Source organism: Cnephaeus nilssonii, assembly GCF_951640355.1.
Source record: "Cnephaeus nilssonii genome assembly, chromosome: 4".
Lineage (NCBI taxonomy): Eukaryota > Metazoa > Chordata > Mammalia > Chiroptera > Vespertilionidae > Cnephaeus > Cnephaeus nilssonii.
In genome coordinates, this window is record NC_137075.1 from 70,371,314 (window position 1) to 70,443,402 (window position 72,089).

Here is a 72,089-nt window from a genome sequence, read left to right on the forward strand (position 1 = left end):
CTCTCTGTCCCTTCCCTCCCACTATTCCTCCCTTTCCCTATCCCTTTTCCTATCCCCTTTTCTCTCTCGAAAAAAAAAAAATCAATAAACATATCCTCTGGTGAGGATTAAAAAAAAAAAAGAAAGAAAGAAATGAATATTCTACAAACTCCACTGTATTTTTTACTTACACAACTATGAGGAGGAAATACCTAGGGAATTTACATGGCTTTTATACTGGCAAAATTAATGGAACAAGAGAAATACATGATAATCAGTGGTTTAATTATAAGAAAACAGGGCGATATTCAATTTCCCATGAAATATAACTTAAGTGACCAAACACAATCCTCTCTAGCAAACAGAATTTTCTACAGTATACGTAGTATCACAATTACAAATTAAAACAATTATAATTAGAAGTTAAATATCAAGGAGTCGCTGCCCTTAGCAAGCAATTAAAAGGAAGAATAATTATATTTTAAAGAGTTGAAGCATACGTAAACTAAAAAATAAACTTAAAGATAACTTAGCCCCTTTGGTTGAAATTTTCATCCATTGTGCTCTTGGTACAATTAACTACACAATTTCCCTAATTATTCATATCTCATTAACATGAGGCAGTGAGATCTGAATTACTTGTTTCAACCAAATTCTTCTTTTTCTGTGTTTCTTACTACATATATTTATACCTTGTGACCTATTTTTCTACTTCAATTTTAATCAGGGCTAAACTGAAGTATTTTCAAGTTAGTATATTTTCACACACCAGTTCTTTCCTCCAGCTATCAGCTGTTAAAGTATGTATACATTTTGGGGGGACACCCTGTATTTCAACTACCTTGTGACCTTGAAGAAAAGGTTAAGACAATGATAGAGATGGAGACTTAGCCTGACACTGTTGGACCACTAATATAACTCTTGAATCACTAACCCTTAAAATTCGTATTAAATGGAATAGTTGAATATTTTTATTTTAAGCAACTGTTAGTAGGGTATTTTATTACTTACAGCTGAAGGCATTCCCACTGATACATTCTTCTAAATAGAAAACTCTCAGTTGAATATCACTTGGGTTCTGTTACTTGCCTAAGAATCCTGACTCTTAGAAAATAATTTCATTTCCAGACATACAGGAAAACATCAACACAAAGATGGGGGTATTGGTAATTTAATCTCAAAGGAATCATATTTGAGCTTCCAGACTCATGTAATAACAAGCTAACTTTTTTTTTAAAAAAATCTTGTTTCATACTCTTCCCACCGAAATATACACATATGACCTCAATTACACCATCTATCGGATGGTAAACTAAACAAGGTAAGGCTTGGAAAGTACCTAGAATAGGGCTATATGTAGTAGGTGGTCAATAAATTTGAGCTATTATTATCATATATTTTCTGCGCTTGATGGATAGCATCTTATTTCCGCAGATTAAGTCTAATCTGTATATATAAAAAGCCAACGACCAGAATGACCAGTCGCTATGACACCTATTGAGGCAAGCGAAACAGCCCCATATGGGGGGATAGGCCAACTTCCTGCAGCCCCTCCCCCAGCCACTGATCCCTGATTGGCCCCCCCCACCCCATTTGGGGGTGGGGCTGGTGGCCCACCGCCCACAGCCCCTCCCCATGGCCAGCCCCGCCCCCAATCCGCCCCCCCACCCCAATCAGGGGTGGGGCCCGCCGACTAAACGCCCATGGCCCATCCCCCCAGCCGGCCAGGCCCTGATCAGGGTGGGCTATCCAGCCAACCTCCCACCATCTCTCCTGCCCTACAGGCCCGGCCCCGATCCACCCATTGGGGCCAGGCTGGCCAGACCCCAACTGTGCACGAATTCGTGCACTGGGCCTCTAGTGATTAATAATAGTGTCACCAAAGCCCCACCTTGAGGTAAACTGGATTGAGAAGATGCCTTCTACATACTCTGGTCCCCTCTTGAAGGATTAATTATCACACCCAACATTGAGAATGCTAATTTCTGCTGAAACTTCACTTATTTTTCAATCAGGGCTCTATGTTATAAATAAATTATAGATATTTTGCTCAATACCAAGTTAAAGATGGGTATTTCCTATAATGTTGAAGCCAAGCATCTCTCTCTGATCCTCAGATAGATCTGGGTGAGTATCTGTTTATACCCTTAGCCACACTGTCCTCAGACTAAGAGGAAACAAGAGGGCTCTGAACTCCATAAAAATCTGTTATCAGGTGATCTGATGCTCTTCTAAAAATAAGTCTTGAGGGAGGCTTTCCCAGGCTGTCATACCAATAGACTATTGACAGACTGAAATCAATATTGTCTGTCCCTCCTTAGGTAAACATGGGCCTTGTCCTTGTGATTCTAAGTTGAATAAAGACGTGTAAGAAGAATCCTTCACCCCATAATAAAATGTGGCAATGATGTAAAACAGCACCCAGAGAAAAGGCTTCTCTGTGCCCTGCACAGAAGTCTAACTGGGTTCTGGTTTTACGGAACAACATAGAACCCTTGGCCACTGTTCCAGGAGCAGTGACAAGAGAAGGGACGTCAGCCCACTTCAGAGAGCTACACTGAAGTCAGTTATGCTAAAATACTGAATAGCTCTCATGGTTGCTATGTCAGGGCCTACAATAAAGTTCATGATGGCAAATAATATTTTTAATGAACATCTTAAGTCTTAGAGGGACCAGGATGCTGTACTATAGTGATAGCCTAGAGAAAGTAAACTCTGAGACTTAAGAGTCTTCTTTCGAGGTAAATAGAATACTGTATTACTATACTACTTCAAACTAGTATGTTCTAAAAGTTTTCTCATTATTGCTTAACTCCTTTGCTAAAGTGTCCTCAATCCTTTAATTTTAATTACACTGCATTACCCTTTAAAGAGAAGGACTCTGCTGAACTTTCTCTTTTTTTTATTTAAATATATATTTTATTGATTTTTTACAGAGAGGAAAGGAGAGAGATAGAGAGTTAGAAACATCAATCAGTTGCCTCCTGCACGCCGCCCCCCCCCCCCCCCCCCCCCACTGGGGACGTGCCTGCAACCAAGGTACGTGCCCTTGACTGGAATCGAACCTGGGACCTTTCAGTCCGCAGGCTGACGCTCTATCCACTGAGCCAAACCGGTTTCGGCTGAACTTTCTACATATATTTTATGCTTTTTCATTTTCTGCAAATTGAGTTTGTGTGGCCACTGGATAAATGTACATTGCCATTCGTTTGTTGATTGTATATTTCACACAACATGAATAAATCGTTTGACTTAATTTTTCTATGAAAGTGGCCTGCTCGAGGTAGCACATGGCAATACACTCAATAGAACTGGAATTCAATCTGCACTGTGCTTGGCAATTTAAATTCAAAGCACTTAAAAACCTCTCCACCCCCTCGGAAAAGCACGAACCCAACAGAGAAGCTATGTAAAGAGCGTCATTTAGCTGAGGCCAGAAGAGAATCCTTCCCCACCCATTTCTGAGAGTGTAGCTCACAAAGGATTGAGCAAGAAGGCACTTTGCAGGCCGCTGGCAACAGCTGCAGTGTGGTGAGTTCCAGAATGGTAGGCGCACAGTCCCTGCCTAGCAGGCCCACCTCCATTGCAGGCATCGAGGACTCCTGGTCCTGGCCTAGGAGCCCTGGAAACAGCTGGAGAGGCCCTGTTCTGTGGCTGAGAGCAACGAAGTGACCGACAGCCCCCCGATATTGGTGGTGTGATATTTTAGTCACATGAATAGTCCTTTAATCAAACCCTAGCCCCTTGCTGGCTGTGTCCTCGTAACCAAGATGAGTGTTTCTAGAGCTCAGACTGCAGCAGGGTGTGAAACACAACTTTTCCTCTTTTGCTGTGTTAGAAATCTCTAGGCTCGGCCTTAGGGGGATTTAAATTATTTTTCTCACCCTTTCAGGGAATTTAGCTCTCATGGGCTTCCAGGACAACAATAGAGTTTATGTGTGAAAAACCAGGGCTCCTTCAGACCCACCATTTCTAAGGGACTGTGACATTAAGTTTTCCACCGGCTCCCCTTTATTTCTCTGCCCCATGAAGGTAGGCGCGGCTACATGACTTGCTTTGGCCAAAGAAATGGGAGCAGAATGGAGTGTCACTTCCGGGAGACAGCACTTCAGTTCCGTTATCAGCTCCAGTCTGCTCCTCTCTGCCTCACACCTCGGGCGGCGCATGTGAGAGGAAGCCTCCCCCAGCCTCAGCCCCGGGCCCTAAGTGACTGTGACAAGCAGAGGTCAGACAAGAGGGTCTAGTGAGAAGTAAACCTTTGTTATTTTAAGTCACTGAGATGTTTTTAACATAACTCCAGCACCACCTAGTTCATTCTAAAAAAGGAACATTAAGAACTACTGTTGGAGGGGGGCGCAAAATGATGGATATTGTGGATGAGGAACTAAAGAGAGAAGAGGCGGGCCTGGGGGAGAGACTGTGGAGCAGGTGAAGAGTGGCTCCTGGCTCCCAGAATGGGCACTTGGGCTCCGTCCCTGTCAGTGGCCACCTGGGCAGAGAGTGGTGGGGCCAAGAATGGACACTTGCTAAGCAGGGACTGGACACGTGCCATTCCGGCACTGACAGCTCTTGTAAGAGAACTGTCCACGTGCCCGGGGACTGAGGAGAACCAGAGAACGGCCTTGTCCGGGAAGCACGTGGCCAGGGAGCTGCAGGCTCTGGGGACTGTCACCGCCGACAGCTCTGGGCGCTGTGGACACTCACAGAAGTTGGATCCATGGCCTGCATTACTCCAGGTCTCTAAGAAGCAGATGCTAAAATGGGATGAAGACAGCAAGAGGTTTGTCTTAAGAGATAAAGACAGGGAACACCAGGGAGGGAATGAGGAGGGAATGAGGAGGGAGGTAGAGACGGCAGGGGCACCATCAGACGACAATGAGCTCTGAATCCTCAGAAGGACAGAGGGAAGGGAAGGTCTGAAACGTCTCTGAAGTTTCCAGGAAAGTCTCAGCCCAGGTCACCCTCTGCGGAGCCTGTGTCTCGCAGGTCTCAGAGTCCCTGCCACACTGCGCCACGGGCAGGGAGCAGTCCCTGGAAGACACGGCCCAATGCGGATGCCGGCTGACCTTCGGAGCCGGAGTCGGCAGCTGGGACAGGGGATGTGGGAGGAGGATTTTCACACCTGCCACACGGCCACCACACCGTCTTTTACACGGCTTATAAAAGGCTAATGGGGAAGAACATCAACAGTTACACATAACAGGTGGACTATTATTTCTTGGTGGCAACAGTACCGTCTTATATTTGTGTCAAGGTTCACCACTCACCAAGTGCTGTGACATATCGCCTCTCATTGTCAATAGTCAGGGTGAGTTTATCCCTTTAGATTCTAAGGTTTAGAAGGAGAGGAAGCCTGAAACTCACTAGGACCCCTGGCCATGCAGAGGGGAGCTAAGCCTCACTCTCAACCCTCTCGCTCTTAGTCAGGCTCCGCCCACCAGACAACGAGCCCTCCTGCTGAAACCCACTGCCCCAGAATGTTTATAAATGTCCTTAAATAAGAAGTCATCTCAGGCCACTTGCTTAAAGACTGTTCCAGAAAGAAATTCTCTCCAAAGAAGGCCCGCCCTGTACTTGTCCTTTCACTGAGACAGCATTCATAGCAGGCGAACAGGTTTGTCTCCACCAGAGAGACCCAAAGAGACAGGTCACAATGTGTCCTGTTCAATAGGAAACACCTTTAGGAGGTATCCACCGGCTGACGTCTCTGGCTGCCGGAGCAGCCCACTGTGGCTTCAGGACCTGGAAGGAGAGGGCCTAGGGTCAGAGGTCAAACTGAAGGACAGGAAGGGCCCAGCTTTGAGACACAGATACTGTGGAGAAAGTCCTCCTTCCTCAACCTTACTTGTTTGTGTGGGATGAGACCGGCATATACTTTCCTTTAACATAAATGGGGATTATTTTCTCCTTCCCAAAAAGGAAGAACCAACCATGATGAAGCAGAAATTACTCACACTGCAGGAAAAATCCAAACCACAACCCCATTCTCCGAATTGGCACTACTCTGTAAGGAGGGAGGAGGGGCAGGCGTGGGCCAAGTTTCAGTGCTTCATCTAAAAGCAAAGAGAGCAGGCGAAGGCTACCCCGTACCGTAGCTGTGGCGCACACATGAGATGAAAATAAGCACGAGGGCTTCAAGTTCTAAGAAAAGATGACAGGTCCACTTTAGGGTTGTGGAGAGTGTGGGAATCATTGAGAGCATCAATGTTTTCATTGGGCATCACCCAGGAACAAAGTCCTTTTAAACTACGAAATTATCTCCCAGGGGGCATATAATGGGAAACATTTTCATTTCCATAGTGCACTTCTCGGAGCAACTTCCTCTCGGAGTAGGGTAGAAACAACTTGCTTTAGACCTCTTAAGGCTTGCTTCCAGCAAGAGGAAATGTTCTAGGTGGAATGGCACCACATTAAACAGCACTGGACCTGCTTTTATTTTATACTTAAGAATCATTTATTCAGAGATGGGCATTGCTTTGCTTTCTTGGGGGAAGCAACTGCTGCAGGCAGCCAAAGAGGAAAGAGCAGGGTGGTGGGCTGTAAAGGGGTCTTGGAGTTCCAGTCCTAAAGCGTCATTTAACTAGAGCCTGTTGGGCAGGTCACGTAACCACTCACAACCTGTTTACTTATTTATGGAATGAGTTGATTGTTAAAGGTCCAAAGCCTTTTTGCTACAGCAATTGGCCTGGAGCTTTGAGAGAATGGAGATGCCTGGGAGTCAGAACGTCTGGGAATCCAGCGCTTTAAAGCTCCCTCTCTGATTCAGGTTCAGTCAGTCAGTCACTCCATAGACCAATATTTTAGGGGACACTAGATGTTCAAGATCCATTCCAGTTCTAAAATCCTATGATGGTCAGGAGGTAGGAAGATAAGGTCAGGGAGAGGTCATTCTCTGTACCAGCATCCGCAGGACCTGGGAGTTTATCAGAAATGCAAAATCTTGGATCCTATTCTAGACGTCTACTCAATCAGAACCTATATTCCAACAAGATCCCCAGTGGTTCATAGATGCATGCAAGTTAGAAGGCCTGCTCTATTGCACATGATCAGGAGTGGACCTGCCTATCTGTATGCCAGTGGGTCTTTTTCCTACCCAGTCTCTGTAGCTTGGCCAACCAAGATACGCACCACAAAGAAAACATACCCAGCTGCGAATGATAGCTCTTTCTGGGTGCCATGCTCCTCAAAGAATGGGAATTTAGGCTGAAGGGAGAAAGAGCTAGGGAGTGTGTGTGTGTGTGTGTGTGTGTGTGTGTGTGTGATTATTCTTCCACTTATTACTTGGGCAACATATCCCAGATGAATTTCCAGAGGCAGGATTGACAGTATTGGGGAGAAGGCAATTTTAACTTATACTTGTCTTTTAGTTTTTGATTATGGTAAAGAGAAATAAAACATATTGCAGCTCACTTTCTTGGGTGTTTGGTATTCTTACCTATATCCTGTCTTAAGAGCTGATTCCCAAAGGAAGAGAAAAAACACCTCTACACAGAAAATACTTATTTCTGCTATTTGAAGAGGGAGAGGAGTCCAATTTACCAAATTCAAGTAGAGCATGTGAAAGCCACAATTTAAAAGCCATGGGGAAATTTTTGTTAAAAAATCTCCCCAGATAGGAAACAATCTATTCTATTGTTTTTTTCTTGAGGAAAACACAGTGTCATTCTTTTATAAGATTCCACTGAAATAAAATGCTTAGAGAAACGCTAAGGCCTCTGAGTGTTTTGTTGGTGAGCGTTTCTTCCTCTGTAAACAAATATTTCTTCTTCTCTGACTTTGAAGATGTGCCCTTTTTACTTTCTCTTCCAAGCTAACCTGAACTTTATTATTTTTTTCTAGAAGCTGCTCTACTTGGGTATTTTTTCCCCATCTTGTCTTCTAGCTCACTGATGCGGTCCTCTGCTTCTTCTAGTCTACTCTTGATGCTTTCTATTGAGTTCTTTACAGCAGCGATGTCATTTTTCATTTCTTCTTGGTTCTTCTTCATTTCCTCTTGGTTCTTACTCATATTGTCAAATTTGTCTTCCATTCTTTTCAGCCACCTTATGACCATTTCTCTGAATACTTTCTCTGATAGGTTGCTTGCCTCTAATTCGTTTACTTCCTTTGCTGGTGATGCCTGCTTTTCTTTCATATGCGGGCTGTTTCTTTGTCTCCCATTGTTTCTCTTCTCCGGATGTTTGGTTATGTAGTTCTCTCTCTCCTTATCCCAGGCGAAATCTGATCTGGGATAAGGAGAGAATTTTTTCATAATTTTGGCTTATTATTCATAGGAATTATTCCTGACATAACACGAGAATAATGTGTATAATTTGCCTATATTCATAAAAGAAAGAAATCTGTGGCAAAAAAAAATGTAAGATATTTTTGAAAAATCTCTATGCCCGTAATTAAAAATTTGGTAATCTTTCCATGTGGGCTTGCAGGTTGCCTGGCCATAAGGACTGAGGACAAGAAACAGCCTCTCCCCAGGCCTGCCCATGACCTCCTGACCCACCATACCTATTCCACCACTCCCACCTATATTCTTATTTCCTAAGAATAGGGGAGCCAATGGTCATAACACTAACATATATTTCTCAGGTTTTTATGTTTGGAGACTAAGCAGAATGGAAATTTTGAGAGAAAATCTGGTGGGGAGGACGCTGGAGAGGGGAAGGGCAGAGTAATGGACATAAGACAGATGCCATCCTGTAGTGGAGACCCTGAAGATGGGGGTTAGGTCTAGACTGCAGACAGGCCACATAATCATTTGGAGACTTTAGGGTCAATGAACAGGGTTTGTGCAAGGCAAGAGAGAGCTATAGAAAGGCTGGAGACCAGCCAGGGTCCACACTGCATTTTGCCTGGGTCCTTTAATAGCTGACCCTGACTCTACCTCTGGATGCACATGGTGAATTGTCATTCCCACCCTAAGCCACTTTTCCTAAATGACACTGAGCAGTAGCTGTAAGAAATGGAGCTATAAAGGAACGTCACCCATGTCTTGACATTTGTGAGACCCAAGTCTCAACCTTGACTGTGTTCCCTTTTCTCATTTCAGATATTTTTTAATGAAGGAAAATATATGTTTTATTCTGTTTAAATTACTGGTAAGTATGTGTTTTAAACATATGTATGTGCTTAAACATGAGCATGCACATCATATTGACTTATGAATGCCACAAACTCTTCTTCCTACCATTTTTCACATACACACATCTCTCATGCAAAATAACTACTAAAAGATTTAATTTGCTTTAATATTTTCTGAGTCAAGAATCTCACCACCATTATCATTGTTAAAATGTTCATACTACCCAAAGAAATCTACAGATTCAATGCAATTCCTATCAAAATACCAATGGCAGTTTTCACAGAACTAGAACAAATCGTCCTAAAATGTATACGGAACCTGAAGAGCCAAAGCAAGAACAAAGTTGGAGGTATCATGTTCCCTGATATCAAACTGTACCACAGGCTTTAGTAATTAAAACAGCCTGGTTCTTGGATTAAAAAAAACATGTAGATCAATGAAACAGCCTAAAGAGCCCAGAAATAAACTTACACCTGTATGGTAAATTAATCTATGACAAAGGAGACAAGAATATACAATGGGGTAAGTCTCTTCAGTAAATGGTATTAGTAAAACAGGACAAATATATACCAAAAAGATGAAACTAGACCACTTTGTTACACCATATATAAAAATAATCTCAAAATGGATTAAAGATTTATTTTAAGACTTACAACCATAAAACTTATAGAACAAAACATAGGCAGTGAACTTTCTGACATCATTCTTAGCAATATGTATATATATATATATATATATTGGATATATATCCTTGGATAAGGGAAACAAAACAAAAAAATAAACAAATGGGACTATATCAAACTAAAAATGTTATGCAGAGCAAAGGAAATCAACAAAATGAAAAGACAGTCTACTGAATGGAAGAAGATATTCACCAATGCTACATCTGTAAAAGGTTAATATCCAAAATATATAACGAACTCATACAACTTAACACCAAAAGACAAACAATCCAATTTAAAAATGGGCAGAAGATCTCAATAGACTTTTCTCCAAAAATAACATACAGCTGACTGCCGGGATCTTACTCAGCATCTAGAAGGGTTCAGGAATCTGGAGAAGGGCTGCGAGTAAATTAATAAAGAGACTAGACATGAAATATAAATTTGGAAGGCATTTTGGAGGGCCAGATGAAAACTTAGTTGTAGTGACTAAGCTCTCTCGAATCTCCAGACCCAGGCTTTTTAGTCATACATTTTTGCCCTAAAGCAATTGGTCGGCAAACTGTGGCTCGCGAGCCACATGCGGCTCTTTGGCCCCTTGAGTGTGGCTCTTCCACAAAATACCATGGCGGCCTGGGCGAGTCTATTTTGAAGAAGTAGCATTAGAAGAAGTTTAAGTTTAGAAAATTTGGCTCTCAAAAGAAATTTCAATCGTTGTACTGTTGATATTTGGCTCTGTTGACTAATGAGTTTGCTGACCACTGCCCTAAAGCAAAGCAAACACACATATCAAAGGTAAAGTTTGCTAAGCAGTAAAGCATCAGGTTGGGGAAACTGCCTTCGGCTGTTCAGCTGTTTGGCCAGCAGCAGGTAATAACATGTATATTTTCAGGTTTGGGGAAATGCCCTCAGCTGTCTGGCAGCGGGCAATAATATGCATCTTCAGCCCTGCTGAAGCCTCAAGGTTCACCAACCTTGTGATGAACTTCTTGCATTTATGACCTGCTGGAATTATCCCCCAGCACATGGCCAATATACATATGAAAATATGCTCAACAACACTAATCATCAGGGAAATGCAAATTAAAACCACAATGACATATCACCTCACATGTTTCAGAATGGCTATCATCAATAAATCAATAAACAACCAGTGTTGTTGAGGATATAGAGAAAGGGGAGCCCTCATGCACTGTTAGTGAGGTTGCAAATTGATGTAGCTATTATGAAAAACAGTATGAAGTTTTCTCAAAAAAATTTAAAATAGAATTACTTTTTGAATCAGCAATTTCACTTGTGGGTAGTTACCTGAAGAAATCCATAACACTAATTCAAAAAGACATATGTACACCTATGTTCAATGCAGCATTATTTACAATAGCCATATTATGGAAGCAACCTAAGTATCCATCAATAGACAAATAGATAAAGAAGAGGTGGTATATATCTATAATAACAAAAGTGTAATATGCTAATTAGACCGGATGTCCTTCCGGACAACCTTGTGGACGAAGCCAGGGCTGCAAGGGAAGCCCAGGTCCTGGGTGCCAGAGGGAAACCAGTGCCAGCAGCTGGGAGAAGAAAGGCCTCTTGTACAAATTTCGTGCATCGGGCCTCTAGTATACAATAAAATATTACTCAGCCATTAAAAAAATGAAATCTTGCCATTTGCAACAACATGAATGGAACTAGAGGGTATTATGCTAAGTGGAATGTTAGACAGAGATACCATATGATTTTACTTAAATGTGGAATCTAAAAAAAACACACAGAAACAAACACAGATACAGAGAACAAATTGATAGTCACCAGAAGAAAGGGAGTGTTGTGAAAGGGATTAAGAAGTACAAATTACAAGTTACAAAAATAGTCACAAGTGTAAAGTATAGCATAAAGAATATAGTCAATAATATTGTAATAAATATATATGGTGTCAGATGGGCACCAAATTTATCAGGTTGATTACTTCATAAAGTACATAAACGTCTAATCACTATGTTGTACACCTGAAACTAATATAATATTGTATGTCAACTGTAATTCTAAAATAAAATTTAAAAAATGAATCCCACTACCTTTTGGTGTTGCTGACTCCACTATTGGGCAGAGTTTTGTAAAGATAACATCTCACCCTCTTATATGAATGGAAATATGCTACAATGTAACATTTCATTTAAAATATATATATATATATATATGAATGTATATTCAAAAATATACATATATAGGTGAATGTATGCAACACAGTAATAGCAAATTAATTTATTTAGTACTTTTTTCAATTCCATATCATCAGGAGGATTGATTTCAACTTTTCTTTTACCTACATCAGACCAGTTGATACTCAAAACTGTACCACCAGACTCCATAAATGATTTGTTCATGGCACTTCATCAGAACCATCTGAATAGATCTGCTGAAATAATTTGTTTAAAGCTGCATCTCCCTCCAACTTCTCATTCTTTTCTTCTTCCTTGATATCTCCAACCAATTTATCCCAGTTTCTTGTATAAAGAGATGATGATGGATATAGGTTTTTTACATCTGCTACGAACTGTTTTGGCTTAGGCTCTTCTCCTCACTCAAGCTTTTCCCATCTCACAGCCTCTGACTTTTTCATTTTCATTTCAATCTTTGTTGAAAGTACTTTAAGCATGCTCTGTTCTGGTATTATAGAATGAAGAAGTCTCAGGTTCAAATTGTAATCCTCTTCAGCAGGAAGTTTCACCAAAGCAGACAACTCTTTTTCTGAAAATTCCACATTGACGTCATTCTTCTGACCATTCTTGATCATAAGTGTAATGATTACTTGAGATTCTGTTTGGTACCAGTCATACTTGATTTTTGACTGAGGAGTCCTCTGGGATACAGACGCCGTTGATTGTAACTCATTCTGAGCTTCTTGACACCTTTTAAACCAGAGAATAAAATCAGCATACGCACTATCTAATTTCTGTCCTCTGTAAATGTTTCCAGAGCAGCAGCATAGTGGTTTTTTTTTTTTTTCATGGTATTCACATATCCCTTTTCTCATCATAGCAGTGGGATTGTTTGGATTAAATTCAAGAGATTTCTTTGCATCAGCAACAGCATCACAGTAATTCCCAAGAAGGATGTGACAATAAGCTCTTTGACAATAATATTGTGCATCATCTGGTTTCTGTTCCAAAGCCTTAGTCAGCTCCTCTAACGCCGCCTGGGGGTCCTCGTCAATCAGAGCATCTGAGAAGCTCCAGCAAAACCTTTTGGCTGTTGCAGGTCCAGCTGCAGCCGCCACCATCTCTACTAGTCAATGTTATGTTGCTGCAGCTGCTACTACCTAAAAATATTTTTTTTTATTGATTTAAGAGAGAGAGGGAGAGGGAGAGAGAGTTCAAAACATTAATGAGAGAGAATCATTGATCGGCTGCCTCCTGCATGCCCCCTATTGGGGATCAAGCTTGCAACTCAGGCATGTGCTTTTAACCAGAATCAAACCCAGGACCCTTCAGTCCACAGGCCAATGCTCTATCCACTGAGCCAACCCAGCTAGGGCTAACATTTCATTTTTGATCTTCATTCTTTCCTCTGGCTCCAAAGAATAAATTTAATTTTCATTCTATGAACAACCCTTCAGATATCTGAAGAAGGTAAACCACTCCTCATAGAACTATCTGTCGGTATTCAGCTAATCATGTATTAAACCATCCTTTGTTCATATGACCAAATGAAGGGACCTATTAAATCATGTAAAATTTCTTATAAAAGCCTGTGCAGGCTTTCTCCAAAAGAATACTTTCCCTGATAAATCCAGCATGGGCAATGCTTATTTATAACTCTTTATCTTCTCTTAGGCCAACTTTATTCATGAATTGTAACAATCTGTCTTAATCAGTTCAGTCTATAACAAACACAGATTAAGTAGCTTAAACAACAAATTTTTCCCCCTCACTGTTCAGAAGTCCAAGCTCAGGGTGCCAGCATGCCAGATTCTGTTAAGGGCCCTCATCCATACTGTCTTCTTTTTCTTTTCTTTTTAAAAATATGTTTTCTTATTGATATCAGAGAGAGGAAGGGAGAGGGAGAAGTGGAAACATCAATGATGAGAGAGAATCATACATCAGCTGCCTCCTGCATGCTCCCTACTGGGGATCGAGCCCACAACTGGGGCATGTGCCCTGACTGGGAATCAAACTGTGACCTCCTGGTTCATGGGTTGATGCTCAACCACTGACCCACACCGGCTGGGCTACTGTCTTCTCATTGTATCCACACAAGGCAGAAAGAGGGTGAGGAATCTCTGTGGGGTCCCTATTATAAGGGCACTAATTCCATTCATGAAGACTCTCCCCTTATGACTAATCACCTCCCAAAGGCCCCAACTCCTAATACCATGGCATTGAGAGTTAAAATTTCAACATTCGAATTTTAGCAGAACACAAACATTCAGTCCATAACATCACCACAGAATTAGCACTGTGTTCTAGACTTAGGTTTCTACTAGACAACTCCACAGCTGGACTGGAAAGTCTATATTTACAACAGTTCTAAACCTAATGTCTATGTAAGACCCTATGATTCTAGTTTAAACTTATGATTTTTTTTCTCTTTTTTTCACTTTCATTTATTTATTAAATTGTGGTGACATTGATCAACATGAACATATAGGTTTCATATGTGGATTTCTATGTTATAAAATCTGTATATTGCACCGTGTGCCCACCACCCAAAGTCAAATCTTCTCCTGTCACCTCCTAAACAAACCCATGAAGATGATGAGCAGTGTTCTCTCCCCTTTAATGAATTAGACAGGGTTGATCATACTTATTTTTTAGAGTAATGATCTCAACCTTGTTGCATTATTCTAATACACTAGAGGCCCGGCACATGAAATTTGTGCGCTGGTACAGTCCCTAGGCCTGGCCTGTGATCAGGGCCATCTTCCCCAGCTGCCCGCAGCAGGCCGCACCCCTCCCACCCCCCAACGCCACCCCCACCCCCCCACCCCCGTTCCCCGTTCGCCATCGAGTGATCGGTGCCTGATAGCTGGGGGAAGGGACCGAGAGGTGATCAGTGCGCCTCGTAGTGACTGGTCCAGCGATCATTCTGGTTGTTCTGCTGTTAGGGTCAATTTGCATATTACCCTTTTATTATATAGGATTAGAATTACCTGGCAGGCCCAGGCGCTTCAGACTGTTTAAATCAGAATCTCTGAGGTGGAAGCCAAGTATCAGTACTTTCTAAAACTCCCCCAAGAATTCCAACGTGCATCCAAGGTTGAAAACCACCCAGAAGGGGGAAAAAGTGGAGGAAGGACTCTATGTGAAAGGCCACCATTGGGAGAAATGTGAGTTTTTGGCCAGTTGATTTGATAGCTGAGTGAATGAATGGTTGGTTGAGGGGAGCGAAGGCATAGCTCTCCAATAGGCTTAGGGCTTAGACCAAATCTGAAAGGCTATCAAAACTCCCACTTTCAGAGCATGTGGGAAGAGCATGGCTACAGAGACGTACATGTATCCCTCACCGGGGCCTGTTCCAAGCCTTACCTGGCTGGGAGGATTTCTCTACCTGCTTCTTTTCCCTCCACTGCAACTGCAGGCCTTTCTGCTGACATCACCACCAGCCAGCTGAGGTGGCTTCCACAGAGGCGCCCGCCCGTCTGCCCGCTGCCCGCCCTGGAAACGGCAGTCCATGTAGTGGGTGTCTCTAATGGTTGCAGGCAGTAGAAAGACAGGAAGGAAATTTCTGATAAGGCCTCCGTGGTGACCTTTGGCTCATGCACCAGAGAGGCAGCTGGTTCACCCAGGGTGTCAGAAAGCCCCTACATTTGAGCGGGCACTCAACTCCTCGCACAGGCACCCCTCTGCTCCACGTCCCAGTTCATGTAACTTCAGTGCTTTGCACAAAGCAAGAGGTGGTTGGGAAATATGTGTTGAATAAATAAATTGACAGCTTTTTTTTTCCATAGTATGTGCAACACTTATGTCTGCCAGAAAACCTTATGTCTAGTTTCTTCCCAGCACCTAACAGATGGCTCTCAATATTTGCTGAATGATGAATGAATAACTCCAAACATCTCACACGACATCCACTATAATACTAACTCTAGATAATACTGGGTGAATTAATGTGAATCCAAAGCAATGCAGTTATTGGAAACTGAAACGCTGCTGGAAACAGCAATGCCAGGAGTCTCCATCATTCTCTTAGTTTCCAGCTCACTGGTCATATTTTGCTATTGCCTAGAATGTAAAGTAGCATCCATCATGCGCATTAGGCTGGGAGGAGCATTAATAAAATTAGTGTGAGTGTGACTAAAAAAACTATGCTGCAAAAGAAACCGCAGAGTGCTAAATCATAGTGGCCAGAGAAGGATCATTCCCTGCTGCTCCCTGCCCCAGGATATATGTGCAGAAAATAAACAAGGGAAAAGCCATGTTTTCAGAGAGAATGGGTGGGAATAGAAAATGACTCAGTAGAATGCTTGAAACACTAATGACAAAGCAAGAAAAACTGATCAAGACAAAGGAAATAAGTGTTGAAAGATATGTACTATATTACTGGTCAGAACTACGTTCTTAAGTGAGACTGATGGGGGATGGTGGTACTTTGGTTCCTGACATGCCTGGAAAGTCCCAAAAATGCAAGTTAGTCTGCATTAAAGGTTACAGCTCCTGTAATTATAAGTTAGAAGGCCCCTCAAGCAACCAGCTGGGTTTTTGTTCCCTTTCCCTCAGCAGGATAAGAGAAGGAAAGAGGGAGTAGAACAAAAAAAAGTCCAGACATTTTTTTTTAAATCCTCATCTGAGGACATGGTTAGAGAGAGAAGGAGGAGGCAGATAAAGAGAGAGAGAGAGAAACATCAAAACATCGATGTGAGAGAGAAGCGTGGATCATTTGCCTCCCGTACACATCCCAACCAGGGATGGAACCCACAACCCAGGTATGTGCCCTGACCAGAATCCAAATAGTAACCTTTCAGTATACAGGACGATGCTCAACCAACTGAGCCACTCTGGCCAGGTCAGACATTTAAAAAAAAAACAAACTTGCAGAATAGTATTTAACATTTTCTTTGGAAGTATGCTTCACTCCCTAGTCAGACTTATATCTTTAAAAAAAAAAGTCTTTATTTTTGCTTAACTGAAACCCATGTTGCAATTTAAACCCATTTCCTCATTTGATTCTCAATTGCAATGAAAAATAATAGGCTAATTTCTTTCTCATGGTACATCAAGCAAATAAAAATAGCCCTAAGCCACTCAACATTTTCCTATGAAATTCTTTGCCAGTAATCTTTTTTTTTTTTTAATTCTGAATTAAGATAACATTCTGGCCCTGAACAGCGTAGTTCAGTTGGTTGGAATGTTGTCCCATGAACCAAAAGGTGGTGGGTTCAGTTCCAGATCAGGGCACAGGCCCAGGTTGTGGGTTCGATCCCCTGTCAAGGCACATGTGGAAGGCCACCAATGTTTCCCCCTCTCTCCCTCTCTACCTCCCTTCCTCTCTAAAATCAATAAATTTTTTTAAAGGATTACTTTCTGAATACAAAAATTCTAAATACTAAACCCTAAAGTACTAAAAAACATTAGAAATGTTTTTATCAGAACTAATAACTTGGGAAATAGAAACAATGAAAACATTATTATACGTGCAATAAAAAAGGTGTTTAAAATTATTTGTAAAAGGTTAAAGTCCACACAGGGGATTTTGCCTATTCGATATTTAAAAAATTCTATCAAACCATAAGAAGTTAAAGCAGTACGGTCCCAGCATAGGTATAGATAATCAGATCAACAGGATAGAATAGAACTCCCAAAAATCCATTGATTCTATTACTCCTACTGAGTCATAATGATACCCCGAACGATGCCACTAGGAAATGCCCCTTTGGTGCCAGTGCTGCACAAAAATCGCCTCCAAGAATCCTCACGACAGCAGAGTAGAGACAGAATCGGCATTCAACATGCACACCCAGGCCGCTCTGCCCCCCAAATCCGTGCTATTAATAAACACATGCCAGAGCCCTTGTTTCAAATCAATAATATTTAAAATTGAAGAAAGGGCATTGGAGCAATTGGCTAAAAATGTAAGAAAAAGTAGAGGTAATTACTTACATCATTTTTAAAAAGGTTTTAAGTAGACTAAACTCTGAAATGTAAAAAAAGGTAAAATAAAACATGCTGTATTAAATATAGAATAGTTTTTATAACCTTAGAATGAAGAAGGCCGTTCTCAGAATAACACCAAGGTCAGAAACCAAAAAGGGAAACTGACATATCTGATGAGTGAACACTGGTGTTTCCTGAGGCTGCAGAGGTGAACAGGTTTTATACGTTATTCTGAGAAACCTGGATTTTGTTCTTAGGGTAACTGTAAACCATGAAAGGATTTTAAGTAGGGAAGTAACCTAATCCGATCTTCACTTGAGAAAAATCACCCTAGCTGACTCTAACTTGCAGTAAGATTACCAGAAAAAAATCCAGGCGCAAAAACAAGAAATGGGTAAAAGTTATAAAATTAGTTTAAAGCATAGTTGAAATCACAAAAAGCAAAGCACCATTTCTAGATACCAAACACAAAAGAGGGAACTGGAAATCAGATTGGTGAGTGTCTGCGCTGGTGCAACACTGTGAGGAAGGGGACTTGTGTCCTATTTGAGGGACGTGAGTTTAGCTGACCCCAGGCTTGGGCCTGGGAGAAGCAGGGAACTGGGACAGAGACTCATTGAAGAGCTTCCGCCTCAGTGACCTCATCCTTTATCACCTACTCAACATCATTCCAGCAGTGCTTCATTCTCTGCTTACATCATCAATTTCTTACCTTCACTGGATCATTCCTTTCAACATACCTATATGCTGCTCTCTCCCACACCCTAAGAATCCTTTTTTTGACCTCAGTTCACCTGCCAGCTCCTGCCCCATTTCTCAGTTCCCATTTGCAACAAAACTCCTCAAAAAAGTTGCCTGTACTTAATTATCTCCAATTCCTGTTCTCCTATTGTCTCTTAAACAAAAGATCTGAGAGTCATCCACACCCATTTCTAAAACTGCTCTTGTTAAAGTCACCAATGAGCATCATCTTGTTAAATCCTGTGATCCTTAGCTTACATGACCTGGCAGCGTTGGTGACATAGTCAAGCATTCCTTTTCTTGGGTACACTTCGTTTGCTTGGTTTCAAGAATGCCACATTCTCTTGTTGTTGTTTTTTTCTCCTATTTCACCCTCCATCCCTTGTCAGTCTCTGTTGTTCATTCTTTCTCTTCTGTTTCTAAATGTTAGAGAGCCCTGGAGCTCAGTTTGCTTCTGATTCCCATCTGCACTCACAGCCTTGACAATGTCACCCCATCTTATGGCGTTAAATTGCAAGTGCTAGTTAGTCTTCCAAGAAGTAGATGCCAAGATGGGATTGGATGTGCAAGACCTTTACATGTTGTGAAGCATAAAAGAAGCAGGAGTAGCCTGAGAGATCACGATGACACCTATGCAAAGAGGAGGAAGGAAAGAGGTTTGGGTAAGAAGAGTCTCAAACAGCCGCACAGTTCTTTGAAAGTTTGACCAAGCCGGTGGGAGTTCCTGGGGCCAAAGTTTCCCATTAGAGCTATTCCTTGACCTTCAGGAATAGGTCTGCTCTAGTACCCCAGGCTCGCTCAGCCACGCCTGGAGCAGCCCAGGGGAATCGAGATTTCTGTGTGAACATGGTGGTGGATCTAGAGGGGTTGTCAGTCAATTACACTCCCCACAGCAGGAGATTTGAGCATTTTGTTTCCATCCTTTCTCTTCTGTTTCCTTCTAAATGTTAGAGAGCCCTGGAGCTCAGTTAAGCAGCCACAGCCCCTTAAGAACATAGATCTACTTCTCCATGTGGGTTCGGGTACAGCTCTTCCGTGGTTCCCATGGCCTCTGGTCTTAAAGGAAAACTTAGAGAAAGGAGCATTGTTGGAATTTCTACCAGGGCAACTGGTACTCATCATCTCCCTCCTTCATTATCTATTCTGAATTTTCTTCACCTTCAGCTATCACTTCAATAGGTCTTGGTGGTTTCCCTGGTGGTATGACCCGAACCTTAATTTCTGAGGTAACTTCTCAGTTTGGGGTTGCTACATGTGTCCATTTACAGTTACAAGAGGCCAGGTAGCCCCAAGAGACTCCCAAGTGGATCATCTATTCCCACAGGTATTTCTCCTGCCCCCTGGTATAACAGCAGCTCTGCCTTCTGCCAAGATAGTGACACCTCTTCTTGCCTGCGTGGCTCAGGACACAAGGAAACCAAGGGACTTTGATGGTGGCTCTAGTTTGTAGTTCAATAAGCCCCCCTCCCCTACAATGAGGATATTGCCTGAGGCTCATTCTATGAGCAGGGAAGGGAAGGGAAGGCGTGCCAAGAATAAGCATCTGTCATTGTAAAAACCGATTGCTGGTCCTTCCGGGAGGAAAGAAGCCTAATATAATAGACCTGTCACTTGATGGCTGTTTGGTCTTCTCAAGGGATAATGCCATCTTCAGGGTTCAGCATCGGTCTCTATTGCTGACAAGTCAGACATTCAAGGCAGCTGTAGCTAGATCTTACCAGTAACCTCCATCTTGATCACCGTGGCCTCTCCTTTCATGTGCCCATCACGCCGTTATTGGGGTGGCTGATGACTAAGGCTGGCTAACCTAACGTCAGCTGGTCAAGACAGCATGTATACTTGGTGGTTCAGAGCCTCTTTTATGGTGAATGCTTTCTGATTGGCATTACACGTGACATAAAGATTATCGCACTCATGCTCACTCCCATAGATCCATCCATAAACCTCTACACCAGACTTCTGTGTATCGGATCTTCCAGTACATTTCCTGTCCAGACAACCAGGCCATTGGCTACTGCCCAGAAATCTATATGCATTCTCACCGAAGGCCACTTCTTCAAAGCGAAATAGATGATCAGGTGCACCTCTCACAGTTCCACCCATTGGGAAGATTTTTTTATTTTCCTCTCTCTTCCAAGGTCACTCCTGAATGGGGCTGTATAATGCAGCCACTGTTCACTTTCAGCTTACACAACATACTAAGCCAATTCATCTGTAAACCAAACTTGGGATTGTGCCTCCTCCTTCAGCTGGTCATATGGCCCTAAGTGTGAGCTGCGGCAAGGGCACTGATTCAATTGTGGAGGTGATGTGAGGTCTGGATTACTACCTGTTCAAACTGCTTACTTGTGCCCTCTGGTGCTACTTGGGCTTGATCTCAGATGTATCATTTTCCTCTTACAATGGACTGCTGATGGGTTTATCTGGCTTTAAGACTTGGTGGGTTTGATGACAAGAATCTTGATCAGTTCTGTTCCCTGATTTATTTCAAGTGCCCAAAATAGTACCTGAAATATGATGGGAATTCAGCAAATTTATTGAGGAAAGAACAGAAATGAACACAATAGAAAACAAAGAAAAATTAAAAGAATTTTTAAAAGTTAGTTTGCTGAAAAGACTAATAAAATCAATAAAACTTTAGCAAGTTTTATCAATTTAAAAAGGGAGATGGTACAAATAAGCAATATTAGAAATCAAAAAATGAGACAGAGGTACAGAAAATTAATAAACTACTTTTCATCGTTACTACCACCATCTTTATTCTTCCAAACCACCTTTTGTGAACTCTACTTGCTTTCCTTGTGTACAGTCTGCCCTAATCCCCTACCTACTCTCTACACAGCCATGAGAATGATCATTTTTTCAACCTTTTACTGTAAACGAAGTTTAGACTTCCAGAAAAGTTGCAAAATAAAAGAGTTCCCATACACCCTTCACATGGCTTCTCCTCATATTACATAACCATAGTATAATGATCAAAACAGAAGTTAACATTGATTGGTCCAATACTATTAACTAAACTGGAGACCTGATTTCAACCTCATCTGATTTCCCACTAATGTTCTTTTTCTGTTCCAGGTTCCCAGGCAGGCTCCCACATTGCATTTAGTTATTTTCCTTGGCCTCCTCCTATCTGTGACAGTTCCTTACTTGTCTTTTTTAAATCTTTTTTTAATTTAACTTTTCAATTATAGTTTACATTCAATATTATTTGGTATCAATTTCAGGTGCACTTACTTTTATGACCTGACACTAAGCAGTTAAAGAAGTAAATTATATATATATATATATATATATATATATATATATATATATATATATATATAGAGAGAGAGAGAGAGAGAGAGAGAGAGAGAGAGAGAGAAACTTAGATGTGGGAACAATTCCTAGAAAAACAATCTAGTCTAAGCAGACTTAAGAAGAAACCCTAACTAGTTCTATGGCTATTAAAGAACTTAAAAATCAAAATCTACCCTCTAAAAATAAAATAAAATAAAATAAAATAAAATAAAATAAACCCTACGTCTAGTCAGTTTTATAAGTGAGTTCTAGCAAACCGTTAAGAGACATGTAATCTTAATATTTTACAAACTATCCCTCTGAGGAAAAAACAGGGGTAAATTTCTCACCTCATGTTATAAGGCAAGTAAATGCTTGCTACTAAAATGACAAGTGCAATATGAGAAAATAAAAATTTAGGACACTTTTCCAAGTGAATAGAGAAGAGGAAATTCTTTCCAATTTATGTGGGTCAAAAAGTATAATTCTCTCAAGAAAAACATTTGATAAAAGATGACAGGCATGTATGACATTTTAAAAAAAATTTAGCAGGCTAGAAATACATCAGAACTCCTTAATTTAATAGAGAGTATTTACCAAAAACCTAGAGCAAACATTATACTTAATGATGAATCATTAGAAACATTTCCTTTCGGAAGGAAACAAGACAAAGATGTCTATCATTGCTATTTCCATTTACCATTTTACCGGAGGTCTGAGGGACATATAAGAAGGCATACTGATGGAAAGGAAAGAAACAAAGCTGTCATTGTGCACAGACGACATCATTCTCCGCAGAAGTAGTCAAGAGAATCTGTGGGTAAATTATTTAAAAGAAGGAAGTTCAGCCCTAGCCGGTTTGGCTCAATGGATAGAGCGTTGGCCTGCAGCCTGAAGGATCCCAGATTCAATTCCGGTCAAGAGCACATGCCTGGATTTCGGGCTCAATCCCCCGTGGGGGGCGTGCAGGAGGCAGGCAATCAATGATTCTCTCTCATCATTGATGTTTCTCTCTCTCTCTCTCTCTCTCTCTCTCTCTCTCTCTCTCTCTCTCTCCCTCCCTCCCTCCCTCCCTCCCTCCCTCTCTGATATCAATAAAAATATATTTAAAAAATAAAAGAAGAAAGTTCACAAATATTAGAAATTAAGGAGCAAATCTGATTAGGTGATTAAGAATGATAATATCTGGTGTTCTGGCTTGGGGAAAATATATGATGAGCTACCATTTACTTAGCTGCTAATTCTGCAGGAAAGTGACCTCAAGTTAAGGCAGAGCCATAGTAGGCGGGTAGCTTCCTGGAGAACTTATCTATTGGGAGTCCCAAACATCACTGGAAATATAAAGAGATAGATAAAACTGTTCTCAGAACTTCTGGGAAAGAGATTACTGCATGTAGTACTCTGATAAGCTACTTGAGAGGGGATAAGACTCCTATTACCCCCCAAAGGAACATTCAAAGAAAGGTGGCAACTCACCTGATTGAATCCTAAGGATGGAGCCACATAGGTTTTGTTATTCTGAATAAAATACCTAAGTACAATACCAAGCTGATTTGGTTTGGAAAACAAAAGAGAAGCAAGGTTTTGGGAAGAGTTACAATTCATTCTCCACCCTTCCTCTCAAAATCTCTTGCCTCTATTCTAAATAAAGATGGAAAAAGTGGAGTGAGTGGCAAATAAATAAGTAAAAGGTCCATGTATCTCAGTCTCATGCTGGGTGGCAGAAGTCAATGAGTTCAACTCAGTGAGGGATAAGTGAGGTGTAAATATTTCAAGTAGTTGGTTGTATATGGGCGTCTAGAGCTTGGAAATGGCATATTTGAGAATTACCAGCATATGAAACCATGGGTAGATCAGGTAGAAAGAATATAAAATGAGAAGAGACACGCTCCAAAAAAGGATACTGAGGAAGAGAAACTGAGAAGGGATGGCAAGAGAAGGAGGGAGAAAACTAGGGCAACCTCGAAAAAATAAAAATTAAAAAAAATAGGAAAAGAGATTACATGGTGGAAAAAAATATGAATTGATGACAAATATTAGCTGAATGAAAAGTGCACACTATCAAAGCGACATGGGTGGATTTTTCACATTCAATATACTCTTGCTGGATATGGGGATCTTGAAGCAATAAGGTTTTACCCTAACAAATTCACTTATTAGTTGCTCACTCATATTTAGTGAGGATTCCCTGTGTACAAGATCTGTCTCAATATCTATCTCTCTTCCCTTCTCCTTTCCTATGGAACCAAATTAAAATTCTCTCTCAGTTATTTCCTGAGCTTCTGTGAATGGGCATGGACTCAATATGTGACCTTTTGTTTTTTACTCAATTCCTAAACTCCCTTGCCCTCTCAGGACTAACAAAGGTGTTGCTTGTCTCTGGGTGCTTCAATATCCCTGTTATTTTCCCTTAACATCTTTATAAATAGTCCATTGACCCTCTTCAATGTCCCCACTTAAATGTAGTATCTCTTTCCTTTCACAATCTAACTGATATAGTCCCAACCTAGAATGGGTCTAATTAACATCATTACAAGACATGTGTAGCAGCACTGGGAATCCAGGATGTCAGGGATAACTTAGATGATGGAGAATCTTCACCGGAATGTCCCACTGGTATGGTCAAATTTGGTATATCTAAAATCAAATTCATGATTGCCTTTCCCTTATCCAAATTTGCTCCTCCTCCAGACTTGCCCACTTTTTTTCCCATTCATTCCTTAATTTATTTAGTAAGTGTTCACTATGTATAGAATGCTCCCTACTATACTAGGCACTACAGATTCCAAGTTTCATTTCTCTAGTGGGGAGGCCCACAGTTGACTTTTTTTTTTTTTAACAGTAGGAAGTACATGCTGGCAAAGCATATAGAAAGGACTCAGGAGGTTGGGACATAGGCCAGAAGGCTTCCCAAGGAAGTACTGTATGAACTGAGCCTTAGAGAATAAGCAAGCTTTCAGCAGTGGAGGGAGTGAACGGGCGGGAGAACATTGTAGGCAGAGACGCATGAGCAAAGGATGCAGGCGTGAAAGTGCACAGCATATTCAAGAAATTAAAAGCTGTCCCTTTATCCGGGTGATCACTTCATAAGTTATATAAATGTCTAATCATGATATTGTGCACCTGAAACTAATATAATATCATATGTCAATTGCAATTAAAAATAAAAAAAATTTAATTTTTTTTTTAAAAGAAAGAAAAGTTGTTCAATGTAGCTGGACCACAGGATAAATGGTGAGTGGGCAGGCCAGCCAGGGTGGGCATATCAGGTGAGGGAAGGAAGGGAACAAGTAATAAGGCTTAAAAAAAAAAAGTGGGCTTGGCCAGATTATGAAGGGTGTTAGTTGTGAAAATACGTTGGGTTGTGATGATACCTAACGGGATGAGACACTCTTCTGAAGTCTTGTACCTTTTGGTCGCCCCCCAGAACAAACAGAAAAGGTTTTATTTTTGCCTTGGGGAAGGGATGTAACAGTAAGAGTCAGAAAACAGAAAGTAAGGCCTGGCTTTGAGGTTCTAACAGGATTCTGAAACTCATGTTAGAGCTTGTAGCTCTGAGGGAAAAAAGCTGGTCAGGGGTAAAGGGTGGGTTCTGAATTTCTAAACTCTTGGGCCCCAAAGGATTAAGGATATAGCTTATGCTCTAAACTCTGCTTTTAGATACAACAGCTGGAGGGTCACACTCGCTGGTCTTAGAGCTTTTCCTTTTTCATGTCAGAGGCCAGATGCATTGGCTCTGGCCTCTGACATGAAACATTTGTATTGTTTTTCATCCCAAATGTCTATAAATAAAGTGATTTAAGTAAATAAAGAAGTATGTTAAACAAGTATGCACAGCCACAGCCAGGAATGGGGAGGAAGAGAAGAGGCCTGATTTCAACTGGGAATGGGAAGAAGGGCAGAGGCCTCATGTGGAGCACATAGCACACACCTTCCTACCCACGGTGACATTCGTCAGCTGGGAATATCCAGACGAATGGAGCAGGCAGAGAACAAGGCTTTCAGCGGGGCAGAGACACATACATGAAGGAAGAACGAGAAAGCATGAGATAAACTCTTTTCACAGGTTTCTTTCTTTCATATTTCCAATATCTAATCGGAAAGTCATAAATTACTTAAAGCTGGTGTGAACTTTAATAAATGTGCAAATACACATGTTTGGCAGTAACTATAAATGTCTGCTGAAAATGAACAGCGGGGGAGTATAGTATAGGCTTAGTGCCTTTATCTTTTTGTTTCATAACATTTACACTAAAAATATTATGTAATAGCAAAATTCACAGAAAAATATTATGTAATAGCAAAAGCATTTTAGTCAAATCACATTGTGTTTCTTTTAGTCAAAACTTCCTAAGTGTAAAGGGGGGAAATGGGAGATACCTGTAATACTATCAACAATAAAAAACACATTTTTAAAAAACCCTCACTAGGTATTTTAAGTAACATTTGTATTGTTTTTCATCCCAAATGTCTATAAATAAAGTGATTTAAGTAAATAAAGAAGTATGTTAAACAAGTTTATGTCTATTGTGGGTCAGGATTAAAGGACTACATTAGATGAGGCAGCCTGAATTCCAGCCTTCGTGGAGGTTCTGATTATTTTCTAGGTCTTCTACTCTCTGCTCCCATCTTGAACCAAGAAGGCTTATAAATGTTCACTGAACATGTGTGTGGGATTGGGAGAAAGCCTGCCTGAATCGCTGTTAAATAGCATCTAGTCTCTCTCTGGCCTCTTTGTCTTGATGCTTGCCACTCAGACCTGCTCTGAATTAGACATCTAAACAGCTCATGTTTTTGTTTAAAGTTTTTATTTTTACAAAATTATTATTAAACTAAACAAATTTGTGCACAGATGGGGTCGCCGGCCCACCCCAATCAGGGCAATCAGGGCAATCAGGGCGATCAGGGTGATCAGGGCGGGCCAACCAGGGGGAGGGACTGTGGGGGGGTTGGCAGGCCAGCCCCACCCCCTGGCCAAACTCCCGGTCAAGGGGACAATTTGCATATTAGCCTTTTATTATATAGGATGTACACTTACTGCATCATAATGCCACTTTATCATGTTTTTGTTAATGGACTGGCCCTGCTCTTTTCAGTTACTTTGCCTCATAAGCTTCTTGAAATTTCAAAACTACAAGATCTATAAAGAACATCTACTCAAAATATTTTCAAAGGTGTTCTTTGCAATTTGCACAAAGGGATGTATATGGGCTAGAAGTTGCTTCTTTTCAACTCTTCCTATTACTGCTATTTTCAGAGAAAATGAGAATGAAAATGGCTTTTTCTTTTGAAAAGCCATCGCCATAAGTGAGGTTTCCATAAGAGACCTACCCATTTTCATTCCCATTTTCTCTGAAAACAGCAGTAATAGGAAGAGTTGAAAAGAAGCAACTTCTAGCCCATATACATCCCTTTGTGCAAATTGCAAAGAACACCTTTGAAAAGCCACAACAGGGAATCATCATCATTATGTGTTGTATTGCTTTCTTTTTACAATGCCCTCATTTTAAACCACAGATCTAGTATTTTGATGGCCCAAAGTACAAATTTAACAAATAAGTCTCTATTGAGGTTTTACTACATTTACTGCTAATAAACTTTGCAAAGATGGTATGCAAGATCTATAAAGAACATCTACTCGAAATATTAATATGAAATTAGCCATTGCCTTGAAGGTTCTATTGGGTTCTGAGGGCCTACATCACTATATGCCATATAGTAAAAAGACTTCAGGGAGTCTGAGAAATGTCATCTAGCTGTGTGCTAGGAAAAAGAGGAAACTGGTGAGCATTTAGTCTCTAACACAGTAATTAATGGGAATCAATTGAAAATCATTAACTTTTTCCAAACCAAGCTCAATAGTTAAGAATTCTTAATGTACATTCAATTTGTGCTCAAATTAACTCACATACAATAAAATTTAATGTTCACTAAATACCAAAACACTAGTAGTTTATCCCTATTCGTGTTTTTCTTTCTCTTTAACTAATAAAAATAATAACACTGGTGGCTTTTAAATAGTCTATTGCATTGAATGTTCACTTATTTGGGCCATTATTTTAATATTTACTACATTTAACATTATAGACAGAATACTTCCTGGATTGACCCAAGTATTTTCTTTCATTTTTGCCTAGAAATGGTGTTTTCTTTCCATTTCTGCTTGGGGCCAAGAGTATGGATGCTGAGAAAGTAAAGAACTATGCTAAGGGACCCACTATGCATTCATGCAAACTTCAGCTGTCCTTTTACTGTTGCTTGGAAACCACCATCACCACATCGCCATCACCAGCACCCACTACTACCATCCTAGCATCTCCTAGTGGCGCCTCGGGGCCTTCCCCCCATTGGTCACTACTTTCTCCTCCAAAGTCCTCATGCTGCAGACATCCCTTACTTTCAAGATAAATTCATCACTTCACTCTTCTTGTTTAATTTTATTTTTTTGTTCAAATGACTATATCTCCCCTTTATATGAATGCAGGAAGCATTTCTTTCATGTTTACAGCTCTATCTCTAGTGAACACCAATGGGGCTATTTAGAGTCAGCTCTATCATGTACCTGACCTGTCTCTATCTACAATACCTTCAGGTTCTTAACTCCTGTCATGGAAGATCCTTCTTTTCTATCTATGGCTTATTTCTTCTTCATCATTATGTCTCATCCCAAGATCTTCGAGTCTTCCTTCCTCAACCATTCTCCTTCTCCAGCACTTTTACTCTCTCTGTTTCCACTGTTTTTTCTTTTCACCTCTCAACTTATGAATAATTTCTTGCCAGTTTGAAAAAGTCTTTGTTTTGCCTCTCTGTCTCTCAAGTTTTTAATTTCTTTCTTTCTTTCTTTTTTCTTTTTGCAACCAAACTAACTGCTGGCTCCAATGACTCATGCCCCATGCACGCCTTCATCTTCTGCAATCTGATAATTGCTCTGTTCTGGGCTCTCAAAGGTCACCAGTGACTTCCTAGTTACCAAATTCAGTGATCTTTTCTCAGCTCTCATTTTCCTTGATCATTTTTCAATATCTGAACTAGTACAGGCTATGGAAGAGAGACTGCTGGTTGACCAGCACATATCCCATTCTCCCCTTCTTACCAACACAACTCCAATTTTATTCCAAGTGATAATGTGTCCACCTAAATGACAATATTTCCCAGCCTCTATTGCAGTGGAGATGACTTTATGAAATGTAAGCTGACATATTCATTAGGTTAAGGCCAGTTACTATAACAGATAAATCCTAAATTCCCATCAACTTAGACAGTAGTGGTGTGTGTGCTTTTCTCCAATAACACCCAAAATGTGTTTCAAACTTTCTACATGGTCATTCTGGGACACAGGATCCTTCCATATATTGGTTCCTTCTTTCTTAGGACCTCAAAGTCCTCTACACTGATCTAGCAGATGGGAAGTGGGTATGGAAGAGAGCATGCGGGAGGCTAGAACTGAGCTATGTGTTGACACATGACTGCAAGCGGGGGGCGAGGAAATGTAGTTTATATAACTGCTCAAGAGGAGGAAATAAATTTGATGGGCAGTTAGCCAGACTCTGCCCCACAGCTAAACCATTCCATAACGAATTCTGGCCTAGCCACATCAGCAGGCGTGATTGGAACAGGCCATAGTCACGCCTCCCTAACTGGGTGCTTTCTAGGGCAGAACATCTCAATTGATCAATCCTTAAGGCAACGATCAGCATTTCTCCTTTACTCTCTGCCATAACAAGTTTATTACTTTTAACATACTTTTCTTCGTATTTTTGTTGTCATAAACCTTGAGTTAATTTACATCCTGTCATAACAAGAACACAATCAGACTTGTAAGTCTTTACAGCTGTGAAAAGTGAAGTTTGAAAAATACTGAGATAACGAAATAGATGAGGTAAGCTATAACATTAGTTTGTATTTTAAATCCCCAGAGAGAGCCATAATTGTAAAAATTTGAGTCACATCAGTTGCTATCAACATAATGTTTTTTGCAAAGTACAAAAAAAAAGTACAGATGAGGCTTATCAGACACAGAAATCACAGTGTCTCACTGCTCAGACCAACAACCCTCCTGTGAGTTTAATTCACTCTGTAGACACTACATCAAAGTCCTTCCCAGCCTTCCTACACCATGTATACCAATGTGGGTAACACTGTCTACGCTTGATCCACTAGTTCAAGGGGCATGCCTGTGGATTACCCTTCATTCAGCCCAGATTCCTCTCTAGTAGGAAGACATTTATCTGTATTTAATTTCAAGGGAATCCCATAAACATTTGAACCAGATAATGTCTCCGCCTCTCTCTCCAATATAATTAATAGTAATAATAATAGTTCATTTGAGGGCACCAAGAAAATGGGCCTCTTAGGTTTGGGGATGAGGATGAACGTCTGGGAAGAATCTGAAGAAAATCATTGAGTGAACAGAGAGGTGAAATAAAAATCCAGGACTATGCTGAGAAAAGCTAGATCAAATAATGTGTGAATAAAACAGAGTCCCAGCCATGTCCGCGGAGAGAGAGGTAGCCGAGGTGGCCACCGTGGTGGCGGCGGGCCGAGGCAGGGCCCGTAGAAGACAGAAGATGTCTCTTTGCAGCTCCCCGGCCAGCTGACACTGGGCATCCAGGCCTGTGGGCTGAACTTCGCGGACATTATGGCCCTGCAGGGGATCTACGACCGGTCGCCACCGCTGCCCTACACTCCGGGCATGGAGGGTGCAGGAGTCGTGGTAGCAGTGGGTGAGGGAGTCAAGGACCGCAAAGTAGGGGATCGGGTGATGTGTTGATCCGCTCGGGCATGTGGCAGGAGGAGGTGACTGTGCCCTTAGCCCAGACCTTTCTGATGCCTGAGTCCCTGACCTTTGAGGAAGCCGCTGCCTTGCTGGTTAATTACATCACAGCATACATGGTCCTCTTTGACTTTGGCAACCTACGGCCTGGCCACAGCGTCTTGGTACCCATGGCTGCAGGGGGTGTGGGTACAGCCGCCTGGCAGCTGTGCCGAACAGTAAAGAATGTGACAGTGTTCGGAACGGCCTCAGCCAGCAAGCATGAGATACCGAAGGAGAACGGGGTCACACATCCCATCAACTACCACACGACTGATCAAGAAGATCTCCCCACAAGGCGTGGACATCGTCATGGACCCTCTGGGTGGGTCCGATACTGCTAAGGGCTACAACCTCCTCAGACCCATGGGCAAACTGATCCCCTACGGAATGGCCAACCTGCTTACAGGCCCCAAGCGGAACCTGATGGCCCAGGCACGTACATGGTGGAATCAGCGCAGCGCGACAGCTCTGCAGCTGCTGCCGGCCCACCGGGCTGTGTGTGGCTTCCACCTGGGCCACCTGGATGATGAGGTGGAGCTGGTCTGGGGTGTGGTGACCCACCTCCTGGCTCTGTACAATCAGGGCCACATCAAACCTCACTTGGACTCTGTGTGGCCCTTCGAGAAGGGGGTGGATGCCATGAGGCAGATGCAGGAGAAGAAGAACGTGGGCCAAGTCCTCCTGGTGCCTGGGCCAGAGAAGGAGAACTAGGATGTGGGGCTGGGAGACCCTCAGGAAGAGAGAAGCTGGGAAGCCATGTTATGTTGGCCACCAGATCCTTGCATTTCATCCTCTATCATAATGCTCTGCCCTCTCTCCCCCAAAGGTCTCCGTGGTGATGACCTCTCCCCTGCCGTGTTTTCTCTTTAGCCAGGGCTGCCCCCTCCCTCCTTCCTGCCCTCTGAAGACGTTGGGAAGTGACCACTTGGATGTCTGGACGCCATCAAGGGGACCCGGAGGGACAGAGGGAGACTGGCTGCTTCCTGCCCCCGCCCTTTCCCTGGGCCTGCTGTGCTGCTTTTGGGCCAAGGCTAGCCAATCCCTTCCCATTCTGTTCTACGTGCTTCCGCCTCTGCCTCCTCTCCCCTCCTGCCCCTGCCCCACCACCTCCCCCAAAGAAATGAGATGTCAGCTCAAGATATGGGGCCAATCTGTGTGAGTCCAGCATGTCCCTGTTTCGCCCTAGTGTCCCTTCAACCCGGGCCGACCAGTGCCCACCTCTGAACTCCTTTGCCTCATTGTATGGCCTCCTCTTCTTGTCCCCCAACTTCTTAAGCACAATTGGGCTTCTTCCACCTCCAGGTTTCCTGCCACTCTTAACCCAGGTTGCCTCTTACAACAAGGGCAGGAATCACACCTGCTCCCCTAGGTTACGACTCTGTGGGAGGGACACAGAGGCTCCCCCTCCTTCACTGAGTTCTCTGGATTTGTTCTCAGTGCCTTAGCAATGGAAAACCTGTGCTTGTGTATATGGGGGTGCGGGGGTCCCTGTCCCTGTCTCACACCTCCTTCTCCACCCTTGTACTCCCCAGTGCCTTCCTTGTTCTGGTGGAGCTGGGGTTCTACTGCTCCCCAGTCCCACAACACCCCCCAAAATCTGTGAGTGTGCCAGTGTCAGGGGCAGGAGCAGCCCCTAGCCTCCTAGGTCCTGTGCCATGTCCTGTCTCTCTCTGGGGCCGTCATTTCTCTCTCAGTGGTTGAGGAGGAAGAGGTGGGGAAGTTTTCTCAGCCTTGCAGATAAGGATGGCATTTACCAGCCAGAGCCCTGGGAGTCAATGCTGTCTATTTCTTGTTCTGGGACCAAAGTAAAAATTAAAGCACATCCCCATGCAGTCATGGGAGGCCCCCTGCCCCCTGCCTTCTCAGAGCAGGGAGGTACCATTTTAAACTCATCTCAGATTTTGTTTACATGGGTGGGGAGATGGAGTGAGGGAGATGGTGTGTGTGTGGGGGGCCGGGGGGGGGGGGGCGGATTAGGAACTGGGCCCCTGGAACCAAAGTGGGGATTTCCTAGGGTACAGGTGTAGCTCCTTCTGCTCTCTGAGCCGGAATTAAGAAGGGTTCTTGCCCCAGCCATTGCCAATGGGAGGTGGCGGGGAGGGGTTCAGCCTCTTCATTGTCTAAATGAGGCCTAAAGGGTGTGAAGTTCAACTTCTGCTTTTGTGTGCCCCACCCCATGACCGAAGCTGCCTTTGTGTTTGTGTCAATAAAAAGCTAAACCCTGAAAAAAAAAAAGTGTGAATAAAACAATAGAATTAGAAAGTTGTGCCCTAGGCATCGGCCTTACTTGCCTGGGGCCACCAGAAAGGTTTGGGGAGGCTCCTTTAACCTGAGGTGAGTACAGGTGAAGCTGAAGGACCCACTGCTCTGGGCCTCTGCTGAGATGCCCACTGGCACCATCTTGGTGGTGGATGCTGCAAAGCACCTCCCAGCTCCTGTTCAGGATTGAAGAGCACAGTCCTCCAGCTGACAGCACACAGGCCTTCACTGTCAGCCCCTCCAAGTATCGCCTTGTTTCAAAAGAGTTGCTGCACCCAAGGCCAAGTACACTCTCCCGCCCCTCACCCCCTGAGTCTGGTCTCCCCCCCTCCCCCAACCCCCGGGGTGTAAAGACCCTCACTCCCAAACCAGAACAATTGTGAGGGCCCCTCTCAGGTTAGTTAAGGCCTGTTATTAAAACTGTATCACAGCCTGACTTCTTCCTCTGCTCAATCCTGCTTCTGTTCCTTCCCTTTCCTGGGTGTGAATACAAAAAAAACACTCTTTAAAAAATGTCCTATAATCTCCATCTCAGAGTCTGCTTCACAGGGAACAAATCAGCCCCATCTGCTGACAACCCCCCGTGGAACAAACTGCTAGAAAATCTCACCATCAGAGAACTGTCACAACCTATAATTGGGTTAACAAATGTATTACTCCACCACTGACTTATTCCCGGTCATCACCCATAGATTTTTTTTTTTAAAATCCATGCTAATATTTACAGTTTAAACTACAGCCAAGCTAAAACTGAGAGTAAGCTCTGGAAACAAAAGGTCACCTGAGGTTGGCCAAGACATGCCCATTCCCCAGAATCTGGGGAGGATTTAATCTCTCACTTTGACAACAAAAGATATCAAAAAGGAATTTCTTACTGAACAAAAGGTGGGGGGACCCTAAAAAGCAGGAATCTGGTTTTTATATTCACAAAATCACAATCTAATTATATATTCAAATTTGTTCACATTATGCCATATATATTTTTCCAGATTTGTCTTTGAATTAAGCAACCTGGTACAGATCTGCAGATAACAAAGATAATTTTATCATGTACCTCGGCCCAACATATTTTCATTAAAAGTTTCCCTCTTTTATCCCTGGCCATGAGGCTCAGTGGCATGGAGCATTGTCCGTACACCAGAAGATTGCAGGTTTGCTCCCCAGTTAAATGTGTAACTGGGGGACAACCGATCTCTCTCTCTCTCTCTCTCTCTCTCTCTGTCTCTTCCTTCCCCTCTCTCTAAAATCAATTTATTCTATCTAATAAAAGAGTAATATGCAAATTAACCATCACTTCGCTACATCCACCAGCCGCGCCAACCAGCCACGCCCACCAGCCAATCAGTGTGAGTATGCAAATTAACCCCAACCAAGATGGCTGCCACCACAGAGAGCAGGAGGGAGGCTTGGGTTTCCCAGGTAATAGAGGAAGCCAAGCTTTCCACACACCCTGGCGGGCCCAGGCCTCCACTCAAGAATACAAAGTTTCAATTATAGAAGATAAATCCCAAGAAAAATGGCGGCAGCCACGGAGCTGGAGAGAGCAGGCTAGGTTTGCCCCCGGCGACTGAGGAAGCCAAGCTTTCAACCTGCCCTGGCCAGCCCAGGCCTCCGCTTAAGGCTACAAAGTTTCAATTATAGAAGGTAAACAAATCCAAACAGAAATGGCGGCAGCCAGGGAGTGAGCAGAAGGCTTGGCTTTGCTCCAGGCTACAAAGTTTCAATTGAAGAAGATAAATATATCCCAGATACCAGGTCCTCCGCTTGGGTCGCCAGGGGGCATGGCCAGCCTGCAAACCACCACAAGCCCTTCACCCAGGCCGCCCCATTCCCCAAGGGAACCCCCACCCTGATCCGGGACACCCTTCAGGGAAAACCAGCTGGCCCCCACCCATGCACCAGGTCTCTATCCTATCTAATAAAAGAGTAATATGCAAATTGACCATCACTCCAACACACAAGATCAAGATAGCTGCCCCCATGTGGTCAAAGATCCTGCCCCCATGTGGACACAAGATGGCCACCATAAGATGGCCAGCAGGGGAGGGCATTTGGGAGGGACCAGGCCTGCAAGGGAGGGCAGTTGGGGGCAATCAAGCCTGCAGGGGAGGGCAGTTAGGGGGTGACCAGGTCGGCAGAGGAGGGAAGTTGGGGGCAAACAGGCTAGCAGGGGAGCAGTTAAACATCAATCAGGCTGGCAGGGCAGTGGTTAGGGGGTGATCAGGCTGGCAGGCAAAAGTGGTTAGTGGCAATCAGGAAGGCAGGCAGGTGAGCAGCTGGGATCCAGCAGTCCTGGACTCGAGGGGTCCCAGATTGGAGAGGGTGGAGGCTGGGCTGAGGGACACCCCCCTCCCCGTGCATGAATTTCATGCACCGGGCCTCTAGTATATATATAAAATTCTCAAGTGAGAATTTTAAAAAATGTGGTGGGAGGTGGATAAGAGTATAGGAGGGATAAATGGTGATGTAAATAAATTAAAATATATATATTTAAAAATCAAAGTTTCCCTCTTAACCATATGACCCAGCAAATCCACTTGTGGGTATTTGTCCAAAGAAAACCAAAACACTAATCAAAAAGATATATGCACCCCTATGTTCATTGCAGCATTATTTACAATAGCCAAAATAAGGAAGCAACCTAAGTGTCCATCAATATACAAATGGATAAAGAAGATGTGGTAAATATATACAATGAAATAATCCTCAGCCATAAAGAAAAAAATGAAGTTTTGCAACAACATAGATAGACCTAGAGGATATTATGCAAAATGAGATAAGTCAGACAGAGGAAGACAAATACCATATGATTTCACTTATATGAGGAATCTAAAAGATAAATAAACAAACCAACAAAACAGAAACAAACTCATAGGTACAAAGAACAAACCGATGGTTGCCAGATGGGAGGAGCTTGGAGGAAAAGGTAAAGGGATTAGGAAATATAAGTTGGAAGTTATGGGGATGTAAACTACAGTATAGGGAATATAGTCAAGATGGGTAGTGGACTTACCAGCGGAAATCACCTTGTAAGTTATATAAAGGTTTTATTATGTATACTGAAACTAATATAATATTGAATGTCAACTGTAATTTTTAAAAAATTTTTAAAATAAAATGTAAATAGAAGAAAGGGGAAAGTATTCATCCACAATTTTGCATGCCAATTTTTAAAAAGAGCTTCCTTCTTAGAAAAAAAAAATCAGTCTTGTTATTCTGAAAGCTAATATAAAATTTATAACCATGTAAAAGTCACATGGCATGTCATTTGCCTTCCCTTATTTGCTATATACTCCACAGTGCCCAAGCTCCTTACCCCATGCCTGGCACAAAGTAAGAGCTCAAACCATACTTGATGCATGAACAATGATATATTTCTTGGCTGAACAGTGAAGTTATAAAATAAGATTTCTTAGGAGGACAGGAGACTCCAAACTTAAGCCTGAGAACAGGACAGGGTAAACAAGAGCGAAGAAGGCAGGAAAGCAGCCGGAAACCCATGGTAAAGGCCAGCTACGTTGGCCAGGAGGAAACATGTGGTTTCCTGAATTGTACCCGTTCAAAGCCATGAACTTGGGAGCATACCATATATATAGCATGTCAGGTCCATAACTGTCCCTTCAGTCACACTTTGGAGTGATTTTGAAAAGATTATTTATAGTCTTGGGCTCCTCTGTCCCTGTGCATTGCTCCTGGAAGGGATATGGAGGTGGAGGCAGCTGTAACAGAAAAATAAGGCTGCAAAGAACTGGAGTGGGTACACTTCACAGAGCACCACTTACAATGTCTTTAAAGGGGGGTGGGGAGTTTCTTTTTTTCTTTTTTTAATCCTCACCCAAGGATATGTTTAATGATTTTTTAGAGAGAGGAAGGGAGGAAGAGAGAGATATTGATGTGAGAGAGGAACATTAACGTGAGAGAGAAACAGTGATCGGCTGCCTCCCATAAGTGCCCCAAATGGGGGCCAAACCCACAACTTAAGTATGTGCCCTGACCAGGAATAGAACCTGAGATCTTTTAGTGTTGGGATGACGCTCCAGCCAACTGAGCCACACTGGCCAGGGCCTTAGAGGAGGAATTTTAAGCTAGAGTCACTGGGCCTCCTCTGGGCACCATAGTGGGATTTCAGGAAACTCTGCACACCCTGTAATTGGTGTAAAGTGAGTGTGTGTGTGTGTGTGTGTGTGTGTGTGTGTGTGTGTGTGTGTGTGTCTGTCTGGAGAGGGAGCCTCAAATTTCATTAGATTCTTGTGTCTTTGGTTATAAGACCTTCTCCTTCTTTGGCTTTATCAACTCAAGGGGGGCTCTGCTAAACCCATCATTATCCATTAAGGGCTGGAAGGGGTGGCGAGAGGTGGGGATGACAGGGAACTAACCGTGTGGAAGGCTTTCTATTAATTGAGTGAATCGATGTGAATGGATTAGAGAGTGCCCAGCATATACTAGTATAAGGACCTATAAACATTCACTCTTATTATTACTATTACTTTTTGCTAAATGCTTTATGCTTTCTGAACTTCACAACAACACCATGAGGTCAGCATAAATTTCATGCTGTAAACCCTTGATTTTGTGGATCTTGATTGGACAGACTTTAGGTTTAATGAAAAACAATTTCCAGTCTATATGTCATATGTGAAAATTAACACCCTATTAATTTTAAAATGCTTTTAACCAAGATTTGCTAATAACTAAATGAACAGATTCTTTGTTATTAATTCACTGTTATTTTTAACAAATTTTAGCAAATAGGCCATATGTTGGGAAAAACACTGTAGTAATTTCACCGACATAAATACATATTGCATATCTACAACTACAGTCTACATATTTAAATCTAAGAGTCACTGCTTATAAACAATGTTCAGTGAATGATCAGCATGTGATCACACCGCATGGCGTAAGGTAATTGGTTCTGCAGCAGTTTGAACGCCTGCTGGCCGATGTTCCCACATGCGCTACGCTGTGGGTATGTGTTTACTTGCAGTGACTGGTGAGTGCATGCATTTACTAGACCTATTCAGTATAAATTTAAAATTACAGTAATACACATAGGAAGCTTTTCTGTGAAATTAAACTTTTCATACATACTTAATTTTAATTATACAAACATGTCTACGTAAGTAAAAGCAGGTAAACTAATTTGTCAACTTTTTAATATGTACATTTGGAAAACCTACTTTATCATATAACGGACTTTCGCCTTTCACAGACACACCCTCGCCTGAATTAGTTTTACTGTACCCTACTTGTGAGGGAAGGAACTCGGGGACTGTGTAAACTAACCCAGGGTCACACAGCTAGTGGTAGAGTTCAGAACTCATTCCAAAGCTTGGACTCTTTGTCTCCACCCCATGGCCAGAATTACTGGGCAGGCCTTCTGGGAAGGCAGCCTCCCTGACTACGCTTAAGGCTTTCACATCCAAAGCTCCAGGGTCTTGCTCTCCCCTGAGTCTGTCCATCATAACAGGCACTGAGCCTAAAAATTAGCTTCTTCGAGCCAAGGCAGTATCTCCTTGCTCATGTACGATGACCCCAGTCATCCCACTCAAATTCCACACACAAAGCTAGTTCCTCTCCTAGGGTATGAAGTGATAAGTAAAGAAGTAAATCACACTTATCACAACACCCTTGCCTCTCTGATGCAGCCAAGTCAAAGGCGGGAAGGGAAGACATGTTTTTTTCCCTCGTCACCAACCAGAGTGAGGAAGCTCTAAATGGAGTCTCCTACCTTTTGGTTTTCAAATCCATGCTAAGAACTGCAGTTAAATATCAGCTACTAAAATAGCCTTGCTAAAACCACGTGAGAACCCTGGCAATTGCATTGTACTGAGCACTTTTTATGTGTCTTGCACTTATGCCTCAAAGGAGCCAAGCTGGCTGGCTAGATGTCATTTTGTTTTAAATATATTTTTATTGATCTCAGAGAGGGAGAGAGAAAGAGACAGAAACATCAATGATGAAGGAGAATCATTGATCGGCTGCCTCCTGCACGCCCCACACTGGCGATTGAGTCCGCAACCCAGGCATGTGCCCTTGACTGGAATCGAACCCGGGACCCTTCAGTCCGCAGGCCAATGCTCCATCCACCGAGCCAAACTCCCTTGCTTTTCCCTGCAGCCACTTCCCTGAAACCTGGCCAAGCTCAGAAGGAGAAGCCAAGACTGATGGGCTTTATAAGTAAGAGATCTGGGTTCCAGGTCCAGCTTTGCCACTTACTAGCTTTGTCGCCTTGGGCAGATCACTTAACCTTCCAAAGTCTCCGTCAGTGTCCTCACCTATGCCGTGCAGGCCAGTGTTCCCTGGTGCACAGATCCAGAAGACAATTCGAGCTAAGGCTTCGGTGTTAAGCAAATGTTAGTTACCCACCCCCTCCCTACGCCACTAATTCAGACACTGGGTGGTGGCCCTTCTCAGCCTCCTCACAGTCCTCCTCTTCAGCGTTCTTCTTGGCCACCTCCACCACCGCCTCCTCCGACACCCCTCCTCCCTAGTAGCTGCTGCTTCGTTTCCCCTTCATTTCAGTAGTTTTCTGGCCTCGTAGGAAGGACTGGCCGGGGTGCTGGGAGTCTGGCAGCTTTCCTTCTTCCTATTCGGCTCTGGGCATGTGTCCGTCCTTCCTGAGGACCCGGAGCATCCGAGCCCAGCTCTGCGCTCCGCTGCTCCACGCGCCCTCTACCTCGGCCCCGTGCGCAGCTGGCCACACGTCCCGCCCCTCGGGAGGGGTGTGACCCGAGAGTTTAGATAGGAGGTGCCTGCTGTCAGGCACACCCGGCGGCCGCCGAGCTTCCTCTGTGGCACAGCCTCTCCTCCCGGGGCGCACGCCGAGCGGCCAGGATCTCCTCAGCCCCGGACGCGGGGGCCCTGGCCCTCCCGCAGCCTCCACGCCGCCCGCCATGAAGCCGTCGTTCTTCCGCTGCCAAAACACCACCTCGGTGGAGAAGGGCTACTCCGCGACCATGGGCTGGGTGCTCTTCAGCGCGGGCCTCCTGGGCAACCTGCTGGCGCTGGGGCTGCTGGCGCGCTCCGGGCTGTCGTCCTGCTCGCTGCGCTCGCCGCGCCCGCCGCCTTCGGTCTTCTACGTGCTGGTGTGCGGCCTGACGGTCACCGACCTGCTGGGCAAGTCCCTCCTGAGCCCCTTCGTGCTGGCGGCCTACGCGCAGAACCGGAGCCTGTGGGGGCTGGTGCCCCCGCCGGGCAGCTCTCTGTGCCAAGCCTTCGCCTTCTTCATGTCCTTCTTCGGCCTCGCCTCGACGCTGCAGCTCCTGGCCATGGCCCTGGAGTGCTGGCTCTCCCTGGGGCACCCCTTCTTCTACCGACGGCACATCACCCTGCGCCGGGGCGCGCTGGTGGCGCCCGTCGTGGGCGCCTTCTGCCTGGCTTTCTGCGCGCTGCCCTTCGCGGGCTTCGGGAAGTTCGTCCAGTACTGCCCGGGCACCTGGTGCTTCATCCAGATGGGGCACGAGGAGCGCTCGCCGTCGGTGCTGGGCTACTCGGTGCTCTACGCCAGCCTCCTGGCGCTGCTGGTCCTCGCCATCGTGCTGTGCAACCTGAGCGCCATGCGCAGCCTCTACTCCATGCACCGGCGGCTGCGGCGGCGCCGGCGCTCGCTCACCAGGGACCGCGTGGAGCCCGGCGGCGCCGGCGAGAGGGTGGCGTCCCCGCCGCCCCTGGAGGAGCTGGATCACCTCCTGCTGCTGGCCCTCATGACCGTGCTCTTCACCATGTGCTTCCTGCCTTTAATTGTGAGTCGCTCCTCGCCAAGGCTGCGGGTGCCTGCCGGGAGGGTGGAGCGCGCTGGACGCGGCGCCCCGGGCCAGGAGGGCTGGTTGCTGGGCTCCCCACATCGGGTTCCCTCCCTCCACAGCCCCAGGACCCATGACCCAGTTTGTTGAGCGAGAAGAGGGAAAGCCAGGGGAAGCCCGAGCCCCTCGGTGTCCCTGTGGCCCCGCGAAACCTCTCGGGTTGGCAGAACCTTTCCTCTCTGCTTCCCTCTGGGAAGGTGAGTTATTTCTGCGACTGTGAACTTGGGGGAGAACTTGGTTCCTCCTTGGCAACAGGGGTCCTCTCCTGCTCCCCGGTGACTAATTTAATGTTTTCTTTGGTGAGACCTGCCCATGCTTGTAATGGCATCCGTGGTGATCGCATGGGATCTGGGAGTTCTTCTCCCGGGTTTTGGCGGGGAAAGGAATCGGAGGAGGAGTGGTCCTGCCCGCGTGGTCTGCAGGGGCGAGCGATGGAAAGCATAGGTTTGGTTTCCCAGAACTCCCGCGTTAGCTTTGGGGGGTGCGGGTGCTGGGTCTGGTGCTGCTGCCGGAGGGGGGAGTGGCGGCTGAGGCGGAGAGGCTGTTTGGAAAGCGCTTTGCAGTCACCGGTGTCATTTCGATGACCTGTCTGGACAGGTTGGTTTTCTTTCCGTCTTGGCAACCGAGGTGACACAAAAGGCGTTATCTGTGGTTTCAATTTACTAATGGGGTGGAGATTGAAGGCATTTCCTCCTGGGGTCCCAGCCAAGACTGGGGTCCCGTCAAGACACCTAAGAGTGTGGCTGAGGCCTGAGAAAACTTTTTCAGTGTCACTCTTCTCCCCCGCCCCCCCCCCCTCACCTCCGCCACCCCCCCACCCCCCCCCCCCCCACCCCCCGTCCCCGCCGTGTACTTGTTCAACATGAGCAACATTTAAACAGATGCATTGCCAAGTCAATGCCTTTGGAGTTCTTGAGACTTCTGTGAATAGGAAAGTTAAATTTCTTAGAGCAACGTAGCAATTTTGGATGTTACTTTCCAGGGTGGATGAAAGTGACATATGATGTGATTTTCCCTTAAATGAAGGCTTTAACGAGTGTGTATGGGGCGGGGGGGGGAGGTGTCTGTAGCTTCATCATGCAGTCAGGATCAGAGCACCCAAAAATAAGTCAATAAATCTGTAGCTGTATAAACAGATATGGATATAGGTGTAGATATTTAGCAGTGGTTCTCAAATTTTACCACCCTCCGAATCATCAGCAGGACGTTTAAAAAACATAGCTAGCTGGACTCCATTCCCCAGTTTCGGAGTCAGACGTTTTTGAAGAATTCTCATTCTTGGCAAGTTCCCAGGTGAGGTGGGAGCTGCTGATCCAGGGATCACATTTGGAGAACCACACTCTGAAGTAGGACTTGGCCAACCACAGCCCACAGGCCAAGTCCATCCTGCCCGCTGTTTCTGTCCAGCCATGAAATTAAGAATAGTTTTTACAAATAAAGGTTTGCAATCAATTTGATGATAGGGCACACGAACTCTGAACCCCCAGTTAAGCCAAACATTATTCCAAGAAAAAAAGATTCTTATTATTCTCCTTAGTAGACATGTATTACCAAAAAAAAAAAAAATTGTACTTAATTATTATTACAGTAGAGGCCCAATGCTCGAATTCATGCATGGCTGGGGTTCAGCCAGCCTGCCTCCATGGGGAAGGAGGGGGTGCTGATCAAGGGTGGGGCCAGGGGGAGGAGCTGTGGGCGGTGGCCGGCTGGCCCGCCCCCTGGTTGAACTCCCCATGGAACTTCAGGTGGAGGGAACAATTTGCATATTAGCCTTTTATTATATAAGATTTTTAATTTCATTAATAGAAATTGTAGGAAATGTGTCTTCTCTCATTATATAAGTACCCACCAAATAATCACTATTTGCTTTTTATCCCATAAAATAGAAAATATTTACTGATAGAACATGTTTGCAGACCCCCTGCTCTGAGCAATAGTCTTATTTACTTATGCTGTGATAAAAGCAGACAATAGCCAAGTGCATGGATATTATGTCCTGAGTTTGAGTGTTTTCAGTAGAACAGTGCTGAAAGCAGCATAACACAGTGAAAAGAACATCATATCTGGATATATCTCTAAGGGAAGTTAAGTGACTCATATGGGATTTCAAGGATTGATGGGAATAGTGGATTTGAAGATGATTTCCTAAAAAGCATATAAAATTCCAAAGATATGCAATGCAGACAGCATTCTCCAACGGGAACTATCATTTTCTGGAAAGGGTAGGGAATCCACATCAGACACAGGTGTGAATAAGGTGTGTTCCTTACTAACTATGACAGTGGCTTAGTTACCTTTCTAACCACAATTTCTCTCAGACAAGGATAACCATACTTGCTCTGTAAGATAGCTATAAAGATCTGAAGTTATATATTTTTTTTCCAAAATATACATATACTAGTACACACTTTGAATTATTATAAAGGCAATGTTGTTAAAATACATTCAAAATTGAGCTATCAGCTATTAAAGTGTGGATACATTTTTGGGGGAAACCCTGTATATATAGCTCCTACCCAGGCACCTGGCCTAAAAAAGTAGTGTCACTGTTATTACTAATTATTATTATTTCCATTTATTATTGCCTGCTGGGCATAGAACATTAAGAAATATGGTCTCTGGATGGACATGGAGAGCATTATGCTAAGCGAAATAAGCCAGTTGGAGAAAGATAAATATCACATGATCTCACTCATTTGTGGAATATAATGAACAACATAAACTGGTAAACAAAAATAGATCCAGAGGCAGAGAAGCATTGAACAGACCATCAAACCTCAGAAGGAAGAGTGGGGGGGAAAAAGAGATCAACCAAAGGACTTGTATGTATGCATATAAGCATAACCAATGGTTACTAGGGGTGTGAGGGCATGTGCTAGGGGGCGGGAGTGGCCCGGGAGAGGTCAATGGGGGGAAAAGGAGACATATGTAATACTTTAAATAATAAAGAATTAAAAATAATAAAATGGATAAAACAAACAAAAAAGAAATATGGTCTCCTCAGGAGATAGCATTATATTCTAAGGCAGTGGTTCTTAAACTTGTTTTAGTCCAAGGACCCCTTTTTACTCTTAAAAATTATTAAGGAACCAAAGAGCTTTAATTTATATTGATTTTATATATATATATATCAGTATTTCTCATATTAGCAATTAAAAATAAGAAAAAATTAAAATATTATTTCAAAACAAGTTAACAAAATGTACTTCTTGTATTTTTGCAAAGATGCAAAGGAAAAGCTGGGATTTCAAAAATGATTAAGTGAACCATAAAATAAAGATATTATAGCAGGTAAAACAGAAAAACAAAAGCATGTTAAGAGCACAGAAGTATGGAGAACAGTCTCTGAAAATGCACATACGTGTTTCTTAAACCAGCTACCTTAGAAAGCACAAGAATACACAAGCACATATTCCATTATCCCTGGCAATGGAATGGATATTGTCATACATCAGGTAGCCTCCATAAAACTCAGTGTATACCTATGAGAGGATGAAAGGCAAAAAGGCAAATAATGTCTTTTTTATGAAGTGAGGAGGTCTCTAATACCCTTTCAGTGTGTCTGCAGGGTCAAAACTATCTTTTTATGGAGATAATTTTGACCCTGCAGATATACTGAAAGGGCATTAGAGACCCCCACATTTTGAAAATCACTCTTCAAGGAATGGATCTAGGGAAAGGGGGGAGACTTTAAGGAACACTTTTATTTATAGCATAAATATTATATTCATTAAGCTGATGAAAAGTGTGTTGGAGTATGATTTTTTAAAAATATTTTTATTGATTTTTTTACAGAGAGGAAGGGAGAGGGATAGAGAGTTAGAAACATCGATGAGAGAGAAACATCGATCAGCTGCCTCCTGCACACCCCCCACTGGGGATGTGCCCGCAACCAAGGTACATGCCCTTGACCAGAATCGAACCTGTGACCCTTGAGTCCGCCGGCTGACACTCTATCCACTGAGCCAAACCGGTTAGGGCTGGAGTATGATTTTTTTTTTTAATTAACTTCGCTGTGATGCTGAATTAGATAGAGCATGATAGTTAACTAGATTGAATTTTCAAATTTTCAATTTGATGCAGTAGGAAGAAAGTAAACAAATACAAGATGAGCCTTAGAGGCAGTTTCAGCACATTCTCTAATGTGGATAACATATTTTCATCAAAATTATATTTATCTTAGAAAACCACCATGTATTGGAGTTGGTAAGGAGCAGCAGTGGGTGAGAGAGGATGTTCATGTGTAAGTTAGATGTAATAATTGAAGCCACATGAAGATAAGTAATTGCATATATCCAAGTCCGTGGAGTCAGAGAAGTGGTAGAGGACATCCTGCATGTATTGCGATAACTCCTATGTGTGTTTCATTTTGACGCAGACAGAATGGGCAGGATGCTCTTTCCACAGGAGGCTCTTAGAGGCATGTAAAGATTGGTAAGCAAGAATCAGGCCCGGGAAAAGAGTCAAGAGTGGATTTTAAGGGCTAGAGCAGAGGGCAGAGTATTGTGATGGGTGGACTGGATAGAAGAGGGCCTTAGAATCAAGAGAGCTCTGGAGAATGGAAATATCCCACTAAGATAGGTCTTCAGAGTTGGCAATAGCAACATTTTCTCCAGGACTTCTAAATCCAACCGAGGGCGCTTTTCTCACACTGATTCTCTGTGTAAATTGACCTACTTAAAAAATGCCAGATGTATATTCTGAGGTTATTCAGTATTTTAGCATCTTTTATAGAAGCAGTTTTTAAAGTATGTTCTGGAGAATACTTTTGATGAACAGAGATTTTTCAAAAGTCAAAATTGTGTTAAAATTGATAATTTGTAAGAATTAATAGAATGTGTACTTTGATCACTGTCATAAATGAAGTTGTCATATTGTTAGTAAACTAAAAAATTAAAAATAAATTATATTAAATTGAAAGTTCAGGTATAGATCAATACACTTCTATTACAAATCAGGTGACTTGAAAATACAATTAACCTAATAATGTGCAATAGGATTAACTTGGACAAATACTGCTTAAACATAAAATGATTTAATTATATAAATTACACTCAATTACCAAGGTCCCAGCTAGTCTAGTATTTTCAAATACTTGGGATTACATTTTGCTGCACTACACTTGGAGGAGAAAGGAACAAATGTAAAGATAGACTCATATAAGCATTTGCTTTTTAAATCAACCAAATTGCATAGCCTGTTGTCAGCCATTTATCCATCCAGCACATGTCTGTTACCTACAACATTCAATATACTGTAAGTCATTGTGGAGATATAAAATGAGAAAAACATCACATATGCCCACATAAGCTATAATACCGGGGTGGGTGGGAGTAATTAGGCCCATAAGGGAGTTTAGAGAAGGAAAAGAGCCTCTCCTATTTGATAAAATAATAACAATAGTGAATTATTGAGTTCTCATTGTAAGCTAGGACCTGCTGTCCAGGTTTTACTCATACCATCTTATTCAAATTTCCTGACAATCCTGGAAGGTAAGTACAAGTACCCCCACTGTGTAGCTGAGGAGACGGAATAACTTGCCCAAAGTCACACAGCCAATGAGGGGACTCTAACCCAGAGACTCAGGCTCGGAAGCTGGTGTGCGTGGCCACTACTTCACTGGGACTTCCTGAAGGGGGTGATATTTGAGGTTGGTCCTGAGAGGTGATAGGATTTGGGCATGCAATCAGTTTCCACTTCTAAAATGGAGATAATGGTCGTACTTCCTTCATGGGGTTTTTATCAGGATGAACTGATGTTTTCAAAGTAAAATGCTTAGAACAGGGCCTGGGAACATGGGCATTAGTTATTATTGTCACTATTAGTATTATTAAGCCCTGATGATGGGAGAGATCTTCCAGTTACGGTGTATCTTCCTAAGTGTACTAGATGGGAGTCGCTGAGGCCACTAAAATGCTCTGGAGAGAGAGAGAGAGAGAGAGAGCAAAAAGGTAAGGAAACAAGGATGGGAAAACACATCTTCTCCAGCAGATTGCCTAAGTGGGTCTGGTCTGTGCACTTATTCATATCTCCTCCCACCAATGTTGAGTTAGCCTATTTCCTGTCCCATTAGGGTCCATTTTGTCCCATTATGGATTTAGAATCTCAGTGGGCACAGGGAGTATAATAGCATCGAGAAAAAGTGGCTGGCCTCCAGCGGAGAGGGAGGTAGTGGTAGTGCTGGGCTAGGCAGCAGTGTTGGCTGAATGGCAGGACAAGCCACTCAGTAGTTTGCAGGCTCTGATGGGGCCACAGAGACCTCAGAGAGGATCAAGGAGTGACTGGGCACAGGTAAGTAGGCTTATATGTCTATGTGTGTGTTTTTTTCCTAGTGTGAAAGGAGGATGTTGACCTCAGAAAGGTAACCATCTATGCTAAGTAATTAATATGACTTGGCCAGGTCCTTTCGCAGGTCTCCTGTCTTTTCATTGGAGTATTTCCTGTCTCTTCACAGCCCTTAGATGCTGCTGTTCCATTGATGTCTCCATACGAGTGACATTTCACAAGGGTGATTTATTTCTGGGTTGACTAATAAGAGAGGATAGGGCCCTGGCCGGTTTGGCTCAGAAAATAGAACATCGGCCTGCGGACTGAAGGGTCTCAGGTTCAAGTCCAGTCAAGGCACATGCCCAGGTTGCGGGCTCGATCCCCAGTAGGGGGCGGTGCAGGAGGCAGCCGATCAATGATTCTCTCTCATCATTGATATTTCTATCACTCTCTCCCTTTCCCTTCCTCTCTGAAATCAATAAAAATATAGTTTGTTTGTTTTTAAAAGAGAGAGGATAGGAAGTAGGCAGAAGGAAGAAAGGAGAACTGAAGAGAATACGGGCAGAGAACCTCAGTATTTATGGCAGTGTGGTGACCCTGTTTGTAAAAGATTCAGTGGACTGGATTAGTCCCACCTCAGCTCCTCCTCTGCGGGGCCAGGCAGGGACCTAGAAACTCCCGTGTTCACAGCAGGTAGAACAGCCTCTAGGGACTTAGACTGGGTCTCCCAGGAGTCCCCCACTTCCACTGAGCCTCCCATGTTGGCTCTGCACCTCCCAGGCTCCTCACTTGCACCCATCAGCTGCAATAAATTTGCCCAAAATGCATAGTCCAAGCCGAGCTGCCATATTCTTACAGAAAATCAATGTATCCTGATTGAAATAAGTCAATGTATTGCTGCCACCAACCTTTCAATATTATAATGGATATATTTTCCCTTTAAAACAGTATCGTGCTTACTATGGAGCATTTAAAGCTGTCACCAAGAAAAACAGAACTTCTGAAGAAGCCGGAGACCTCAGTGCCTTGCGTTTTATATCTGTGATCTCAATTGCGGATCCTTGGATTTTCATCATTTTCAGGACATCAGTATTTCGGATGTTTTTTCACAAGATTTTCATAAGGCCTCTTATGTATAGGAATTGGCACAGCAATTCCTGCCAGACTCACATGGAATCCAGTCTGTGACAAAGTCTTACAGTCTCTGGTAAGCTGAGGAATGTATCACATTTACCATCAAAGAACCATACTAAAAAAAAAAAAGACTTCAATTTAAATCCTAAAACGTTATCTCCCATCACAAAACCTCTAAATGTATTTTCAAAAGTATTTGATATCTTAACAAGGCATTGTCACTCTATGTACTTGAACCAGTCAGGTCCTTTTCTTTCTTTTTTTTTTTTTTTTTCATTTCAAGGTAGTAATAGTGACTAGAATTTTAAATGTTGTGAATAATGTTAAAAGTCTTAAGGCAATGATACTAATTGTTCCAACATTTGTACTTGGTATCCCTAATTTTTTAGAGAGGTCTTGAGACGACTGGGTCTAAGCCCAGCAAAAACACCACTCTTTACAGTTATGTAATGGGTGTCCTTAAAATATCTTATTCATTTCTAGGGAAACCTGCTTTTTTGTTTTGTATCACAATTACCTATTTATTATTTTTTCCAACTGATCTAAGCATGTCTGAATTATAGATGTTCCTCAGAGAAGTGAGATGGGAAGTACAGCCAAGTCAGGGGTTTGGAGAGGCGAAGCTATATATAAGTAGACTTAAGGCAAGATGTGACTATGCCCACTACCCAGAGAGGAAAAATTAATGTTTATCGTTTGAAGTGCAGTTTCCTGTGTATTGAAGCAGAGATATCAGTAGGAATCAAAATTTGGGAGTGGCTACAAAATACTGTTTCAGTTTTGGGTACCTGCATTTTATAGGTTTATCATACTAATGGATGTTGGGGAGGAAGGATTTATGCTTCTTTGAAAGCAGTGAGAATTTCAGGGAGCCGAGCTGAGCTGAGCCATGTTTACTACCTGTGGTTGTGCGAAGCCGCAGGGCATTCAGCAGAGCGAAAAGCCCGCCCAGGACTCAGTCAACCTCAGCTGAGGGTGGTGGCAGGGACCTTAACATCTACCTATTAACAGACTATTCTGCTCTTTGTGGAAACAGTAAGATCTTGTGGAGGTTCCGGAGAGCTATGCACTTTTAAAACGAGCAGGATGGGCTCAGATGGAGCACAGCTGAGCACTTTAATTGTACATTAAATGTTTGCAAAGGTTAGCAACACTATGAAAAAGGAACAAGTGGGGAAGATACGCTGCAGCTGTTAAACTAAAGCACACAGGTAAAGGCTTTTACCTTTGGTGAAAAAACAGATGGGGGACATTGGGGCATTTTCAGCATCTCTAGAGTCCCTTGGTACCCTGACACATGCAGACTCTGAGATGGAGAGCCGGCTGCCCTTGAACAGACCCGAGACGCCTGGTCAGCCATCCCTTCCAAAGACAAGAGCATTGGACTTATTGCCAACGTAGCAGCAACCCCACTTTCCACCTCTGGTTTATATCAGTGATGATATTAACCTGGATACGTGTGTGTGTGTGTGTGTGTGTGTGTGTGTGTGTGTGTGTGTAGCAACACTGTGAAATGGCCAATTAGGAATACATGAGTTATAATTTGGGAGTATGATGTGGTGAAAAATGCAGTCATTTTCAGTTTAATTTTCATTTGTATATTTAATGTGTGAGTACATATGTGTTTTATTGTGGAGGAAGTGAAGTTTTTTTGTGTTCTCCTTTTGGAAGGTGTGTTGTGATGATTGTCAAGGTCATCTGAAAAGGTCACAGATGAATCAATAAACATCTTTATAATATTTTGCAGAGGAAATTACTTTTCTTCTAAAAAAGAAAGAGGTTTTGTTCTCTTTTTTGAATAAACAATTCCAGGAGTACTTCTTTCTTTAGCAGTTTAATGGGCTGTTCTACCAGCATTTATATTACATTAAATAAGTCAGCGTAGGTTTATCCAAGGACTTAATGACCCTTTCTCTAGAAAATGGAGATAAGCTACCCTGATGACATTCATGTTAAGTTAAAAGTCAACACTTCTTTGATCTTCATTGATTTATTCATTAGTTCATTAGGTAAGTCTTCATTGACACGTACATTGTACCAGGGTTAGTGCTGAGGAAAAGAACACATACGACTCAGAGCTGGCCAGGAGCAATGGGGGACACAGGCGCGTACAATTACAGTAGAGGGTAGTAATCCCGATAGCGAATGTGCACACAGAGCTGTCAGAAGAGGAGGCCTCGACTAGGGGGGACGTGGAGCGTTGTCAGAGCTTCTCAGTGAGAAGATGCTAGGTCAAGAATTGAAAATGAGTAGGAATTTTGACTCCAGTTCAAAACTGGACAACGGACACAAAGCTATGATTTACGTAAGAGGAGATACATATGGTTAATAAATGTAGAAAAATGTCCTGCCTAATCAGAGAAGTGCGAAATTAAAATCGAATTCTCAAGGACCAAACGGAGTATGACTCTCAATAACAGAGGCTGTGATGAAGTAAGAGCAACATGAATATTCCCCTGGTGAGTTTGTCAGTGTGTCCACCTTTTCTTGATTGCAACCTGAGAATGTAGATCAAGAGCCTAAAAGTGTTCTTTTCTACTGCTCCGGTAATCCCAACTTAGAATTCTCTCCCAGGAAACCATCAGAGGGGTGGGCACAGTTATGTACAAAACCTCATTTACAATAGTTAAGATTTGGAAACAGCCTAAGTGCCCATCAGCAGATGAGTGGATTAAAAACCCATGGTACATCTACACAATGAAATACTATGCTGCTGTAAAAAAGAAAGAACTCTTACCATTTGCAACAGCATGGATGGACCTGGAGAGCATCAGGCTAAGTAAAATAAGCCAGTCAGAGAAAGATAAGTATCACATGATCCCACTCATTTGTGGAATATAATGAACAACAAAATTCTTCTGTGTAGCATTATATTCAGTAGCACAAAAAATGAAAAGGAAACCATCTAAATGGCCAAAGCAAGGGTTAAACAAACTCTTTAGAAATATATACACACAAACATATAGAAACATTATACAGCTATTAGAGAATGTTTTCAACACATTTATGAAAAATGAGAAGAAAGCTTATAGTGCAATAGTAGGTGGGGAAAAAAAGCATGACACAAACTGAATATGATCCATAAAAGTACATATGTAGAAAATGCCTTGAAAAAAATAGATGTGTGAACCAGTTACCTTTTTTTATGAATATATTTTACATAATTCTTTGTATTTTCCAAGTTTTAAAATAAGTCCATATTTCTTTTACATGAAATTATTTTCCTCCGTCCTACCTCCCCCCTAAAATTATTTTTTAAAAGAATGAATAGAAATGGGCCGAGCAAACGAAGGGGAAAAGGCATGAAGGAAAGCTCTCCAGTCTAAGGAATGGGGTGTGCAAAGCCACAGAGGCATAAAGGAGAAGGCCGTATCCAGGCTGCGTTAGTAACTCCATTGGCAGAGATTTGGGATTCTGAGCGAAGGAGGCTGGCAAAGAAGCTGAAAAGAGAAGCAAGTTTCGCATCATAAAGGGTGTTGGGTGCAGCAGGGAAGGGCTGCAGCTGTGAGGCCTGGATACTCACTGCAGACTTTGAAGCCAGGGTGCAATCAGAATGGAGGTTGCGGAAGATCACACTGGTGGCCCGGACTGTGGACAGGGCAGGTGGGGGTGCCAGATGGGTGGACGTGGGTGTGCTGGGCCCTGGGCAGCTATGTGCAGTCAGTGCACTAGACCAGGGTGCTGACTAAAGAAGTGAATGGGACCCAGGTACAGCCCTGGTCCTGCTTTCCTGGCTGTGGGCTGCATCAGCTCAGAGGAAAGGGCCCCTTTTTACGACCTTTCTATTTGGAGAGGGACAAAGACACCGAATATGCAGACCCCGGAGTGCCCTCCTGCAAAGGAGGGAAAGAGATGAGGAGCTGCTGAATTCAACCAGTGGGAGGGAGAGATGGGTCGCACAGCTTTAGTAGGTACAGCTGATGGGAAGGATTCCAACTTACGGTGACTCAGTCATGCCTTTTGTTCCTTCAGTTGCATTTATTTGACCATTTCCCGCTTCTTAGTTTCAAAGTTTCAATATATTCAAAAACAAGTTAGGAAAGGAAAAGATTCTGAAAAAAACTCCCATTTCCCCCAGTGTAGCTGAACAAAAGATTGCAGCACTAAATCCAGGGAAGTTTCTGGGTTATCTCTAGACTTTAATTATAATACTACTCAGCCAAGTGCATAAGGGCCAGCTTTGTTCAGAAATCCATCAAAGGCTGTCTGGGCTAGGCACTACTGAAACTTTAGGGGAGAGAAGGAATCCCAGAAATACACACGATGACCCAAGAACTCACCAGCCATGCAGCCTCCTTGTTCATGGTCTCCAGGCTCCAGGCCAGCACTTCTTCAAGCCCGTGGTCTGGACCAGCATCACCTGGAACTTGTTAGAAATGTAGGTTCTCCGGCCCCACCCAGACCCACTGGATCAGAATCTCTGGGGGTGGGGCCGGCAAACTGTATTTTAACAAGTCCTCCAGGTGATTCTCATGCCAGTTAAAGTTTGAGAACCACTGATCCATGGGAAAAAAAAATTAAAAAGACAAGAAAATAAAATATGCAACAGACTCCATTTATAATGTTTCTCTGATCTCTGGTTCTCAGAACTAATCACTCACACCTGACTCCCTCTATTCTATTCAACTATTTTTCTCCTTTTCCCCCTAAACACTAACATGTACTATAAACATGTTATACTAGAGGCCCGGTGCATGAAATTTGTGCACGGGGGGGGGGGGGGGGGGGTTGTTCCTCAGCCTGGCCTGCATCCTCGCGCAATCCAGGACCTCTCTGGGAATGTCTGACTATTTAAACCGGCAGTCGGACATCCCTCTCTCACCTGCCTGCCTGCCTGATCACTCCTAACCACTCTGCCTGCCTGCCTGATTGCCCCTAACCACTCACCTGCCTGCTTGATCGCCCCTAACCACTCTGCCTGCCTGACTGACCACCCCTAACTGCTTGCCTGCCTGCCTGATCGCCCCTAACCATTCTGCCTGCCTGCCTGATCACCCCTAACTGCCTCTGCCTGCCTGCCTCATTGCCCCTAACTGCTCGCCTCCCTGCCTCATCGCCCCTAACCACTCTGCCTGCCTGCCTGATCGCCCCTAACCACCTCTGCCTCGGCCCGCGTCACAGCAGCTTCATCCGGAAGGATGTCCGGAATGACGTCTGGAAGGTCATTTGGCTGTCCAGTCTAATTATCATATTACACTTTTATTATTATAGACTGGAAGCCTGGTGCACAGATTCGTGCACTGATGGGGTCCCTCGGCCTGGCCTGCACCCTCTCACAATCTGGGACCCATCGGGGAATGTCAGAGAGCCAATTTCAGCCCAATCCCTGCAGGCCATGCCCGATTCCCGCAGGCCAGGCCTCTAGTATGCATATAAGATCTTTGGTTAATCTCTTCCCGCCCTTCCCCCTCCCCACTTCTCTCTGAGATTCGTCAGTCTGTTCCGTGTTTCCATGCCTGTGCATTGAGTGTCTGCCCCCTGGTGGTCATTGTGCATCATAGCTACCGGCCAGTCGGCCAGTTGCTTAGGCTTTTATAAATCAAACGACCCGAATGACCAGTCGACCAATCACTATGACACGCACTGACCACCAGGGGGCAGATGCTCAACGCAGGAGCTGCCCCCTGGTGTTCAGTGTACTCCCACAGACAACCTCCCATGGCCAGCTGGTGGCATCAGCATCCAGCATTCGTTCCTTCCATGCCCAGCCTGGTGACCGTCGCCTCCTCTCCTGACCCCGCCAGGGCCTTTGGCCCTGGGCTGGGATGGGGAACCAGGGGTGGGTGGCAGCAGACACGGCCCCTTTCCCAGGGGGGCCAAGGGCCAGCTCCCTCCTCAGGGCCAGTGGCCAAACTTCCACGTGCCCTGTCCCTCCCCCCAACCTACAGGCCCCAATCAGCCTGGCCCTGATCAGCCCTGATTGCCGGCCAGACCTAGGGACCCCACCTGTGCATGAATTCGTGCACCAGGCCTCTAGTATGGATATATTAAATAAAAGGTGTTCTCTTCCATAATCTCCCCCAAACATAAGTATCTCCATTAAAAGGCTATAACTTGGACAGGGAGTCTGCTGTGTCTGATGAGGAATGTAAGGATTTTTTTCTTAGGCCATCCAAAGGTGAAAATAGTAAATGCAGGAGGGAATATTCTTGTTCCATATTTATTCCTACTGTCCTAGAAATTATGGAAACTAACTTGCTTCGATTCTATCCAGGAAATAGCAATTCATAACTAACCATGTAAAAAGTTTGTTTACTCGGCGATTTTAACGTTGTTAAAACACCCTTATCTTACTGGAGCGGAGTGTTTGGTTCCCTCTCCTGTAACCCCCTCCTGAGTGAGGCTAGAATTGCCATTCTGGGTATTTCCCGGACGGCTTCTAGGTGGAGGAAAGCTGAGCTCACAGGGAAGGGGTGGGACTGGAATCAGGGCTTGCTCTCCCTGCCTTTTCACAACTGCCTAACTCCTTGAAACAAATCAGCAGATCTCATCTGGTAGCAGCAAGACGAAGTTTTGGATCTTCCAGACCAGGCGTCACCAACCTTTTGGACCGCACAGACCACCAGTGGACCACTGGTTGGCAACCGCTGTTCCAGACAATTTTTAAAAACTGCATGTAGTCAGGAGAAGGTGTTTAGAACCCATCATGCTCTGGTTACATATACTCTGTATATGGGAGAAGCACTTAATTTTTAAAAGTCATTCAACACAATTTATAATGAATTGGGAAAGACTTCTCTCTCTCTCTCTCTTTTTTTTTTTTTTAACTACAGGTACAAGGCTGGCTGCATCAGAATAATTTTGGGGAGTTTGTTAGAAATGTAGATTACTGGGCCTGGCCTCTGGGCTGGGGTTTAAATTTTTAAAAAATATTTTAAATTGATTTTTAGAGAGAAAGGAAGGGAAAAGGATAGAGAGATAGAAACATCGATGAGAGAGGAACATCATCGATCAGCTGCCTCCTGCACACACCCTACTGGAAACGAAGCCCCCAACTGGGTATGTGCTCTGACCAGGAATCAAACTGGTGACCTCTTGGTTTCTGGGTCAATGCTCAATCACTGAGCGACACCTGCTGGGTAGGAAAGACTTCTTTAAATCCCTTAAATTTAAAAATGACCCAGAGAGTTATCAATTTAGTTTAAAAAATAAAAAACAAGTGTGCCCTAGCTGGTTTGGCTCAGTGGATAGAGTGTTGGCCTGCAGGTCCCTGTTTCAATTCAGGTCAAGGACACATGCCTGGGCTGGATCTCCAGCAGGGGGCGTGCAGGAGGCAGCTGTTCAATGATTCTCTTTCATCATTGATGTTTCTATTTCTCTCTTTCTCTCCCTTCTTCTCTGAAATCAATAAAAATATATTTTTTTTAAAGTGTAATGACTTACTGGTCATGATGGGCACATCTAAAGCAAAATGACACCCTTCAAATGCTTCAATGGAACCAAGGCTCTAATCTTCAAATGTGAACAAAACTTACTTTGATCAAACAATATGGCAACTAAAGTGCAAAGGAAAAAGCACTAGAAACATGAGAAATGGAAAAATTCCCTATTGTCATGCCCCACCATCAATCAAAGGTAGTGCAAATAGACAAAAAGATATTTGTTTAAATATAGTTATACTTAGAGGCTCAGTGCACAAAATTTGGGGAGTCCAGGAGCCTCTCGCAGTCCGGGAGCCCTCAGGAGATGTCCGACTGACAGCTTAGGCCCAGGAGTGTCTGCCCTCTGGTGGTCAGGGCACATCATAGCGACCGGTTGTTCCACCATTTGGGCAATTTGCATATTAGCCTGCCCTAGCCGGTTTGGCTCAGTGGATAGAGCATCAGCCTGCGAACTGAAAGGTCCCAGGTTCGATTCTGGTCAAGGGCACATGCCCGGGTTGTGGGCTCCATCCCCAGTGGGGGACTTGCAAGAAGCAACCGATCCATGATTCTCTCTCATCATGGATGTTTCTATCTCTCTCTCCCTCTTCCTTCCTCTCTAAAAATCAATTAAAAAATTTTTAAAAATTTTGCATGTTAGCCTTTTATTATACAGGATTTCTGTTGTCACATCACTAAAAACTCAGATGGATTTTTACTCAATATGTATGTATACTTATAAAGGTCTGTTTTTAGCATAGGTGATGATACAGACCTACAATTCACTTTGGGGGCTTTAGAGGCACCTCAAAAAGACATGCAGTGGTCCTCCAGAGTAGCTCAAACAGATGGTCAACAAGAGGCTGAGTGGCTGTGAAAGGTACCTCCCATATGTAAAATGGTACTGTGGGCAGAGAAAATGAACAGTTTTTAAAATACAAGCTCCAAAGTCATAAGGACGATCCCTGCCTGTTAGACGTTAGTCTGTGATCCAACTGCTTTTTCCATGCAAAACTCTACACTGTGATCCGGGATGAGTATCAGTCAGGATTTTACTTATTTAATAATGGTCAGAGATTCTCCAAAGCAACAAAGGAGACACCAGCTGGTGAGTTATGTCATTGCAGTAGGCAGCTTCTGGTAGCATTGCTGATGATCCCTGTCTCCTGTCTTCATGCCGTGTGTAGTCTCTTCCCTTCAAGTGTGAGCTGGACCTAGCGACTTGCTTCTAATGAGTGGAATACAGCAAAATGCGCCTGGGGTGCTATATCCCAGATTAGGTAACAGAAAAGGCTCTGGCTTCTGCCTTGCTTGCCTGTCCTTATGGAAGCCGTGAGAGGCTTACATGGCAAACACGGAAAGATGCGCAAATCTCGAAGCCAGCAGGCAGCAAGGAGCTGAAGCCCTTCGTGCAACAAACCATGAGGAACTGAACCCCCAGCAACCACATGAGCGTTCTTGGGAGTGGAGCCTTCAAGCCCAGCCTTGAGCGGGCTGCAGCCCCGGCCAGCACCTGACTGCAGCCTTGGGAGAAACCACAGGACGCAGGTAGGCCGCGCCCGAGTTCCTGACCCACAGAAAACGTGAGATAAGAAATGGCTTTTTAAAAATAACTTTTCATTTAAATTAAATATTTGGAATAAATTTTGATTAAGTCAGTTTGCAATTAACAGTTAAATAATTAGGAACAACTAATGTACTAAATGCTTTACTCTATTAGTTGTGCGAACAATGTAATTATTTAAGAGTGTTGGTTGATGGTAAAAGAATGTCAGTTGCCCAATAAATGTAAAAGATGAATGAACAGGACCTTAAAATAAAATGTACTTAGTTGTGGATAATCCTCCCCACACACAAAACCTTTCTGGACATGAATGAGTTCATCCACTGATTGGCGGACGGGCTCTCCACTTCCTGATACCCTGGCCAACAACCCTGAAAGGATTGGCTTTCTGCCCCACCAGCACAGACCCCCAGGACACACAGCGCCCCCTCCCAGCAGGGACTCCACTGCAGGGAATAAAGTAAACAGACACCGTGCAGCTGGGCCAGCCTGGCGCTGGTCCCTCCAGCTGTGTCCACACGGAGCATCGCAGCACTTGTAGAAGGTGGCCATTGGCTCGTCTGCAGAACGGGTCTGAGCTGCACAAGGCAGGCACGAGGATGCTCACATTTAGGACGTGGCTCTGCAGGAGAATCAGCATGCCCCCAGGCAGCTGCTCCCCAGGAACATCCTCCACTTCCTTCAGCTTTGGATACTTCCGATGAGTCACCTTGCAGGTGATGTTGTGCGTGCAGGGGCAGGTGCTGCACGTGAAGCAGGGGCAGTGCTGACCCTCCTCCATGATCAGCCCATTCCAGCAGCTCAGGCACGGCAGCGGACGGGGCCCCACAGGCTCCCGCAGCCTCTGCTGTGCTCGGGCCAAGAAGTGCTTTTAAGCAACTAAATTTTGGGATAATTTCTCTGCAGTCATAAATAACATATGCAATCATTACTATTTACTTCATGGATGTACACCCGGCGGATATGGCTCGGTGGTTGAGCCTCGACCTATGAATCGGGAGGTCATGGTTCGATTCCTGGTCAGAGCACATGCCTGGGTTGTGGGCTCAATCCCCAGTAGAGGGTGTGCAGGTGGCAGCCAATCAATGATTCTCTCTCATCATGGATGTTTCTATCTCTTTCTCCCTCTCCCTTCCTCTCTGAAATCAATTAAAAAATATTTTTAAAAAATAAATGGATGTACAAAGTATATGTAAATGTAGCATATTGATAAGTATGATACATGAAATAGTTACAAGCCTTGACTGTATATTAGGCTACAAGGAAAATATCAATGAATATAAGAAAGCAGAAATTGAACAGTTCATCTTCTTTTATTGGGAAATACATTTTTATTTAAGTTAAAAAAAAACTATAATAATTTGGAAAATTTTCTTTTTGTGTATATAATACATACTAAACAGTGCATAAAACATGACATACAGTTAATTACAATTATCAAGTGAACGTTTATGTAGACACCAGGCAGGTCAAGAAACAGCACTTTGCTGGGACCAGAAGCCCCATGTGCCTGCCCCGATCACAGCTCTTGGGGAAACACTATCCTGAGACGACCATGTCTTTGCTTTTCTTTGTTTTACCTCCTATGTGCACCATAGCACGTCCTCTTTAGTGTTGCTCTCTCCAGCTTAGCAATATGTCTCAGGGCGGATTCCTCACATGCAGAGGCAAGGACCAGTCAGGTCTACGTGAATTGTGGATCTCGTGCTCTCAGGATAAAGGTGGTGAAGGACACAGGACAGGGCAGGGCCAGGAACCAAGCAAGGATGAGGCATCTGCTTCAACCCATTCCCAAGGGAGCTCTGGAATATGAATACACCACAGCGTTAGTCCCACCGAGATACTGTGACGGCAAGTCCGTAAGAAATCTTTGGCCAGGATGTGCTGGGGGTAGAGATCCTTAGGCCAAGGGCAATTTCCAGAGTAGGGACCAGTTGTGAGCCATTATCAATCAATACATGCAGGAGCTGAGGGGAGGGTACCCTGGCCTGGAAGAGGGGATCTGTGCAGGCCAGTGCATCCACTACCTATCATGTTTGAGATTCAGCCTCGTATATGGGAGGTGCTGTGCATACATTTTCATGGCCAAATAGTGTTCTATTGTATGAATATATCATATGCTGCCAATGAGCATCTGTGTTGCTTCCAGATTTGCGTATTTCAAATAATGCTGCTTTGATTATTCTTATAATATATTGTATTGGACATGTAAACGCATATGTCTAAGGCATGTCCCTGGGAGTGCAATTGCTGGATTGTAGGCTAAGTGCATCTTCGGTTTTATTATATTATAAAAATTGTTTTCCAGCTTACATGACCATCCACATTGTTTGATAGCTCCCAATTGTCCACATCCTTGCCACTTTTTAATTTCGCCATTCTGGTAAGTTTGTAATGGTATCTCATTGAGGTTTGAATGTGTTTTCTTTGCTAATAATAATGATGTTGCACACCTTTTCATACATCTATTGGCTATTTGGAAATTGCCGTTTTATAAAACGTCTGTTCAAGTCTTTTGCCTGGGTTTTTCATATAATGTCTGTCTTTTCTTATTGATTAGCAGATGTCCTGTCTGCTGTTACTTTGACATTTATATTGTGTCGCAAATATATTTTCCCATTCTTCAATCTCTCTTTGGTGACTTCTAGTGAGTAAAAGTTTTTGTTTTATGGAATCTAATTTATTAAGCTTTTTTAAGTATTGTTTGAGCAAATATTTTCCTAAACTGGAGTCATGAAATGTTTTCTATATTATTTTATAAAAGCTTTATAGTTTTGCCTTTCACTCTTAGGTTTTATTTATTTAGTTATTTCGTGTAATGGTGTGATGTATTTTACTGTGTTAAATAACTAGTGGTCTTCAATTAAACTTTTTATCGAAACGCTTATCCTTTCTCCATTGATATTAAATATCATCTCTGACACATATCAAGTTTCCAGATCTGAATGTCTATTTCTAGTCTGTCTATGTGATTCCATTGGCACTACCTTAGTTATTGCAGTTTTACAATAGCTGGCACACTAAATCCTCCCACCCAATTCTTTTGCAAGTGGGCCCTCCTCATCTTAGTGCTTTGCGTTTCTACATACATTTTAAAACAAGCTTGCCAAGTTCCACCAGAAACAAACAAAAAATCCTGCTGGGATATGGGAATTGTCTGGACCTATTGATCACTTTGGTATATTCCCAATTTAGTTAGGTCTTCTTCAATGTCTCTTTATAAAGGTTTAAATTTCTAGTAAAGGATAATATATACAAGAAAGTGTACAAATTATAAGTAGACAGTGGTATTCATTTTCACAAAGTAAACACCTAAGTAACCAGCACCCAGATCCAGAAACAATACCGCCAGAATCCCATACTCCTCTAAAGTCCCCCTTTAGCTAATAACCTCACGCACAAAGGGCAACCACTTTTATGACTTGGAATAACATATATTAATTTTGTCTGCTTTGGGCTTTATGGAAATAGAATCAGTCTATACTACTTGGCTTTTTTCATTCAGCATTATGCTCATGAAATTATCCATGTTGTTCAGATAGTTATATTTTAATTATTCTCACTATTGTAGTGTGCTGTATTCCATTGTACGAATATACCACAATAGATTAATCCATTCTGTTGTCGATAGACATTTGAGTTATTTCTAATTGGGGATATGATAAATAGTAATAAACATTGTTGTACACGTCTTTTGGGAACATGTGCATGAATTTCTACTAAGGATATAAGTGAATGTAATTGCTAGGTCATAAGTTTTGTCCTTAGTAAATACTGCCAAGCTGTCTTTCTGAATGGATTGTACTAATTTATACTTCTATAGCAGTGTATGGCTGTTCTAGTCAATCTACATGCTCATCAATACTTTACATTGTCTTTCTATTTTAGTGTAGCCATTCTGAGATGGTATAGTGGTGCCATATTGTGGTTTTAATTTGCATATCCCTCAGACGCACCTTTTTTTGTTTTTGTTTATTTTTATTGTTGACAGTATTACCGATGTCTCCCAATCCCCGCCCCTCTTAGTCCTCCTCCTCCCCGCCCCTGCCTCACCCCAGGCCTTCACCACACTGTGTCCATTGGTTATGCATATATGTATATAAATTCTTCGGTTAATCTCTTCCCATCTCCCCAGCCTCTCTGAGATCTGTCCGTCTGTTCCATGCATCCATTCCTCTGGACCTCAGATTATTTGTTTGTCAGTTTATGTCCATTGGATTGCACATATAAGTGAGATCATGTGATATCTGTCTTTCTCTGACTGGCTTATTTCACTCAGGTCCATCCCTGCGGTTGCAAAGGGTACCTTTCCATATGTTTCTTGGCCCTTGGATATCCGTGTCTGTGAGGGACCTATCTGCTCAAGTCTTTTCCCATTTATAAAAGGTTGCCTGCCTTTTGCTTATTGAGTTTCACCATCTGAATCTATTAAGTTCTTGAGTTTGGGGCTTTGAGCAGTATGTTGCAAAATTCTGTACAGTGTGGAAATTCTAGTACATCCAAATCGACTTGGTTCCTGGAATTCTATATGAGACTTTAGATAATGAAGGATACGGGAAGCCACTGGAGGCATTTTTCCTGATTCTGGCTTATGGCGCCCATTTCCTGGTGAGCTTGATACGCTAACTGCTCACATTTCTGAGATTCTCTGCCGCCAAAGATAATGGTGCCTTCTCAGAGAGGATTTGCACTCACCAGCACTTAGGTCATTCCAGGACTACTTTAAACCCACTCAGGACGGAAGACTTTTTTTGGACCATCCAGCAGAGGTGAACTGGGGTTACAAAGTCCCAGGGACCGCCTGCGTGTGGTTGTAACTTCTCAGAAACAGGGTTGTTTGTTTTTCTTTTCTCTTCTTTTCTTTTCTTTCCTCCCCCTCCACTGTTCAGCATCAAAGGCTTTTCTTTTCCTTACAGTCTCCTGGAGGTGGGGGTTAGCATGAGAGTAGGTCTACTTCTGGTTCATCCTCAGCCTGAGGAGGTTCCCTTTGGGACCCTAACCTTACGGAGGAAGGTTCTCTCTTACACTTTCCCCGTCTGCCAGAACTCAGACCTTAATGCTGAACTCGCGGGCCCTGAGAGGGCAGGCGGGATAAAATCCAAGTTTCCGTAGTTGGCCGATGTCCTCAGAGGCGAAAGCAGCGTCAGTGTTCTGTTTTCTCTTTAGATCCCAATTTCATTTAGATTTTGGCCCGATAAATCCTTACTTTCTTATCTTTTTCATGCTTTTCAGACTTTGGCAATCTTTGCACAATTTTTAGTTGTTTTCAACTGGGGGGGTTCGTCTAAATAGTCTAGTCTGTTACATAACCCAAAATATGACTTCGTTTAAGTTTTCAGACTATCAAACAACCATGGGAAGAGGAAGGGAATCTCTTAAATGAAGCAGCTAAAATTGTTTAGTAAATAATTAAAACAAGATCAGTTAACATAAATAAAAAGTATAGGAGTTAGTCAATACTGTATTGCAGAGGCAAAATCCATAGCAACAAGTAATTTTAATATTAAAAAAGAGGGACTACATTATTTACAATTTTAGAAAAAGAACACAGATACTCAGCAAAATGAGATTAAAATGACAAAAGTAAATAAATGTAAGTAAAAAGAAAGAAAAAATGTAAGTAAACTAAAAGCTGGTTCTTGGGGGAGGGGGAGATAGGAAAGACCAACTTAACTAATTAATTAGGAAAATAACACAAAACAAAATGAAAGATAAAAGAGATGTGACACAGATAAAAACTTGCAGTTGTAGGAAGATAGTAGGTACCAAGCATTCTCCAAGTCTATGCCCTAGAGCCCCAGGGGCGTAAGGCTTGAGGTCAAAGCAGGAGGGATCCAAACCTTTCTCCACCTGATTCGGCCAGAGAAGGACCATTTGTAGTGATACCTAGACTTGACACAAAATACCACGAAGAAGGGATAAGCATTACAAATTGTGTCAGGGGTCCCAAAGACCACCCCCAGTTTCAAGGATTCTCTAGAAGGACTCACAAGACGAAGCATATATTTGTAGTCACGGCTGTGATCCATGACAATGAAAGATGCGAAGCCGTGGAAAAGGCGCATGGAATCAAGTCCGGAGAAAACCAGGCACAAGATTCTGAGTCCTCTGCAATGGAGTCCCACAGACGTGCTCATTCCTCTGGCACAGAACTGTGACAACACCTGTGACGTGGTGTCCTCTGGTCTTCATTGGGGCTTGGTTACCTAGGCAGCCTCTGCCTGGCACATTCCAAAATTTCAGACCAGTGGAAGGAACACTGGTCCTTCAATCAGCATGAACCAGATTGTTTGCCCAAACAGTCCAGGCATAGTAAACGATCCCTACCACTCAGGGAATGGTGAGAACCTCCCAAAATTCAAGTCCCCAAATCCTGTCAACCATCGGCCAACAACCTTGCAAGCCAGCAGGCCTTCCTAAGGATAGCAGACTTTTTCTATACACAAAATTTTATAAGAAAAACACCATTCTTAATTTATTTTATTGTGTATCTAGAAAATATAAAGGAATCATTTGATAAACTATTAAAATGATCAAGTGTTTACAAATATGGCTTAATGTAAAAGATATAAAAAATCAGTAACATTTTTATATACTTACAGCAACCTATACAAAAACAAACCCCAAAACTAGGTCCTGTTTGCAATAGCAACTAAAACATATATAATGCTTGAGGATAATCTTAACAAAATAATTAGTGATGGCATGACAAAAAAAAATACAAGTTATATTAATAATGTAAAGTAAGACTTAGAAAAGTAACCAGATATTTATTCCTGATTAGGAAGACTGAATGTGAAAATAACGTTTCTAAATTAATTTATAGATTCAATGTAACTCCAATTAAAATCTCTATTCCTCTAAGTTCCTTCTTTAAAAGAAAAATAATTTTTTTTGCCTACATTGACAAAGTGATCCTAAAGTTCATTTGGAGAATAAAAAGGGAAAGAAAATTCTTTTTAATAAAAAATTAGTTGTGGGAGGATTAGTCCTATTCTCTTTTAATCATCTTATGAAGATATCATTAAAACAATGTGTATTTGTACAAAGAAAAAGCTAGATCAATAAAATAAATGTCTTACTATATGAATGACAAGAATACATCACAAATCAATGAGGAAGGAAAAGACTAGTCAATATACTAGTATGATATAGGAATAAGTGTTTAACAATGAGAAACACATTACCTCAGGCCCTAATTTGTTTTCAGAGGAAGCCAAGTATATATGTATATTTTTTTATTATTATTACTTCCAGTGGTCATTATGTGACACCTAATTAAAGCCAAGATATAGTTGCCTTTGAAAAGGGTTTATAGGATTATATGCTACTTCTGTATGTCCCAAAATAGCTAAAATAAAAGGAAAAATGTAGTTGAACAAAAGGGAAAAAAGGCCTGGGGAAAATATTGCAAAGAGCTAATACCTTTGTTATAAAAATAAAGATACATATTTATATGAGGCAAAGGTTGTAGTAGAAACTAACGCCCTGTGGCCTTGGGGAAGTTATTTAGCTTCTCTGAAACTCAATTTTCTTTCTCTTTGCCAGGATCGTGGCAAGGATTTAAAGTATAAGCAAACATACCGGTTTGGCTCAGTGGGTAGAGCGTTGGCCTGCAGACTGAAGGATCCCGGGTTGGATTCCAGTCAAGGGCACGTGCCTGGGTTCTGGGCATGATCCCCAGTAGGAGGCGTGTAGGAGGCAGCCAATCAATGATTCTCTCTCATCATTGATGGTTCTATCTCTCTCTCCCTCTTCTTTCCTCTATGAAATCAATAAAAATACATTTTTTTAAAAAAGGGGAAATAAACAAATTTTTTTAAAAATGAAGTATATGCAAAGTTCTTAGCATAATATTTGACATATGTATCATGGTTGTTCAACAAATGATAGTTAGTACTAACTACTCAGTGTTAGTACCACTACTAATGGTGGTAGTCATCATAGTAAGAGCTCACTAAGTAAGAAAACATTAAGTTCCCCCAAAAATAAATGCACAAAGAATGTGAACAGAGAGTTCTCAAAAGAGGAAATATAACTAATAAACTTGGGAAAATGTTCAACCTGACCAAAAGTCAAAGAAATGCAAATAAAAATGAGATAGCATGTTTTGGCCTACTAAGTTATCAAAATATTTAAAATCAGTAGTAGTACCCAGAGCTGGGACAGCTGGTATTTTCACACATTCCTGAGAATATGTAAGTTGATACATATATAAGTGATGTGAAAATATGTACTGTCATTTCAAAAATAATCATATTCTTTGTTTCAGAAATTTCACTGCGGAGATTCATCTCTAGGACAGAGCCCCAAACATAGAAAGGCTGCAGGCATAACAATGTTAAGTGTAGTTGTCATTGAGTAATTGGAAACAACCCAGCCATCCAGTGATGTGAGGACTGAGTAGGATTCGCTCAGTGGATATGGTGATTACACTGATACGATGTAGAAAATACAATGAGAGAGAGAAGGCAGGATGCAGTATTTTCTGTGTTCTGCATAGCAAACAAATCTGGAAGGATATGCACAGTTCAAATAAAAACTAGGATCATATTAAAGTGACATGATTATGGAGAATTACTACCTTTATAACTTAAAAATTATACTTCATTAAAACTGTGTTTTCCTGATTATTTCCAAATGGACTCTTTCGCTTTTAAATGACACCAAAATTTAACTTCAAAACTCTTGACAAAAGCCTATAGCCCTGATTTTTTTATGTTGCTCCTCTAGAGGGAGCACAAGTGCTTAAAATACACCATAACCATAACTTAATCTACTATGACTACACAGTAGTCAAGAATTTTAGAGCTACGAGGGGCTTCAAAGATAATCTAGTGTGTTTTCTTTAGTCTTAGGGATATACAGAAAACAACCTCTAGCTATAAATCATCTCATTTCTATTATTACTGCTGCTTTTAAATGACAAAGACTTTCTTGTGTTAAGTATATAATCTTTTTGGGTTGAAGTTCCCAACGGAGAGGAAGATGGTACAAGAAAATCAAGGCTGCAAACTATTCTCAAAGCCCTAATATTTCTGCCATGGAATTACAATTTAATAACTATCCCCTGAAATTCCAAAGAATAGTGCTATGGGCCCATTTAATGGTTTTTTGTCTTGTTTTGTTTTGTTTGGTATCCTGTTGAGGTTGGTTTCCAGAGAGGCCCAAGGTAAGAGAAGAGTTTGCAGTGTTGATGTGTGGCTAATTTGACGATGGGTCTATCTGGGCAGGACAAATATGGGTCTAGTTGGGGCATGAAATGTGTGTCTCCTGATATGCCAATTGCAAGAGGAGATGGGGTTTAGCTTTGGATGGTCCTCAGCCACTCTCTAGCTCTGAGTTCACTCAAAACTTTCTCATCTGTTTGTTAAATTTAAATTTCAAAAGCCCTCGTCTTTCTTATAACCTAGTTTTGCCTCAAAGCTACTTGGAACCAAGAACAAAATGAAGAGCCATGGCTTCTTCAGAAGCATTTATTCCTCCCTCCAAGTTCATATCTTTAATGGCAACAATAGATGGAGATGGTAGGAGCTTGAGAATATAGCAAGTCCTAGTAGCTGCTTCAAGTACCCACCTGGCTCCACACATACTCAGCCCCATATCACTGACCATATTCCCTTTGCTGTAATCCACATCTCTCTGGTTATTCTGTAACTACCAATCTGTATTGCTTAATTCCTTCACCTTTTCACCCATAGTAGGAATGTATACATTAATGTAGCTTTTTTGCATGTCAATCATACTTCAATTTTTAAAAAAAAGAACACAACATTTAAAAAAGATAAGCAATAATGAGATAATGTATATGAAGACTTTAACAGCTTAGGGCAGTGGTCGGCAAACTGCGGCTCGCGAGCCACATGTGGCTCTTTGGCCCCTTGAGTGTGGCTCTTCCACAAAATACCACGTGCGGGCGCGCATGTACAGTGCGATTGAAACTTCGTGGCCCATGCGCAGAAGTCAGTTTTCGGTTCTCAAAAGAAATTTCAATCGTTGTACTGTTGATATTTGGCTCTGTTGACTAATGAGTTTGCCGACCACTGGCTTAGGGGATATAGTAAGCCCTTAATAAACTGTAGTCTCTTTTATTATTATCATCTCACGATGAGCTTCATTAGGGCAGGGACCATATAGCATTGCTAGGGACCCGGCTCAGTGATAACATAGCCAACACCTGCTGAGTGATTCCTATGAGCCAGGCCCCGAGTTCAAACACAGCCTTTGAGGTAGGTACTGTTATTACCCCCATATTACAGATGAGGACATTGGAGCACATAGAAATGAGGCAGTTTGCCCACAGATAAAACTAAAATTTGAATTCAAAGCAATCTGACTCCAGAGCCCACGTTCTTAAAACTATATTGTGCCGCCTCAGTCAATGTATGCCTTAATAAACTGTTGCTGAGCCCGGCCACAGTGGCTCAGTGGTTGAGCATCAACCTATGAACCAGGAGGTCTCAGGTTCACAGCTCCATCCCCTGTAGGGGGCAGCAGGAGGCAGCCAATCTATGATTCTCTCTCATCATTGATGTTTCTGTCTCTCCCTCTCCCTTCCTCTATCCGAAATCAATTAAAAAATAAAAAATAAACTATTGCTGAGTGAATAAATTAATGGATTATAGATTTCTGAAAATGCAATTTCTGGGTCTCAGAACATACTCATATTGTAATGTAAGTTATTCATTATAATTTTAAGTGTTTTAAAGAGCAGTATAAATTTTTAAATAATATTATCACAATATTGAAACAAAGGTGCACAGAAGAAATATTGAAAACAACACACATCAGCCCTAACTGGCTTGACTCAGTGGATAGAGCATCGGCCTGCCGACTGAAGGGTCCCAGGTTCGATTCCAGTCAAGGGCATGTACCTTGGTTGCGGGCACATCCCCAGTAGGAAGTGTGCAGGAGGCAGCTGATCAATGTTTCTCTCACATCGATGTTTCTAACTCTCTATCCCTCTCCCTTCCTCTCTGTAAAAAATCAATAAAATATATATTTTAAAAAAAAGAAAACAACACACATCAAAATGTTAGGAGTGGTCATTGTTGATGAATACATTCAGGGGCGGCTTTTTCTTTTATTTTTTAATCCATCTTTTTCCAAAATTTCTTTAATGATCTGTTATTCTGCACAGACTGAATAACCATAGTCTTACTTTTGTGTTATATGTGCTTAACTGCTTTACTGTTCGTTCTGTCCTTAGAAGCAAACCTTTCTAAGAGAATTTTCATGATTATATTGGGGTTTTTGTGCTCTGTCAATCTTAAAAAGAAAATTAGAATCACAGGTAATTTGCCCTCTTGACATTATTGGAGTGACTCATTTGATCTAACTCCTGGCGCTCACAAGCAGCGTTGTGGCTTTCCCTTTCGGATAGGTCCTGTCTGAAGACAACAGAACTGTTGTACTCTTACATCCATTTGGAAAACACATTTTATTGACTCGGGGTTTTGCAAAGGCTTTATCAGGCTGTTTCTCAAACAATCCTGTGAGGCTGTAATAAAGCCCTCGAAGCCTTGAATCCACATACACAAGCCTACATGAATGCAAACGGGCAGGATATTAATCCAACATACTAACCCTATGGGTTTTTTGCCCAGAACTTCCTGATACACGAGACCTTTCCCTGGTTTTAGCAGCAGCGGGGGCGTTCTACACTTACAGCCTCAGAGAAAGGACAACAGAACAGAACAAAGCCATCAATTCTTGGCTTATGATTGAAAGAGTAGGCCTAGAGGAGACCAGATCGGAGATGAGGAAGAGCAAAGCTGCACCACATCTCCCCCCACAGCTCCCACAGGCTGTGAAGGAAGGACGGTGAACAAGAGAGTTAAGATGTTAACACAGGGGGCAATCTTTCCCTTGTTCCAACATGAAGAATTTTTTGCCCTTGCCAGTTCCCTATGCAGAGTGTTCCACCTTTCTGTTTTCCCTTCCCCCAATGAATGTGACCTTCCTTATAGAATACTAGAGACCCAGTGCACGAAATTTGTGCCCTGGTAGGGTCCCTAGTGGCTGCCGGCTGTGGACGGGGCCTCTCTCCCTTCCCCCAGCTGGCCAGCCCCTGGTCTAACTCCCAGAAGAACTCTGGTGGAGGGGACAATTTGTATACTAAGCTTTTATTATATAGGACAGTGATGAGCAACCTTTTGAGCTTGGTGTGTCAAACTTCACCAAAAAACTGAGCATAACTCGGGTAGTGTGTCACTTTGAGGAAAAAAACATTATTTCGCAAATGTTTCATCCTCAGGAGCAGCAAATGTTTCATCCTCGGCATGTGGCCGCCTCAACGGCCGCGTGTCATCAGAAATGGCTATGCGTGTCAGTGCTGACACGCGTGTCATAGGTTCGCCATCACTGATATAGGATAACTAGAGGCCCGGTGCACAAAATTTGTGCACTGGGGGAGGGGGGTCCCTCAGCCTGGCCTGCACCTTCTTGCAGTCCAGGAGCCCTCAGGGGATGTCTGACTGCTGGCTCCATGGAGAGCAGGCCTAAGCCAGCAGTTGGACATGCCATGGAGGTGGGAGAGGCTCCCGCCACCACCACTGTGCTTGCCAGCCATGAGCCCGGCTTCTGGCTAAGCAGCGCTCCCCCTGTGGGAGCGTACTGACCACCAGGGGACAGCTCCTGCATTGAGCAGGATCAGCAGAAACTGGCTCTCCAACATCCCCCGAGGGGTCCCGGATTGCAAGAGGGTTCAAGCCAGGATGAAGGACCCCACCAGTGCACTATCGAGGTCAGAGAGGGACGCAGGAGGTTGGCCAGCCAGGGAGGACTGCGGGAGGGTTCCAGGGCGTGTCCAGCCCATCTCACTAAGTCCCGATTGGCCAGACCCCAGCAGCAAGCTAACCTACCGGTCAGAGTGTTTGCCCCCTGGTGGTCAGTGCACATATAGCGACTGGTAGAACTGTCGACTGTCTGCCCCCTGGTGGTCAGGGCAAAAGCTCGTCGTAACGAGTGCTTGAGCAGCCTTAGCATATCATTAGCATAGTATGCTTTGATTGGTTGAATGGACAACTAGATGACCGGACACTTAGTATATTAGGCTTTTATTATATAGGATTACCACCCTGGCTGGTTTGGCTCAGTGGATAGAGCATATAGGCCTGTGGACCAAAGGGTCCTGGTTTGATTCCGGTCAAAGGCAAGGCTTGTGAGGGAGGTAACCAATCGCTTTCTCTCTTCCACTCTCTAAAAATCAATGGAAAAATAGCCTCCGGTGAGGATTTAAAAAAAAGAATATAATTACCCATGTTGTCTGTCAAACTGGATTTCTTGTTTTAAACATCTGCCCATTTTCACAACTCTGCAATTATGGCAATAGATGGTAAGCAACCATTTTTGTCAGCTAAACTGACCACTTAACCGAAAGACTTCGCCAGGAATGGGTTTTGCCAGGTAGGCCAAGGTTAACTGAAAAAATTAATGGCTGAACAACCTTTTCTTTCAAGGTGGAGTTTGAGTAGAGAACAATGTGCAGTAGTTTAAAGCCGTGCTCACACAATTCTACACAAGTACAACCAACACTGTGGGGTGTTGTTGTTTTCCTTCTGTAAAAAAAAAAAAAAAGAATGGTTGCTTAAACAAGTGGTTGTCCGTTATGGTGTTGACATAGGAAAAGGTGAAATGCTGGCAACCGAATAAAAGCAACAGTGCAACAGGCGGCTCGGTGGCAGGCGTGGGATGTTCCTTGGATGGACAGAGTTGCTTTTCACTTCCTCCCAATTTTGGTCCCGCCCTCTTAGTGTATCTTCCTGAGAATGCTTTAAAAAAAAGGAAAAAAGGACATATTGGTCTTACTGCAAGCGGTCTTGAGTGTCTGCTGTTCCCTTCTTTTTAGCATCAGGGGACTGGGTCTTCCTAACTTCACTGTTTGGTGAGTCGCTTTGCTTTCCCCGCTGCTGCCTTCCAGCCCTCGGCCGGGGCTGAAAGCTTCCTAGCGGGGGTCAGAGGACCCTGCGGCTTCCAGCACCAGCCTCCCTGGGAGCGGAGTACGGAGCACGGCTCCACCGGCCGCCAGCAGCGCCCGGACGCCCACAGCCCGCGCGCCTCTGCCCAGCTCCGCGCCCGGCCGATGCCCGGACCCCTCTCCCCACCTACTCCCCGCCAGCGCCCCTTGGGGCTCGCGGAGCCTCCGGTCCGTTCGCGGGCGCCTGGACCAGGACGCGCGTGACTCCGCGCCCAGCACGCCCCCGGGCGGCGCGGAGGAGAAGGCAGCGGCCCTCTTCGCGCCCCCTCCGCGCGCGGAGGGCTCGGTGGGCGCGGGTCGGCGGGGCCTCCTGCACCGCCCGGATGCTGCGGCCGAGCTGCCTCTGCGGCAGCTGTGGGCGACCCGGGCCGATCCTGCCCTCGGTGCGCGCGGGGGGCCGGAAGGGGGCTCTGGATTTCGATCCCTCCCTCTTTCCCTCTGGGTCCCGGAGCGCTCCAGCGGCCAGACCCTCCTCCTCCCAGTCCCAGGTGCCAGCCGGGAGAGGAGGACACGTCTCTGCTCCCGGCACCCCGCCATGGGCAACGCCTCCAATGACTCCCGGTTCGAGGACTGCGAGACTCGACAGTGGCTCCCCTCGGGCGAGAGCCCAGCCATCAGCTCCGTGATGTTCACGGCCGGGGTGCTGGGGAACCTCATCGCGCTGGCGCTGCTGGCGCGCCGCTGGCGGGGAGATGCGGGGCGCAGCGCCTGCCGCGGGAACTTCATCTCCTTGTTCCACGTGCTGGTGACCGAGCTGGTGCTCACCGACCTGCTGGGCACCTGCCTCATCAGCCCCGTGGTGCTGGCTTCGTACGCGCGGAACCAGACCCTGGTAGCCCTGGCGCCCGGGAGCCGCGCGTGCAACTACTTCGCCTTCTCCATGACCTTCTTCAGCCTGGCCACCATGCTCATGCTCTTCGCCATGGCCCTGGAGCGCTACCTGGCCATCGGGCACCCCTACTTCTACCAGCGCCACGTCAAGCGCCGCCGCGGCGTGGCCGTGCTGCCCGCCATCTACGCCGTCTCCCTGCTCTTCTGCTCCCTGCCCCTGCTGAACTACGGGCAGTACGTCCAGTACT

The 72,089-nt window shown here is 43.4% G+C and overlaps 3 protein-coding genes and 1 pseudogene across 4 annotated transcripts in view; 3 read left to right on the plus strand and 1 right to left on the minus strand.

Annotated features, from left to right (window-relative positions):
• Window positions 1-4,844: 4,844 nt before the first annotated feature.
• On the minus strand, window positions 4,845-13,030 carry LOC307098285 (protein SGT1 homolog; annotated as a pseudogene). The gene is made up of 3 exons: window positions 11,991-13,030; window positions 5,934-6,120; window positions 4,845-5,146 (listed from the first exon to the last, which is right to left on the minus strand). The product of its transcript is annotated as a protein SGT1 homolog (transcript).
• A 16,913-nt stretch (window positions 13,031-29,943) lies between these two features.
• On the plus strand, window positions 29,944-31,445 carry LOC307098286 (synaptic vesicle membrane protein VAT-1 homolog; the record flags this gene model as incomplete). The annotated part of the gene is given in 4 exon segments (XM_079768992.1): window positions 29,944-29,955; window positions 30,409-30,589; window positions 30,592-30,916; window positions 30,918-31,445. Coding segments are annotated over 4 exon segments (954 nt in total). The 3' UTR covers window positions 31,354-31,445.
• Window positions 31,446-39,782: 8,337 nt separating this feature from the next.
• PTGDR (prostaglandin D2 receptor) lies at window positions 39,783-48,161 on the plus strand (the record flags this gene model as incomplete). The annotated part of the gene is made up of 2 exons (XM_079768707.1): window positions 39,783-40,646; window positions 47,922-48,161. Exons 1-2 carry the CDS (start codon window positions 39,798-39,800, stop codon window positions 48,159-48,161), a joined length of 1,089 nt encoding a protein of 362 aa, XP_079624833.1. The 5' UTR covers window positions 39,783-39,797.
• A 23,187-nt stretch (window positions 48,162-71,348) lies between these two features.
• Window positions 71,349-72,089, plus strand: part of PTGER2 (prostaglandin E receptor 2) — a 12,490-nt gene continuing 11,749 nt past the window's right edge. Inside the window, exon 1 of the mRNA XM_079768906.1 lies at window positions 71,349-72,089. This exon is cut by the window's right edge and continues 296 nt beyond it. Coding sequence (XP_079625032.1) covers window positions 71,546-72,089 — 544 coding nt within the window. The 5' untranslated portion in view covers window positions 71,349-71,545.